General features: G+C 47.3%; 3 protein-coding genes across 3 annotated transcripts; 1 reads left to right on the top strand and 2 right to left on the bottom strand.

Moving 5' to 3' along the window:
- Positions 1-25,027: 25,027 nt before the first annotated feature.
- Positions 25,028-28,379, bottom strand: stn1 (STN1 subunit of CST complex). Its single transcript, XM_067259570.1, has 9 exons — positions 27,912-28,379; positions 27,670-27,765; positions 27,475-27,552; positions 27,138-27,311; positions 26,853-26,979; positions 26,419-26,569; positions 26,001-26,123; positions 25,805-25,877; positions 25,028-25,727 (listed from the first exon to the last, which is right to left on the bottom strand). Exons 1-9 carry the CDS (start codon positions 28,042-28,044, stop codon positions 25,570-25,572), a joined length of 1,113 nt encoding a protein of 370 aa, XP_067115671.1. The 5' UTR covers positions 28,045-28,379; the 3' UTR covers positions 25,028-25,569.
- A 540-nt stretch (positions 28,380-28,919) lies between these two features.
- LOC136965294 (STE20-like serine/threonine-protein kinase) lies at positions 28,920-48,579 on the top strand. The gene is made up of 18 exons (XM_067259389.1): positions 28,920-29,615; positions 31,036-31,200; positions 34,052-34,100; positions 34,386-34,535; positions 35,494-35,566; positions 35,708-35,902; positions 36,069-36,150; positions 37,392-37,523; positions 37,715-38,506; positions 38,611-38,741; positions 39,488-39,611; positions 40,433-40,612; positions 43,885-44,014; positions 44,772-44,896; positions 45,150-45,341; positions 45,586-45,711; positions 45,866-45,979; positions 46,327-48,579. Exons 1-18 carry the CDS (start codon positions 29,460-29,462, stop codon positions 46,471-46,473), a joined length of 3,063 nt encoding a protein of 1,020 aa, XP_067115490.1. The 5' UTR covers positions 28,920-29,459; the 3' UTR covers positions 46,474-48,579.
- Positions 48,580-48,626: 47 nt separating this feature from the next.
- col17a1a (collagen, type XVII, alpha 1a) lies at positions 48,627-63,452 on the bottom strand. The gene is made up of 54 exons (XM_067259858.1): positions 63,383-63,452; positions 62,942-62,992; positions 62,654-62,770; positions 61,636-62,370; positions 61,479-61,529; positions 61,345-61,398; positions 61,198-61,245; positions 60,884-61,018; positions 60,557-60,661; positions 59,879-59,953; positions 59,706-59,756; positions 59,103-59,261; positions 58,835-58,912; positions 58,707-58,751; positions 58,465-58,593; positions 58,009-58,305; positions 57,791-57,832; positions 57,655-57,681; positions 57,485-57,511; positions 57,241-57,303; positions 57,042-57,146; positions 56,621-56,683; positions 56,462-56,497; positions 56,242-56,295; positions 55,918-55,989; positions 55,756-55,818; positions 55,632-55,667; positions 55,359-55,430; positions 55,216-55,242; positions 55,091-55,126; positions 54,967-55,002; positions 54,607-54,723; positions 54,246-54,365; positions 53,954-54,034; positions 53,724-53,774; positions 53,565-53,627; positions 53,371-53,430; positions 53,245-53,271; positions 53,060-53,110; positions 52,791-52,907; positions 52,610-52,657; positions 52,447-52,522; positions 52,325-52,377; positions 52,096-52,209; positions 51,875-51,976; positions 51,499-51,624; positions 51,006-51,098; positions 50,729-50,866; positions 50,435-50,563; positions 49,967-50,161; positions 49,740-49,883; positions 49,467-49,538; positions 49,230-49,310; positions 48,627-49,123 (listed from the first exon to the last, which is right to left on the bottom strand). Exons 1-54 carry the CDS (start codon positions 63,450-63,452, stop codon positions 49,074-49,076), a joined length of 5,067 nt encoding a protein of 1,688 aa, XP_067115959.1. The 3' UTR covers positions 48,627-49,073.
- Positions 63,453-65,591: the final 2,139 nt, after the last annotated feature.

Below are 65,591 nucleotides of genomic sequence, written 5' to 3'. Positions count from 1 at the left end.
AGCCCAGAGGCTTCACCTCCGTCTGACGTTCTCGTTCTATCAAAGTATTGAGCGAGCGACTATTCCAAACATCTAAATACGCTGAGAGAGCTGAAGATTTCGAACCCCGGACACCGATGTTTACGCTCCTTTTCTTGAGCTGGAAGACGGTTGTCAGTGGACCAGGAAAAACAGTGACAGTACTATTCAAGGGTATGCGTGTGTGTGTGTCAGTGCGTGTGAGGCGAGACATGTCAACGTGGGGTAGATTTATTCATAAAGTCGTCATGTTCTGTAGGGAGCGGGATTGCTGACACGGGCATTCTGCAGAGGTCAGGAGTGTGTGTGCGAGTGTGTGAGTGTGTGTGTCTTCTCTGTGTGTGTGTGTGCGAGTGTGTGAGTGTGTGTGTCTTCTCTGTGTGTGTGTGTGTGTGTGTGTGTGTGTGTGTGTGTGTGTGTAGGCTCCGGGGTCACGATGAGCAGGAGTGTCAGCCATCCTTGTTTACCCTGTTTCACCCGTGATCCATGATTGATAAAGAGATTAGAGAAGGTAAACGCTGAGGCCTGGGGCTCGCCTGGAGTGAGGGGACGAGACAAGAAAACAGGAGAGGAGAGAAGGAGAAGAGGAGGTGGAGAGGAGAGGAGGAGAGGAGGTGGAGAGGAGAGAAAAGGAGGGGGAAGAGGAGAGGAGGTGGAGAGGAGAGAAAAGGATAGGAAGAGGAGAGGAGGAGAGAACAGGAAAGGAGGAGAGGAGGAGAGACAAGGAGAGATGAAGAGGAGGTGAAGAAGGAGAGGAGAGGAAGAGGAGAGGAAGAGGAGAGGAAGGAGGAGAGAACGAGGAGAGGAGGAGAGGACAAGGAGATGATAGAAGAGGAGGTGAAGAGGAGAGGGAAGAGGAGAGGAGGAGAGAACAGGAAAGGAGACAAAGAGAGGATAGAAGAGGAGGTGAAGAGGAGAGGAAGAGGAGAGGAAGAGGAGAGGAGGAGAGAACAGGAAAGGAGACAAAGAGAGGATAGAAGAGGAGGTGAAGAGGAGAGGAAGAGGAGAGGAGGAGAGAACAGGAAAGGAGACAAAGAGAGGATAGAAGAGGAGGTGAAGAGGAGGTGAAGAGGAGAGGAAGAGGAGAGGAGGAGAGAACAGGAAAGAGACAAAGAGAGGATAGAAGAGGAGGTGAAGAGGAGAGGAAGAGGAGAGGAAGAGGAGAGGAGGAGAGAACAGGAAAGGAGACAAAGAGAGGATAGAAGAGGACGTGAAGAGGAGAGAAGAGGAGGAGGATTAGTGGAGTTAGTCAACCTGTCCTCCAATCTTGCCGGACAGCCTCCAGCTGCTGTCTGCTACCATCTAGAACCTTCTCCGTCAGGTTCTCTTCTGTGGGTCACAGAGTTCATCGAGTTTCTGCGTCCAACATGCTGAATCCCTCAAATCAACCACCCCCACCCAATAACTCTGTGTGTGTTGACAAAGGAGCTGGCTTGTATCGAGGTTAAGTCTTCGTAAGAAATTGGCCTTTGTAAACACGTTAGTTTGACCCCACCTAAAATACACAGTGTGTGTGTGTCTATCTCTCTCCAGAGAGATTCCCTGGCACATGGACCACATTCCCATCCTGCTGTTGGGAATTCTGGGATCAGAGATGATGGGTAACAGGTGCAGGGCGGGAAACAGGCAACAACCACACAAACACACACACACATAACGTACACAGAAATATGCCCGCACACAAACATTGAAATATGCACACACACATACATAACACACACACACGTAAATTGGAATATGCGCACACACACGCATAGATATATGCACACACACACAAATATGCACTGACACACAGACACAAGAGACACACACGCACGCACAGCAATACGTCTGCGCACACGTGACACGCGACACACACACATGAGCAGGCGGCCATGGAGAATCCCAGGACGTATTATCAAAAGAAGAATGAAGTCTCCAGCCTCATTCCAAACCATGGCAGCACTTCCCCCCGACTTCACTCTGTCTCCTTGGTAACTGGCACAGAGAGAATGAGAGGGAGAGTTCTGAGGCGCTGTGATTGGACGAGCCGGAGCATCCCCTGGACCACTAAGTGTTGGAGGAGTGCAGGTAAAAAAAGGAAAAGAGGAATGCTTCTTCTTCTCGTCAGAGAGAGAGAGAGAGAGAGAGAGAGAGAGAGAGAGAGGAGAGAGAGGAGAGAGAGAGAGAGAGAGAGAGAGAGAGAGAGAGAGAGAGAGAGAGAGAGAGAGAGACAGAGAGAGAGAGAGAGAGAGAGAGAGAGAGAGAGAGAGAGAGAGAGAGAGAGAGAGAGAGAGACAGAGAGACAGAGAGAGAGAGAGAGAGAGAGAGAGAGAAAGAGAGAGAGAGACAGAGAGAGACGCCCCAACTACAACAACCACTCCTCCACCATGATAAAACACTGCTGACTATCTATTCAGTTCAATTAGCAGACGTTAACTGGCAGCACGAACGCTGAGGAGCTGCACAAACAGCAGAGCGTGAGCCGGGAGGAAAGCGCCGTGCTGAAACACCCTCCGGACGCCTCCAACAATGTGCAAGCGCATTCTCCCACTCCTCCTATCTTCACAGCTCCTAAGAATAGCCTGTCCATTTATGGGCGTGTGGGAATGAAGTACAGGGCCGTCTGGAGGGTCCGCTGTTGCTGTTAGGGGTGGGGGTGGGGGAGGGGGTGGGGGGGTGGGGGGGACTGCACGCATCACTTCCTGTTGGAAGGTCATGTGATTCGAAGAGAGGCTGGAAGGGGTTACCCCCCCCCCCTCCCCCCTCGCCCTGCCGAACTGTCAGATTAAAGAGCTGTGTGTGTCAGAATATGACTGGACACACACACTCGCTACTTCTAAAACGACCCACGTGCCACCCAAAGCAATGTGAACTTACCATCTCCACGGCAAAATACGTGACAGTTGTGTGTCGAAGAGCTTGCAAGGAGTACCAAATGTTTTTTTAAATAATAGGTTGTGCGTTCAAGCATGACATGATGATGTCATCGTGCTCGGGAGGGCATCTTCCAAGAGCACAGGCCATCAAGCCCATTGCAAAGCTCTAAGCAGCAAGGATGAAAACAAATTGAGCCAATCTTGCTTGTAGAGGAGGAAGCGGAGACATTTATTTAGGCTCTCTCTCTCTCCCTCTCCCTCTCTCCCTCTCCCTCTCCCTCTCCCTCTCCCTCTCCCCTCTCCTCTCTCTCTCTCTCTCTCTCCTCGAAACTCGCCATATCCCCTAATTAAAGTCCTTTTTTTTTCGGGCTTCATTTGTGTAAACAAGGTGGAAAATGGGGTTGGAGGGAGGAGGAAGGGAGAACACAGGCACACACGCTTGACTGTTGAGTGCTGCCAGAAACCAGGCGCTCTTTCTCTCTTCTGTTTGTCCCTTTCTCTCGGCCCCTTTTCCTCTCTGTACATCTCTCTCTCTCTCTCTCTCTCTGGGTACCCTCTCTCTCTCTGTCTCTCTCTGTCTCTCTCTCTCTCTCTCTCTGGGTACCTCTCTCTCATCTGTCTCTCTCTGTCCTCCTGTCTCTCTCTGCTCTCTCTGTCTCTCTCTGTCTCTCTCTGTCTCTCTCTGTCGTCTCTCTGTTTAGGAGCAATCTACTTAAGCAAGAGAAGGATGGAGAGAGAGAGAGAGAGAGATAGAGAGAGAGGATAAGGAAGGTGAGAGAGGGGGGAGGAGAGACAGTTTGAGAAAACGCAAGACGGAGAAAATAGGGTGAAAAACTGAAAAAGAGAGAGGGATGTGTCAGTCTTCACCTCCCTGCCTCCGTGTCCTTTATTTCTTCCATTCCTCTCTTCCCTCTCTCTACCCCCCCCATTTCTTCACACAGCTGGGCCTAGGCTACTAACAGACTCTTCGCCCTCAACTAGCTTTGCCAAGTGTTGAGAGATGCTTCTCTCTCTTACACTCTCTCTCACACACTCTCTCTCTGTCTCCCCTCTCTCTTAACCCTTGTGTGGTGTTCGGGTCTGTGGGACCCGTTTTCACTTTTTATCAAAAGAAAAATGATACGATAAATTATTTTTTCAAACTCAGACTCATTGGCCTTGGCTCATTTTCCATGAAGAACATATATCAGAACACATTTTCAATGACCACACACCGTACACACCCCCCCTACACATTTATATTACATACAGGATGTTTGGGTCCACTGGACCCAGGGCTAATAAGAGTGTGGAAATTGTAGGTCCTGTGTACCTTCACTCTGTCCTCCTCTTGTCTGGGCCTGCTGTTAGTGTGTGTGTGTGAGAGCCCCTGCCGTTCCCGCACAAGGTTGCAACATTGTTGACAAATTCAAGCACCCGCACCTGTCTGCTCTCACATTCCCGCACATTTACCCTCTGTCTTGCGGGAACCAATATTTATTTGCTCATACTCTATCCCAGCAGCAAATTGGGGGCGGGACAATATAAATATAGCTTTGCCAGTGTGGTTCCTTATCACAACTGATCAAGATGGCGAAAAGATTGTCTGCTCAGAGGGCAATGCAACTGATTTTGGAAGAGAGAGAAGCTTTTGACGATGAAGTACAGGAAGAGATTTCAGAATGTGAGGATCACATTTCTGAAAATTCAGAGTCTGACAGTAACTTTGAAGAAGAGGATGAGATTGATCATCAGCTACTCCAAAAACAAAGACGAGCCACAGGACCAGCCCATCAGCAGCCAGCACAAGGACCAGCCCATCAGCAGCCAGCACAAGGACCAGCCCATGAGCAGCCAGCTCAAGGACCAGCCCATCAGCAGCCAGCTCAAGGACCAGAACAAGATCGTCATCATATAGAAAGGGGAGAAATATGGATGTCAAAAAAATATGAAATTGAATGGTCTTCTTTCCCAAAAAATGAGCCACCCCGCATGGCTGCCAATGTCATAAGGATGCAACCAGGGCCAACACGGATGGCAGTAACTCATGTGCATGACACCAAGTCTGCTTTTGAGATTTTCATCACAGATTCAATCCAGAAAAGTATTCTGGATTCCACTAATTTGGAAGGAAGGCGTGTGTTTGGAGAAAGGTGGAAGGAGATGGACCAAACCCACTTACATGCCTACTTTGGGGTTCTCATCCTTGCGGGAGTTTTCAAGTCCAAAGGGGAATCCACAGAATCCCTGTGGGATGCAGAAACGGGCAGAGAAATCTTCTGGGCAACAATGTCCCTGGAAAACTTCCACATCATCTCTAGGGTTATCCGGTTTGATAACCGAGATGACAGACCAGCTCGACGGCAGAGAGACAAGCTAGCTGCCATCAGGACAGTGTGGGACAAGTGGGTGCAACGCCTCCCCCTGTTTTACAACCCTGGGCCGAATGTCACCATCGATGAGCAGCTGATGCCATTTAGGGGGCGCTGCCCCTTTAGGCAGTATATACCATCTAAACCTGCAAAATTGCCCCTCACACACACACCCTGCCCCTCATGTGTTGTATAGGCTGGTATGAAAAGACAATGCGTTCAATGGGGCTAATGTGTTGTCTAGACTGACATGGTTACTGTGTGTTCAGCTTGTGTTGTGTAAACTGACCTGAATTGGTTAAATTTCTAATGAAGTTCAAATAGCCTAAATAAAATCTATAGTTATGAAAAACCTTCCTTCATTTGTAAATTTGTTGATTGTTTTTCCATTCTAATTTTGATTATAACTGATTTTCTTTTTTGTCACATTTTATTAAAAAAACGAGAAGCACTTTAGTTCCTAAATGTGATCTAACAAAGGTAAAGGGCAACTATTAACACTATATGCTGTTTATATTGCTTTTGATTGAGATGAAGTAAACATCTGTTGAGTATTTTAACTTAAAATTGTTTGATTGTGTTGAATTAAAAACCCCAAAATGCAGCGGGTCCAGCAGACCCACGAACACTGGCTGAGTAACTAAAATATGAACACCACACAAGGGTTAATCATTCTCTGTCTCTCTCTGTCTCTCTCTCTGTCTCTCTCTCTGTCTCTTTCTCTGTCTCTCTCTCTCTCTCTCTGTCTCTCTCTCTCTCTCTCTCCCTCGACACTTCTCTCTTTCTCTGTATAATACTCCTCTCTCTCTCTCTCTCTCTCTCTCTCTCTCTCTCTCTCTCTCTCTCTGTACCCTTTTCTCCTGTTCTGCTCCTCTCTCTTTCTCTCTGCACCTTCCTCTCTCTCTGCACCTCTGTATCTCTTTTTCTGTGCAATACCCCTCTCTCTCTCTCTCTCTCTCTCTCTCTCTCTCTCTCCATGCTTCGCTTTCTGGCTCTGTACTTCTGTCTCTCTGTCTCTCTCTCTCTCCTGGTGATTGTCTCTCTGCAGCTTCTCCACAGTCAGACACAGGGACAAGAGGATCTAGAGGAGTGCATGAATCAGGTCTGGACATGCCTTAGTGCCTGCCACGATCAAGTTTCTCCGAGACAGATGTCTGGAGCAGGGCACTGGTGTGTGCATGTGTGTGTGTGTGTACATCTGTGTGTATATCTGTGAGTGTGTGTGAGGATAGCTGCCTGGCTCTCCAACCACAATCATTCACAGTTGCGCCTCTAAATATAAATTGCCACCTTGGCATTCAATCTCGACAAATCACGGCCATTTCCAGCGATAGGCGACGCACGTTATCCGGAAGGAGTGTGATAGCTCACAACCTCAATTTAACTTGTACCGGATAGGGGTGGGGATGATAGCGGATCAGGTTGCCTGGAAATTGGCAACATTCTGGCAAAGTCAGTAGGGCAGAAGGTGGCCCAGACCCCCCCTTCTCCCCCACGGGTCGATTAGGGTCCCTCAAGGCAACAGGTGCAAGGACGGAGTAACATCTGTCGTTCCATCCTTGACCACTCCCTTTTCTCCCCTTCCAGGCTCCAGATCCAGTCTAAACCGGCATGGGGCTGGAGGAGGGAGAGGATGGATCCGATCCCTGCGGAGTCCACCCATGGAACGGGCCTCAGTATTCCCAGGGATTAAGGCCTGGAATTCCTAGCTGGGGGACTTGGCAGTCCAAACTGGGGGAAAGTTGTTCCAGTGTCGTTATCAAGTTTTTCTATACCGTGGTCTTTTCCTCTGGAACACACCCTTGGGGAATCACGACACTGTTCATTTGATTTCCAGTCCAACATTGTAGTTCTTCACCTATAATAGAAGCAAACCAAAGACTTAATGATAGACTAATGTGTGTCGGGGTGCGTAATGAGTTGTTTATCTACTCTGCAAGCCTCTCAGTGGAGTGGAAAAATTCATGTTTTACAAAGCAAAAGAAAAGCAAAAGATACATGGATCTCTTGATCTTAGACATATAAGTAGAAATAGATATAATATTTTGATTATCCAGGATGAATATCTTGAACACAGTCACTTTCGCAGGGACATCAAAAACACATTAACCCCAGAGGTCGAAAGAACGTGAGCGTGAGAAAGACGGGAAAATAAATGAAAGACAAAGAAATGTATCGCCATTAAGTGCTGCTTGACCATTTTCCGAGTCGCTTCTAGCAGTGAGAAAGCCAGAAACCATGACTGCGTTCCCATGCTCAGGAAACACACAGGCATCAAATCCCCATCTGAAGAGATTAATAAAATATTGACATTAGGGGAGAAGAAGACCTCAGAGCAGTGTACTGTCCAACCCCAAACGGAACTCAACTTCCTTGGTTTCCGACCCCAGTTTAACCCCGCATCACAATGAGTATTCGATGTTGTCGCGGGGCTTTCAAAGAACAACAGGGCACTTCCTGGTCTGCGTGACACTGCACTCTGTTCTACTGTGGGCCGTCATAGACTGTTTAACATGTCGCGTTGGCGACACATGCTTTTCAAATCACTGAGCAACACTTTCCACCAAATAGTTTCACCTTGATAGCAGAATAATGGACACTTCTCAGCAGCCGCAGCCCCCCCCCCCAAACCCCACCAAAAAAACTCATCTCACATGCTGACTGCTCCAGTTTTTAAACAAAGTAGGCCAGCCAAGTTTCAGTACAGTAAGCTACAAAGAGAGCGAGGGAGAGAGAGGAAAAGAGAGACAGAGCGAGAGAGAGACAGAGAGAGACAGAGAGAGAGAGAGAGAGAGAGGGAGGGTCCCAACCTGTAGCTAGCATTCAGCCCCGGGGGCCAACTAGCGTTTTCTTAAATTAGCATCCACTAGCCTAGCTAACTCCTCACAGTTTCCATGCAGGGAGCCAGGCCAGACCTTGGGCCACGCGGCCAGACCGCAAGCTCTGAGAGGGGGGAAAGGGAGGGGGAAAGGAGCGGGGTTGACGGTCAGCTATTGCCCATGGACATGTACACTGAAGGGCGCAGAGGAGAGGAAGAGAGAAACAGAGGGAGACAGAGAGAGAAAAATATACTGTATGGGAAAGACTGCTTGATAGCTGAAGAGAACCTCGGACAGACGTGTTATTCTTATATTGTCATGTCTGCCCTCTGCTCCATTCAAAGCCTCCGTTCGATCAGGAAAGTGAGGCAGGTTTGAGAATGTCGGTGAGGGTGGATTGGTCCTGTATTGTCGTGGTTTTCGTTTGAGGGCTCGTCCCCTCAGAGCCGTGCCTGTCTGCACTACCAAACCTAATCCGATTGAGACGGACAGGCGGAGGGCAAGGAAAATGAGATTGTCTGTAATAGAATGACTGACTGGGTAATCAGAGAGAGCAGAGGTAATGTTTCGCGTAAACACACGAACACACACATTGAGTACATGCATACGCCTACAACGGGGGGTCGGATGGCTGAGTGTTTAGGGAGTCGGGCTATTAATCAGAAGGTTGTTGGTTCGATTCCTGGCCGTGCAAAATGACATTGTGTCCTTGGGCAAGGCACTTCACCCTACTTGCCTCAGGGGAATGTCCCTGTACTTACTCTAAGTCGCTCTGGATAAGAGCGTCTGCTAAATGACTAAATGTAAATGTAAACACACACGCACCAATAGCCGTGAGTGCCAGTGCCTTTGACCTAAGGGTGGAGCAGGGTGGTGCCTTGGAACATGGGAGAGAGAGGGGGTGGGATAGCAGGATGAGAGAGAGAGAGAGAGAGAGAGAGAGAGAGAGAGAGAGAGAGAGAGAGAGAGAGAGAGAGAGAGAGAGAGAGAGAGAGAGAGAGAGAGAGAGAGAGAGAGAGAGAGAGAGAGAGAGAGAGAGAGAGAGAGAGAGAGAGGAGGGTATGAGTGATGCTGCTCCCCAGTTCAGGGTCACCCAGCTGAAGAGGACGAGATAAAGACCTGGGTTCCGTGATGCTGTTTGCCGACATGCTAGTCATTAACAGCTAGGCATGCTGGGAACCAAGGATGTTACACACAGAACACTGTTCCATCATTGGGGGGGTGGGGGGGAGGGTAAGGGGGGTCCATAAGGGAGTACAGTGAACAGCTAGCACAACAAGATTGAAATGGCAGAGAGTTCCCTAGGAGATGTTCTCAGGGGAGACGTTACAATATGAACAATCAACTTCATCTGTTTGTGTTCACAGTTGAATGTCAGTGGGTCCCCGTTCCGAGTGGAAATTCTCCCCTGCCGTCACTTCATCGTGCGTTGCTCCGCTTGCTTTTTGGAAAAAGAAGCGAAACATCTGCAGGGTGTAGCTATAAAACGGGAGTATTGAGTCGGCAACTGGAGATTTGGATTTTTCAGCGAAAACATTTCTGTGATCCGAGTCTGAACTTGAAAAATGTCATTTGAGGGAAAACAAGATTGTTGTCTCAGAAAAAAGAGGTGTGCCTTAATGGGAAGAAGAAAAAACACCATATTGAAAGGCTGTTAGATACATAATGATATAGAACCTTGAACATTCTTTACCAATGAGTACAATGATGATGGTTTTTTTAGGAGTAAAAACTGTAACACGAGTGGAAGAACTAAGAGGAGAGAGAGAGAGAGGAGCAGCATGCTAGTCAGCCAGCAAATCAGTTGTTGAAATATAACGAGTAGTTAGCAAACTAGCCAGTTGTTTGCCAGCTAGAGAGAAGTGAATTCCTAAATGCTTGCGAAATAACTAACCACAGAGGAAGTCTTGCCGCTGTTCTATTGGAAACTGTCAGATAGCTGTCACTAGACAAAGCTGCAAATGCACTCAGGGAAGGCATTTCTGCCCACGGTAAGTTATTGGGAAACTAAATTACACAGATTAAGGCCTGTCGAAGGGGAGAAGGGAGTGAGAGACTGGAGTGCAAGGGAGATGACAGACATGGTATAGATGCTGACATTTGAGGATGAAGTATGCATGAGACACGAGTGAAGCATGTGGGCACATGCACTGATTTCAAGGAATTCCCTCAAACACAGGAGACTTAAGTTCAGAAACTCACGCGAGCACAAACACGCATGACCTTACGGGTACTGAGCCTAGATCCTTGGACTTTCAACACCAAATCAACTGTTTAGGTTTGGCTCAACCCTGCAGCTCTGTCTTCAACCCCCACCAGTTGTCTCCATCTCTCTGTCTCCCCCTCTCCCCCCCTCTCTCCCTCTCCCCCTCTCCCTCTCCCCCCCTCTCTCTCTCCCTCCCTCTCTCTCTCTCTCTCTCTCTCCTTCTCTCCCTCCCTCTCTCCCTCTCCCCCCTCTCTCTCTCTCTCTCTCTCTCTCTCTCCCTCTCCCCTCTCTCTCTCTCCCTTCCTCTCCCTTCCTCCCCCTCAGCCTGCCTCAGTCACCTCTCAGTCACACCAGTGCTTCTGAGCCACGGAAACGTCCCACAAGCAGCTGAACTGGGTCTTTTATTCATCCTAAATTTAGACTCCTGATCCGGGAGCCTGGCCTGTGGGAAGCACTGCATATTCCCCCCCCCCCCACCCCCCCCAACCACCCCCCTCCGCGAGAGGACCCGGGCCGTCCGCTGAAGTGCCCGATTGTAACGGGGGACAAGAACAGGGCCTCTGTCTGAGGTGTGTAGGTGTCCTTCCCCTGCTTCGCAGCGAGGGGCGAGGAACGCAGACTCAAGCTTTTGCTCTCTCCCTCTCTCCGTCTCTCTCCCTCTTTATCTCTCGCTTTCGGCCTCCTCTCTCACTCAGACTGTCTGCTCTCTCTCTCTCTCTCTCTCTCTCTCTCTCTCTCTCTCTCACTCCCATAAAGTTATCCTTTATTCTTGCTCGAAGACAATGGGGTCCCTTACACCTAGCCTAGGGCAGTCCATCCAAAGATCACCCCAAGGACGAGGGCGAGCTTTAGCTGTTCAGCAATTTATCCTTCGGGAATGACATACCAATAATGCTTGTGGTCCAGACATGTGTTTCAATCAAATAACCCCACTTAGAGGTTAGAGAGCACCATATTGGACGACCTTCCTTCCAAAGGCTTGGGCTGTAGCTACTGTATAATTTACTGTTCTGAGCTGAATATATACAGCTGAGGTAGCCTTGGAGCTGTACCAGGCTTTGGAGAAGTCTTTTTTCCTCAAACGAAATAGTAGGATTTACAGACATCTTATCCATTAAGCGTATTTTGCAGTGAAAAATATGCGACTATCCTTGAAAAATGTATGTTTAATCAACACATAAATGCTAAAGTATTAAAACCAAGAGCGGGAATCCTAAAGCTTTGGTCTGAAACCCTGAAAACGGTTTTCCAAAAAGAAAGAACGAATGAAAGAAAGAATGGAAAGAGAGTGTTTGTGTGAACAGAATGAAAAAAAAACGTCTTCAAGGCCTCGTAAAAAGGACGAGTCAAACTGTCGAGCCCTTGTTCCTCAGGCGGAGGTTGACCACACGAGAGCCGTGGAAAAACACCATCCATGTTCCAGACAGCACAGCAGACAGAGGTACTGTCACCTACGTTAAGAGGGGCATTGTCGTCATCATTGTTTATCCTGCAGTGCATCTTTTTGATTTGACATAGATTTGACGAGGCAAGTCATTAAGAACTCATTCTTATTTACAACGGCTGCCTGGCATATCCTGCATCCATCTTCAAACGTCCTCCTCCTCGCCATCGCTCATCAGCCTTCCGCGAAGGCCTAGATGCGATCGAACGACTCATTTCTCTTTATGATTCGTGCGGCACCATCTCCACGTTATTACATGTACATCGAGCTACATCCTCCTCGTCTTCATCCAAATGTCATGCTCCTTCATCATCCTCCTTCATCATCCCTCCTCCATCATCCCTCCATCATCATTGTCCTCATCATCCTCCTTCATCATCCTCCTTCATCATCCTTCCTTCATCATCCCTCCTTCATCATCCCTCCTTCATCATCCCTCCTCCATCATCCCTCCTCCATCATCCCTCCTTCATCATCCCTCCTTCATCATCCCTCCTTCATCATCCCTCCTTCATCATCCCTCCTTCATCATTGTCCTCATCATCCCTCCTTCATCATCCCTCCTTCATCATCCCTCCTTCATCATCCCTCCTTCATCATCCCTCCTTCATCATTGTCCTCATCATCCCTCCGTTCCTTGTTCTTGGAAAATACCGTTTTTTTGTACTAACTGGTCCACGCCCAGTTCATCACTGGTTGACTAAGCGGCCCCATCTGGCTGACACACACACTGAGCCACACGTGAACAGGAACACTCAGGACGGTCCAGTCATATCCTGAGCGCTGTAAGCTGGTCGTGATGCAGCCATTGGTGGAAATAAACTACTTTCAAGAGGCAGGAAGAGAGCCACACAGGCAGCTTGTTAGCTTTAAGCGCTACATCAATAAATAAACGAATAATTATGCTGCTGTTGAATTCTTTTTCTTATATGGTATATTCAAATATTCCTCAAAGCAGCGATATCGAGCGTCAAATCGAAAGTGTAGGAGAGAGAGAGCGAAAAGAGAGTTTTGGTTTGTCACCCGCACAACTTGCAATTTACATTCGATTCTGCCTGCCACTCATTCTTTACATCCCTTGCACCTCATTCATCTGTGTCTTTCCCTGCTGCACCCCTTTCAATTGGACCTGTCAAGCCCTCAAGCAACCCCCACAAAAATTAAGAAAGGCAGCAGACGAGAATATCGAAGACGTCCCTCAGAAGTACAGCCCCCTGTTCCAAAGACCCTGAAATTGAGCGATACGATTTCATCGAAGCGTAATGGAACAGTAGGTATACAGCGTCTCCCTCTAGTGTGATACTGGTACCCACTTAAATTAACAGATAATTTCTATTTGCGACTAATGGACGCTACTCAGTGATGAGTATAGCAACATGCTCATTATTTTCCATATTACCGACTCCCTCACGCGTACTCAAGATCACTGGATTAGAAAATGCACCGAATAGAGCTTGAAAAGCTGTAAGCTTGCTCATTGAAACCCATAACACACAATGCAGAGTATTGGCACCAGGTGAGCTTATTGGTCGTCTAAAACCTCAACACCACAGTCAAAGGTCACAGGGCACAGAATGACACGTCTCCAATGGATGTCGTTATGTCGGCGATATATTGAAGTGTGTGCAATTAGAGAATATCTACAAAATGCATGTGCATGTACATTGAATGGTCCGCATAGGCAACGCTGTTAACATACAGCAGACTAAGCCCTTGCATTAATATTGTCAATCTCAAACGAGATACGATGAGAGGAAATCCTCTCTGTCACAGACTCTTTTCAGAAGGCTTTAATCCAGCTGTCTGTACCCCGGGCAGGTTAGTGAGACGCTACAGAGCTGTACGAGAGCTAGGACCAGGGTACAGAGGTGCTGGACCTGCCGCGCAGGTCTTTGGGGCTTGCTGAATGCACTAGTAACAACAGGATCCTGAGACCAGATAAATGTTTAGACAGGATGAGCTCCAGGTTGTGGGCACACACACACACACACACTAACCCACGCGCACACACACACACACACACTAACCCACGCGCACACACACATGCACACTAACCCCCCCACACACACAACGTGCTTCAGGATTCTGTAAAAAAAACAGGATGAAACAGGCCGATTAAAGGAGGAGAGAGATAAAATACTCGAAACTTTCCAGTGTATACATCCAGACAGGAGACTTTTCTTAATAAGACCCCAAAGGTGAACAGTTCTCTTTTCCATTTCATTCTGTGTTATAGACTAGGGGAGCTTGTAGCTTTGTAGGTTCACAAAGGTACGGCTCACCAAAACAATTGGCATGCGTTCTAAAGGGAATAAAAGCAATGAAAAATAGGAATAGCGGATCTAAACTACTACTAACTTCTAGGGTTTCATGTCCTTAAAGAGCTTTTACTTGCGTACTTGTATTAAAGTTTGGTCAAATTCCGACTCAAGGTACTACACCAGATCTCCTCTATGGGCATCATTCATCACAAGCGTTGAATAATCTAGCTTTTGTCAAGCTGTGAGTGCTGCTTTCTCTGACAACACAATAAACTGTGGACACGGCCTGCTAACCTATGCCCCCCCTCCACCTAACAGAGCTAACAAAATCAATCTTGGAGCAGGTGACAGCCCAAGTGATTTTGTGTCAAACCATCCACGACCCATTAAGGATCATTAGTTCCTCCTGGTGCAGTTTGAGGCCTCTTGCTTGTGGATGTTTAGTGTTAGGCAGGTCTGCAAGGCCTTAACACCTTCAGGTGGAAGACATCCATCCAGGGCACTCACCTACATATATCTCCGAGGTTTCAGGAGGTGAAAGTGAGATACAAGACCCCATCAGTCAGCGCTGGGTGTTTATTTTCCTACTTTCGCTTTATTCCACGTTGGGAGTAATCAGTTGTACAGGGGAGGCCATTTTCCGTCGCACACCGCTCCAGTGGTTATCAATGGGACCTTTCAGGAGGGTTGCCTTCCTCCCCTGATTGAAACATCATTTCCTGTTAAAACTGCACACTAAGTCTATTGAGATGTGCCCCCACAAGTCTTTCTCTATGGGTCTCTTCATACCCACCAGCATGGCCCGGAGACCCCGATACTTCTGCTGCCACATACACAACAAATCAGCTCTCAGACAGAGAGGCCTGGGTGCGTAGTGCACGGGGCTCACACACACACACACACACACACACACAAAGAAAAAATGAAGCAGAAACTCTTTCCAAGAACACACACATGCAAAAACACCCACTTGAGCGCGCACACACACACACACACACACACACACACAAAACCTCTCTCCCCACACACACACACACAAATCCACCTGAAGGACACAGGAGCAGGGTCTTATACCGCACTCCGAACTCCCATCCAAAGAAAACAAAGGTCTTTAAGAGAGGCCTTGACATCTTAAACACAGAAGCCTTGCAAGCAGAACCAACAGGAGACTCGTGTAAGCCTATATTTGAAAAGCCCACCAATCACCTCCCTGCTCCCAATCCCTGCAGAGAGCCGCTATAAAACATGCTACATTAAATCGACTTTTATTTCGCTTGTACTATAAAATAGGTTGTCAGCTCCTTGACGTTTTGAGGCCACGGCAGGAGCTGAGATGAGAGTGTCTTTGTCGGAGCAAAGCATAGGGCTATGTTGTCTCTCTCTCCCTCTCTCTCCCTCCATGTGTATTTCTCTGTCTCTTTCTCTCTCTTTCTCACTTCCTCCGTCTTTCTCTCTGTCTCTCTCTCTCTGTGTGAAGGCTAAGAGATTCCAACAGTGCCACCCCCATGCGCAGGCCAATTACCAGAAAAACACATTGACTCCTCCACCAAAGAGACGTGGAGAACACTGGAGTTGACGTCCTCAGAGAAGAATCTCACAGCTAGCGATAGCGCCAAAAAAAAAAAATATGGCCAGTCTGCAAAATCAACTCTGACGTTTTCTAAACACAGGAACATGTACGGTGAGATGTGTCTCACCGTACATTTGGGTTGTTCGTTTTTCTGAGTGACATGGTTTACCTGTAGGTCAAAGAATTTGCTGTATCTTCTGTAGATGACGTGGGAGGTGGTGTCGGAGTAGGTGACGTTGATGAGATACACCTGCCAAAAGAGAGGGGGGAACGGAGAGTTAGCGCCGCGGATTCTCATTAAAAACACAGGACACATGACGTCTCCCTCCAGACTCTCTCACTCGCCTTCTCTCTCTTTCACACACAAACACACACACACACATAAACACCTCCCTCTCCCTTTCCGTCACACACATGCAAAACACACACATCTTCTGTCTCACTGTCTGCCAACACTGTCCTACTGCACGTACACACACACACACACAATCATGAATATGCACCTCAGCATACACACACATACAGTACATACACACACACACGCTCAGGCTACACCAAGACACAAATCACAAAACGCTTCAAAGTTCAATGACACACCCATCTATCTGTCAGTGAACAATATCGGGGGCTGGACAAGATGGTGATCTCATTTTCATTGTCATCACACTGACCTTCTGCCCTCGCCTCAGCTATTGTAGTGAATCGAAATCAGATATACAGCCCGGTCCTGCACCCAAGGCTTGGTAATTGATGATGATATCATCTCCAACCCATACTAACATAGGAAGCCTATCAAGGGCCTTGGTCATTTCCCATCACGGAAGTCCAGATGGGTTTGAGTGGGCCAGACCTAAGAGTTGATGATGGAGAATTCTTAAGATAGACTTGAGAAATCTTGTAAGACTTGTATTTGTTTTTCTTTCCCTATGCCTGGAGTTTCTTGTGAAAGAGTGCACTAGTTCATACCACAGTCAAGAGTTGGGATGCAGACATTGTTTAAATTGATTGGAGTAGATATTTTACTGTATGTTTGTGTTCATATCTGGACCACATCTACATCCTATAGTAAATCTACAGTTTGTTCATTGTTTCTAATGTAGGCCTATAGTGCTAAAGACATTGTGACCTACTGTTACCCTCAACATTGTTTTTAAGTCATATTTCTGTAAACACACAAAAGGTTGCACGTTTGTGGACGTTCAATGCATTATATTTCATACTCAATAAGCATGTCAAACATGTTTACATCTGCCACTTAGTCAAACTAAAGACTTAAGGCCACCTACAAAACTGCCTTTACGACCTCACAAAATGTTACAGTCACACTGCCAAGCCATTGAGACAGCAGCAATAATTTGCCCATGTAGTCGCAACTTCGCGAACATAAGACCAATTTACCTCAAGTAAGCCTTTGAGAATGAAACCTGAACTGATTACTGACTTTGCCTCAGTAATTCTCTCATTCTAGCCTCTCTTCTACCCTGACCTAGCCAAGCGCTATCCTCCTGATTGATCTTTTGCACTGGCCGTAGCAACATGCCAAGATCTGCCATGCTAGCTCAAGATGAATTAGGTCGAGTGAAAGACCCTGACGTATGACAACCATCCGTACGAAACAAAAGAGGTCTCCAGAACAAAGTGTTTAAGGGCTTATTGTTACTGGAGAGACACCAGCTATTGCTGGCGCAAGGCCATGCTATGCTAAGGTTTGCTCTCCCATGAAAGGGGCTAGCGTTAGCTTAGCATTCGCAAATGCAGGCGCTAACTACAATAACCGTCATGCTATGCTCGTATGGCCTTGGTACGAACACAGAGCCAGAGGGTTGGTGTGTGTGTGTGTGTGTGTGTGTGTATGTGTGTGTATATGTGTGTGTATATGTGTGTGTATATGTGTGTGTGTAGATGATTGCTCTTGACACAAAACTGATATGATGTGCAATTACTTCCTCTGATATGATGTGCAATTACTTCATAGGGCCATTATGACATTTTCCAGATGACATACCTCTTGCCATAGCATATTTTATATGACATTTGGGTATGTGTGTGTGTGTGTGTGGCGTGTGTTTTACCACAGATATCTCAGTGTGTGGGCTTCCCCTACTTCAAGTGGGTGTATGTTTTATAAACTGCTTGTGACCTGAATGGCATGTTGGGATATTATCATCTTCCTTTACACACACACACACACACGCACGCGCACGCACACGCACACACACACACACAAACACCACTACTGTGCCTTTTGACCACTTAATTTGACCATGGAGCTCAACCTTGCTAGTCTAGGGCCAGACTGAGGAGGAGAAAGATGCAGACTCAGGAAAAAAAACTCCCAAACCCCAGAAGCAGATGGATCTGTCATGGTAACACAGACCGACCACAGTGGAAAACAGAACCATCCCCAGTCCACGCCCAAAATATCAAGCTTAAACCTAATGCCCTTCCAGCACGAAAATAGTCTGTCTCTTCACAGGCAACCGGTTCAAACACCCGAGCCTGTTCCAGAACACTGGTTCGATACACTTCGTGTCTAATGTGCAAAGCCTTCTAACCATCTGGGAAATAAACATCATTCTTAAGAGAATACCATCCATCCAAATGAGCCTGTTCAATTGCAATATTCAATGTATCTTCCTGGGGAGGAGTCCTTAATTTGATCCACGGTGTTGAATTCGAGCTGCTATCCAGTGTGACGGTTCAGAGGTTATTTACTCTGCTTCTTTTTTTCAAGCTCGAGTCACGTATTTCTGCAACGTTTAAAATAGACATCAGACATGTTGTGGGTTGACTCATGTTGCCAAGTGCGTTTAGTCGTGAGTGTGCTGCACTGCCAAAACCATCTAAATCGTCTCTTTTAGAGAACCTAAAATGAATCATAGAACAATCCATGTGGAACAAAAGTTCCACCATTTTTTAGACAAGCTGGTAAAGGTAATGACTGAGTTTCCCCAATTTATTGTTGCACCCGAAGGTCAGACACAAATCAGACACACACAGCGAAGAGTCCCCATCGCTACCTTTCAAAACATTTGAGGAATGTAAGATCTTTGTCATTCCGAGATAGAGGTCAGAGCTTATCACACAGATGGAAGTTGTTGCAACACAACAAAGCTATGCAATGTCTAGACCAATAAAACATGGCAGCAATTCAAAAAAACATGTTAAAAAAAAAAAAGTTACAGACACTTGGGTCACTTGGGCTGGCTATGCCTGCAAAGGCCTTGATGCTGTGCGAGATACTACCTTTCATTACGGCACACTCAACCATACAAACATCTTAGACATATTAAACCAGATTAAGCATTTCCTGCATAACCATATCTGACAGTCCAGTCATAAAGCTGGATCAGATATATATCTGAACAATTAGCTGTTATGGTAAGTCATCCTGCATCTAGATTTAGAGGCAGGAAGGTGTTACGAGCTGAAACGGGTGTGGAGGTATTTAGAAACAATGGCTTGCCTCGAGAATAAATCCCCATGTAACAGACCACATCGTCCAAACGAGGAATACCAAATGACAAATAGGTAGGGGAACGCAAAAGAACATGATTAAATGTGATCTGACAATGTCTAAGACACCGATATATTATTAACCAGTCAGGAAAAGGTAATATTACAGCACCGTGTCTCCAACTGCCCCATGGCCTCAACACAACATTTCACCAGCCTTCCAGCCGAGAGGGTTTGATAAGCCAGTCAAAGGCTGAAGGTAAAGAGATTCAGACGGCAGACAACAGACAGAGACGACACTCCTACACGTCTGTGATGAATTGAGCGTCCCAGATACGGCTAGAGAGACCTTATTCATGCGTCGTTCTCCACGCCGGGGAAAGATCAGGAGACAAGAGTGGGTATTGAAGCAACAGAGAAAACGCACAAAGGCATGAATAGTTATGAGAGAGAATATTGGAGCTCTGGTTATTTCGTGACATTCCACTGTTGAAAACCATGAATCATAAAAAAAAGAAATCGAGCTGACAGATTTCTTCAACCGTTCTATAAATGAGTCCCCCCATCCCCTCCCCACCACCACTCCCCCCTGCAATAACAAGCTGCAATATGTGGCACAGACACAGAAAACAACTACTTTGTGCATTAAATGACGAGGGACAGATTGGAGAACTTACTGTGTCAGTGGGATCCTTGTTGTAAGGTTCACGGTTCGAGGCAGAAGGGGAAGCCACGAAGCATACTGCTTGCTGAGGACTAACTGGAGCCTGTGGGCCTAGCCACTAACTGTGCACAACCCCGCCTAAAACTCTATATTTAACTTAACATATAAAACTTACCGGAGACATCATTCCCTAAAACCCAAACTCTTTTTCACATGGCTACGTAGAAGGGATTGAACTACAAAGGGGAAAAGGAGTGGAAATACTATTGGGTAGGCCAAAGGGGAGTGATGTCTTTCCAAGCAAACCACAGCTAGGCTAAATATGTGCCTTTACTAATAGGTTGCGGCAGTTTTGTAATAATATATTAAAAGGTTTTAATGCCAAGATGGGGGCGACCATAGCTGGGAGCTTGTGCCTTCTATAAACCATCCACAAGTGTTGTCCAGATCCAGTCATGAACTATAGCATGGAAACCCCCTTGAGGTCAGGTTTGCATAACAGCTGCCAGAATAGTTCCCAGTGTTACCCTTCATGGCCACCCCTCCTCCTTGAACTATGGACTCTTCCGGTTTTTCGGAAGCACCCAATCAGGTCTTCCCGTCTCTAGCCTCCATAGGGCGTAGGAAGTGCGGGCCGGGCAAACAGCAGTTTCCTGAAAGAGAGGGGGGGGTTGAGAAAAGTGTCGATTCAGCGAACACTTCCTCTCTCTCCCACCCCCTTTTCCTCTTTTCAGCTTGGTCATGTACCGTCAAGAGAGAGAACAATTAAAACGGGCTGTTCCGGAATCAGTCCCAATCTACACTGGGCTTCTCAAATGACAATCCCAAACACCAGATCTAAGAAAACATATGTTTCTCATGCAACGTGTTGGTTAAACACAGTGACCACTTCATAGAGAACACTGGTCAGGCTAGTCAACCTGTACGCTCTTAGAACCTAGGGTTCCAATAGGGTTCCTCTTGAAGAGCTGAGGTTCTACACAGAAACCAGTTGCTTCTGAAAACCCTTTTTTTGAAAAGTGGATTCTTTAAGGGTTCTCTTTTCAGACTAAAGTTTGCATAAGAAGCCTTTTTGGAAGGAAAAAGTTCTTCAAGGATTGCTGTACTGAGGTCCAACACCAGTCTTGCTGTCCCAGGCTTGACTGGCCGAGCCCACACACAGTAACAACGGTCTTGCTGGGTTGAAGTACAGCTCCCCAGGACATTTTCTCAGAGCTTACTCCGCCCTGTACATGACGGCCACACACGTCTTCTATCCCTGCGTCGTGAACGCAACTCCGTGACGGCCTCTCCGGTGCGAAAGGCGGGCTGTTACATTTACATTTAGTCATTTAGCAGACGCTCTTATCCAGAGCGACTTACAGTATGCACAGGGACATAACCCCCCGAGGTAAGTAGGGTGAAGTGCCTTGCCTAAGGACACAACGTCTTTTGACACGGCCGGGAATCGAAGCAGCGACCTTCTGATTACTAGCCCAATTCTCTAACCGCTCAGCCACCTGACTCCCTGTTGAACACAAACAGCGTGCAGCGGCGAGATGTGTTCAAACTCTCCAGAGTGAGTCTTTACTTCTGCCCGCGTCTACCAAGCAGGAGGACATGTTGGATGGCTGCACTATGAACGGGTGCTTCCATGGAACTGGTGATTTTGAACGACAGTGAAGGTTTGGACTTGAGCGAATGAGGCGGATGAAGATTTGCCCACTGTTGCGTTGCAAATTAAACGCGCCGCCATCTCTGACAGCATCTGGTTGTCTGAGACATGAAACAGTCACCAACATGTGCGCTGGTAATAACAGTGAAAGGACAACATCCGTTCCGGAGTTAACACACTCATACACACACTCACACACACACACACACACACACACACAAACACACTCACCCACTCACTCTCAAGGCCTCTTGTCATTGACAGGGTTAGGCCCGTGTGAAAAGAACTGCTAGCACAATGACTTCACTGATAGACGTCAGCAATGCAGCCCCTGACTCACACACACACACACACACACACACACACACACACACATGCACACACCATGCACACACTCACACACACACACTGAGCCCCGAAGCCCCGTGGTCCTTCCTGTTGGACTCCATAATCGTCTCTCTCACTTTCTCTCTCTCACTCTCACACACACACTCATTCTCTCTCCTTCCTCCATACCTTATCCCCTCTCCACACCAACACACACAAACACACACACCCCCCCCCCTTCCACACACACACACACACACACCATGCAGGATCGCCATCCTCCTTCCTGCTAGGTCCTGCCTGGAGTCATCAAACGTCCCCAAACAATGGCCCTTCCAGAAAGCCAGTCTCATAAAAGTGCCCTCTAAACATGCGTTCCTAAGTCAGGTCGGACGCATTTGAAAACAGGGACCTTTCTTTGTGCACTGTGATATCACGCTGTATTTTTGATAGCCCAATAAATACTAAAGTGGTGGAACATCACTCTGAGGACCTGTTTCACAGAGCTAAATAAAACACACTTGCCGTCTGTTGGCATCAATAGCCTGAGTGTCTTTTGTGTGTAGTGTATTCATGCACTGGGACTGGGACTTGCTCTGTGACAGAATTGCTTAAGTCAACACAGTTGTGTTCTCTTTTTACCTTGCTTTCTTTATCATCGCCCCCCCCCCCCCCCCCCCCCACCCCGGTCAAGAAGGAAGCAGTGTTTTGGGGTGTAATCTGTGTGTCGGAGCCACTCAGAGGTCCATTCTGTCTCCCTCAGGACCAGGCGGCACTTCTTCCTCGAAAGCTTGGACTTGTATTTTCTTCACACCCTTCTCTCTCTGGGTAAGCATTCTCGGCGTTGGTCTCTAACAGGACCAATTACATAAGTATAGTGCCCTTCTTCTCCTTCTCTCTCCCTCTGTCTTCCTCTAATCCCACTCTCTGTGATCATATCTCTCTCTCTCTCTCTCGTCCTCTCTGTCTCTTTCTGTCCTCTCCCCTCCCTCCCTCCCTCCATCTCTCTTTATCTCCTTTCTCACACCATTATCTCTCTCCCTTTATTTTCCCTCCCTCTCTTTATTTTTTTCCTTTTCTCACTTCATCCATCTCTCTCTCTCTCCCTTTCTTTATTTACCATCCCTGCCTCTCTCCCCCCCCCCCCTTCCTTCTGTCTCTCTAACTCTCTGGTTTCTTCTCACAGTGACTGGCCGCGGTCTCCGGGGACGGTAGCTAGGGGGACGGTAGCTAGGGAAACGAGACCAGAGACAGGGTCCTTCGAGACACAAGTCCTACACAGCGGAAACTGGTCTGGGAAGCTGACGTGACAACCAACAACATCACGCCGTACGCAGTCTGTCTCGTAGACCACAGTGCTCTGACCCAAGTGATCCAAGATGCTGTGTTGTGGAAACGTGTATACATGTTTGTTTACATTACGTAGGGTTAGCTACCTTACATGGACTGTTCGTATGTGCACGCGCAACTTTGAATCCAAAGCGCTTGTGATTGTAAGGACTCGAAGGTTTGCACGGAGAGAGCGTATCAGCGTGATCGTGCTTTCATGACAGCTGTTGATTTGCTATGTATAGAACACGAGGCTGCGTGGGCAGTAGATCTCAAGATATCCCATCACTTCACAAATGAGTTATTGATTATAATCAGAATCAGAAAGGGATTTATTCACCATGAAAGTTTGCACAGACAAGGAATTTGCTTTGGCAGGAAGGTGCATACAATAAACATATACCTAAAATGTAAATATGTGGACTACCTATACTAAGGGTACATAAACTAGCAGTACTAAGTGGGATTAGAATAGAATTAAATATACAATAAAATATTAATGTCTATGATATGGGCACATTTCACTGATCTCATAAACATTGAGAGTGTGCATGTCTTGATGGGTAAATATGTTCTGAACTGCATGGGTGCAGAGACAGCAGTGGAACGCAGGCAATGAGCACACAAGGCTGTATATGTCTGTCATTTACTTTGGCCTGCATGTACACTATCCATGTTTCTGGAAGGCAGGAGAACATTGAATCAGTCAGTCATTCGTATTTGCTAATGACAATTTTTTGCAATTAGTTTTTCAATTTGCAATAACCTAATAAGCTGTCAGGTTTTAGGATGTTGATTTGCGACCCTACGGGTTGGTTGTGCTCGTTACACCATGCCCTAAACGTCCTCTGGGAAATCCTTCAGTCTGGAAAACTGGTTTAGTTCCACTTGAAAACGTGATACAGTAGTGTGCCAGTGAGCTATGATAGTCACCATATGTCAGACAGAGTAGTTATCTGTGTTTCTAAAGACATTCAATATTATAAAAAAACTGACAATAAGGATGACGATTTCATAATACTATTATACCATGACAGCCTATTCTGACGTGATGCAATCAATTCAGAACCTTAATGAAGCGTCATGGATTTGGGGTTAAATCCTATACTGAGATATAATCCCATAGAATTGTAGCCTTCCGTCAGTCTGGGAATAAGTGCCAGTTCCAGTGCTAGGATTTGAGCGGGACCAGGTAAAGCTATTGCAGAATTATTGATAGCTACTCACGTAGTGTTTGGATGGGTTGCGTCTCTTCTCCACGTCCACGACTTTTACATCCAACACTGTCCGAAACTGCATCTTGATGTATTGTATGGCTACGCACACACAAACAATAGCTGATAAAAAATACTGTAGTATTTAACCGGCCAGTCTTGATACGCTGCAAATCGAAAAGACTATCATTGATTTGGTGTTTTGTCGGATAATGGTCCTGTGCGATTAGTCTGATGTTTCACCGTTTGTCAAATAACACTCGCTTGACGCAATGTAGCCTCTCAATCCCAAAGGAAAACTTATCACAGTCTCTTTAAATCAAGAATTGTTATCTTTGTCACTAAAGCATGGTGGCAGTTTCCTAATGCGAGATCTTCGCGCTGGACACATCAAGGAGGAGGCGGTCACCTCAAATTGAAAAAGTGGAGCGAGTTCCTTTGTGTCGTCCTCAAAACCTTAAGCTGGGGGGGGGGGGGGGGGGGCAATACCTGTAGGCTATATGGTTTGGGGAATGCAAAAAGCCGTCTTTCCACCCTCCAGAAGCCGCAGATATAAGCAAGCAGCCAAACCCCGAGCGAATTTGGGGAATCGTGTGGGATGGGCTTCAGAAGCGTATGAGCTACTTGGAATACAGTACAGCAGCTTGCGAAAACATGAGGTCGTTCACAAGAAAATTATTTACGTTATATAAAAGTAGCCTACCTTGTTTTTTTGTTACCGAGATTCTAAATGGACAAGAAATGATATTCGGTGCCCATGAATTAAGTGTATACAATCAGATAGGCTCCCTGGAGACTTACAGAAAAAACGCAGAAAAGTTAAATTTGCTGACAGATACAATACACTGAAACGGAGTAGTATTGTTGCATAGAGCTCAGTTTATTCCATTTAGAAAACACAGAATGTAATCACTGGATAGCATACACATTATATGGATTTGAATCAATGGATGCTATTTGCATTAAGTCTCATGCCCACTTGGTTGTTGCTGTTTATTCCACCGATGTTTAATTTGACGCAAAAGTACGAGCCTAACAAAGTAACTGGCTGTTTACAAGGCACTGACGTCAGTAGCCTAGACTTTTCTAATGAAGGTTCTGATATGGATACAGATGTTTCTGAAATAGCCAATCAGCGTGTGTCTCTACACGGTAGAGTTAATTAGCAACGAAATACTGCCCCCCTGTGCACATAAAATGCAAAGGTCTTCTGATAAAACGCACGTGCTTTAGTTTCAAATGTCCATCCTAAATAGGATTTACAGAAACGTAATCAATAAATAACTTAAAGGCATGTCAAACGTTTATCGTGACTAATGTACTCGTCAAAGTTGTGAAGGATAATTCCACAAACTTGCCCCCCCAAAAAAAAAAAAAAAAAAAAGATATCCTGTGGGGTCAGAGGATGGTGTAGTGGTTTTCACTGGTGCTTATTATGTCACTATTACACTCCAGAGCCTTTAGGACCAGCTCTATGGCTGGCTTGCTCATGTTTGGGCTGTACCTCTGTCTCACCCCCGAGAGGATGTGCAGAACATGGCAGCCCTTCTCAGCATCTGTGGGAGAAACAGCGACCGTCAGTGACCGCAAGATATGTCCGTGAGTCTGCTGAAACGACTAACAGAAACCTCACATTTCTCTCTTCTCGAGTCCTCCCTGATGATGTCTCTGGTTGTCATTTGTAGATCCTTATCCCCTTCGGTCACCTAAAAGGAGTTCAACACATTTGACCCCAACTCACATTTCACAAATTCAAATGGTTTCGGGGCAACCGTTAGGGGATTCAAATTCGAACAAACAGAAGTGGGATGTCGGCGGCGGTGACGCACGTGGTAAACCTCGTCTTGGGACTTGACCTTGCGGAACACGACGCCCTCGTCCTGAAGGACCTGCAGGCTCTCTTTCAGGAGCTGGCGAAGCCGCTTCGAAGCTGACGGGCCCGCCACAGGCTCCTAACATCACCAAAAGACCATCAAGAAACCTCTGAGAAACAAGTGATTAATCCACACACTGATGTAGGACCAGGTTTAATTGACACCTGCGAGCTATTTACCTGTGAACCTGAAAAAAACAACACAAACACTGAGCAAATAGATGGGGGAAGTACAATGTTGTACTGCCTTTTTGCACCTTCCTGCCATCGTAAATTCCTTTGTTTGTGCAACCTTACTTGGCGAATAAAGCTGATTCTGATTGAGAGTGACAACGAGAAACAATGCTAATACAGTGTTTGCTGCGACAGCTTACCCGGTCTGTGGCAGTTGGCTGAGGTCGGCCGGTGACCAGAGGCTGCAGAAGGTCTAGAACGTCGTACGGTCTGAGCCTCGAAACCTCTTTCTTTTTCAGGTAGTCTTTCAACACGCGAGTGGCCTGGCCAAGCAGAAAGGCAGCAGAGCCACTGCAAAGTTGTCAGAAACAAAACAGGAAAGGATAAAAGACAAATATTAGAGAAGCTCACAGCCAATACTCACCATCTTCTTGCCTTTAAACTGAAGTACCCATGACTGTCCATCTATGGCAGCTAATCAACAGATGTCTCCTCTGTAGACTATGCATCATCGCTCGCAATTGAATCAAAAGACTGGAACCGTTTGGATTGGAGAAACAGGGTCAAGCCATGGGGTCGAGCAAATGAGCTCTAATTGCATTAACCGCAACAGGCAGTATTTAGTACCACTTACCCTGCAGTTTGGGGGCCCTGAGCGCTGTTCTCCGGATTGAACGGTTTATCGTAGCACTGTCTGTATAGCCCTGGGACTTCCGTCATCCAAGCTATCTGCACCGACATCACTGGGTCACTCACTTTATCTGGACACACACACACACACACGTGTGGCGGTTAATGGAACTGTTCCAGGGACCTGTGTGTGTGTGTGTTATTCAAGTAATTGTGCTGTTCCCAGTTGCACTATCATCACTAACACAAAAAGCTGTGTGTGTGTGTGTATCCATCCTCTCCCACTCACAGTATGTGGAGGCCATGATCTCTCTCTGCTGTCTGGAGGTCTTGACGGGCCCCCTCACTCTGAGCAGCTCCCCTATCTCCAGGTGGGAGCTGGTCCACTGGGCCCGTCTCAGACTCTCCAGCTCCTTGACTGGGTTAAAACCTCCAGGACAGTCCCCCAGGGTCGTGGAGGAAGCTAGGGATGAGACAACAGCCTGTCAAGTGACTGATAACGGCTGTGATTTCCCGAGGGGATGATTAAAAGTACCATTTATCTATCTATGGAACTGTAATGATATTTGTTTGAGACGTTTGTTTTGCACACTGTGCTGTTACACAAACCTGACATGGGAACTTACATTTACCAGGTTCAGTCTGGTCCCTCCACTTTTCGTTCTTCCAGCAGAGGCAATTTATGACACCCGTGCCATCATCGACTGTGAATTAAAACCCACAAACGATTTGAATTAATAATCTATGATAAAGACCCGGTTCTGATATGAATCCTATTTTACAAACTTAGGCCAACGAGTGCCTTTTCGCATCACACTAACCTCCATAACAGAAGAAGTCTTCCCTCTCTCTTTTGTACACCACAGTCCCAAGAACATCGACTTTGTAGATTGGATGTGAGTTGTAGAAGTAGATTCCTGTCGTGTGTAGAGCATCTAGCGATTATTAACAGCAATGTGATACTAAAGCTACTGTGAAACATAGGCTATAGCTTAGACAGCTAGCCTAGCTACCTTGATAACCGATGTTATAAGAGCGAGACAAACTCTCCTTCATTCCATACCAGGAATTTGACAGCTCTCTCTCATCTGAAGGATGTCTTCGATATACAATCTGGCAAAGGCGGTGAAGACTGGGTCCAGTCCCCAAAGCATAGACGGGGGCTCCTCGCCCGGATCCATCGATGCAGGTTGCATTTCATAACTTGTTAAATTAGCTAGCTGAAGCTAACTAGTCTAGGTAATTTAACCACTAATCACGCGCAAAATTCGCTAACCAATCACTTGAGGATATTCTGCTCAATGGACTTCCCTCGTGTGCACATAACATAAAAAATGGTGTTTCGAAGATACAAATCTTTTCTGCGCTTTTTAACTCATTTATTCCGTGCTTACATCCAGTTTTACACGAATCGTTACACCCTCATTTACCTTCATATGAAAAGCTACACTGAGAGCCTATCCAAAATAAACAAAATCCAGATGAACTTGATTTGTTACTTGAATTCAGTGATGAACACACCCAAAACTTCTCCGTGTAGGCCTAGTTAGTTGTTGAATCCATCTTTGAGTTTGAGTTTACTTGCCAGAGTTGTTTAGGATAGAAAGAGTCAAATATTTTGATACAATGTTGCACATCATGAACTTTGAGCGTAGGAAACGATTGCTACGTTTACGTGTACGTTCAGTGAAGGCTTCTGGGACATGTAGTTCCCCAAAAATACAATCTCACAAAGACATCTTTCTTTTTACAGATCACTGAGTTACACAATATTGTAGACATGCTCATGCTCATACACGTAAACATTATTTTATTTTATTGTTATGCTATTATTATTTAGCTACAAACTTCGGCTACTTCTATAGGTCCGGATCCTGACCCACTCTCCAGCACTGTTGGGGGCAGCAATGCTCTTGATATGAGTTGGTTCCATTCCTCAGTTGAACAGAAAGAACTACAGTTGTGAGCGCTCATGAACGCGCCTTTGACACCAAATCCGCTAGATTACTAGACCCCGTGCTTCGCCAAGGAAAAGAAGATTGGTTTTACCGTATACCGACGTTTGGTGTTTACGGTTTCCACACTTATCTGACTTTTGAGGAAACGTGTAATTTTTCCTTTGGAATTTAATTATTTGAAGACGTCAATAGTTTGTATATTTAGCTTTTTGGCTAAGGAAAGATATCCAGAGCATTGCGTTTTCGGGCCAGTCTGTTTCAGAGTTGGGAGAACAACAAGAGCTTCGCGTGGTACTTTACCCCGAGAAAGTCCATTATCTGAACGGATACAATGACAAAATATGCGAATTACATTGTTGCTGGTACAGGAAATGATAAACCATGATGTGCGAAGAATCTTTATTATTTAAACTCGGATAAGGTTGATGATATTGCCATTGATGGTATTGATTGGGAATTCTCCACTATTAAGTTTTGGTAAATATTTTACTGAATGAATATGCTACAAGATATTGATTACAAGATCTCTTCAAAGACTGTATATTTCCTATTCGTTTCCATACAGTAGAATGCAATAGGCCCAATACAAGCCTCAGTGACACCAGAGAGATTAATTCCTTTGTCACCTTTCCAACTGAAGAAGCACCCTAGGCATGAGCATGTCATTCTTTAATTTTCGTAAAATATTCAAATTGGGTGCTGAAAAGAAGAAAAAGCAATATGAACACGTCCACCGGGACGAGAATCCTGAGGAGATATGGGACATTATCGGGGAACTTGGAGATGGAGCGTTTGGTAAAGTGTACAAGGTAGGTTATTGGGTACTTAATAGCATTCTATTGTAAGGAGTCGTCAGTCGACAGTCCACTGGGTCAATGCTGTCTGGACATCTTTGCTTCATCACATTCTTCACATTATGTAAACAGTGATCCAGAAAAGATTGAGGACAAGTCAGTCACGTAGTGCGCTCTGTGATTGCGCTGACATGCTAACCTTTGTACGATTTGTAGGATAGCTCATAGCTCTCGACCTAAACGAAGTGCCAATACCAGTGTTGTAAATTGTCTTAGCATATTTCTTCACCTCTGGACCTTATTGCCTACACAATTATAACTTTGTTTTCCTATACTTAAGCAAGGCCATATCCACACAGCACACAGCCAGCAAAGCCATTGTTTCTCTTCCCCCTCTCTACCCCAACTGCAGGAAAACTAGGGTGTGAGATAAATTCCTATTAAGTATTTTAATAATGCCTCTGTTTTCAGTGACCTCAATGCATGGGCAGATCCAAAAGGTCCATTTGTGTGAGTGACACTGAATGTGATCTCCCATGATGGTCCTGGCCAAGTCTAGGATCAGGGGGCTTCATGGAATGCAACTGAGCACCCAATTACCACCATGTTTGTTGCCTTGTGTTCTATTTTGGAACCTGTGTAATGGCTTTATTATAAGGCCCGGTACTTAGTTTTGTTCAGGCTCCTGTGATGTTTTTCTCTGTTTAATAATTACAGTGTAGCCTGCCTACAGTCCTTTCAAAACACCCTAAAAACCTATGTGGCCACAGTAGGCTCAATCTGAAGCAACATTTTTCCAATGAAACAGCGTTCGTTTGTAATTATTAGGATGAGTGAATGTTTGACTAACTTACAGAAGTCAGCCCGGACCAAGTACCCTGGAAATTGCAGAGTAACTGTACCCTGCTTCCTGTCTGTAGTCTAGGTGATGACTCACTCTTGGACTGACTCCAACCTCCCCATCGATTCACAGTAGTGAAATGGTAGAAGCTCTAGAACACTAATTGTGTTTTGGATGTGTTAACGGAGGGGGGGGGGGGGTGCTGGGTGTCAGTGCTGTTTGGACACGCTGACCTCAGGACACGCCCAAGTCGTGAGGAAGTGGCTGTATCCCATGTCACCACGACGACCCCATCAAGCACATCCTGCTTCCAGAAGGGCCAAAGCAAACAGAGATAATGTGAATGGGAACATATCACAAGGCCCACTTCCCCAGTGCAGCATTATATCTAATCTCTTTTTTTTTCTCAACAACGTGTTAGTAATGTCCAATAAAAATGTGCTCATCTGCAAGTCTAGTCTCCTCTGGTGCTAAGGAGAGGACAACGCAGAACCTCTCCATCCTTCTCTCAGGCAACTCCAAATGAACCCCAACTTATTGCATCTCCCCCGTCCTTCTCTGCTCCTCCTCGCGTTTCTTCTTCTGCTTCCACAGGCTCAGAACAAGCAGACAGGCATCCTGGCAGCAGCCAAAGTGATCGACACCAAGACCGAGGAGGAGCTGGAGGACTACATGGTGGAGATCGATATCCTGGCCTCCTGCGACCACCACAACATCGTCAAGCTGCTGGATGCCTTTTACTATGAGAGCAAGCTGTGGGTGAGTGGGACCAGGAGGAGGCTCTGGGGGTTGTAGTCAAGAGCTGATGTCGATTGTTCTTCTTCTGCTTTTGTAGGCTGAGGTGAGTCTTGATGATAAAAAAAAAAAAAAATACCTGGCCCATCAACTTTTGGTGCCAAAGTCCATGTTAGCAGCGAGATGAAATGAAATCATTGCGGTTAATCATCAAACCGGATGAGAAGTCTATAGAGATGTCTTCTGTGTTTGTTTTGGGAGTCGACAGATAGGCATATCTCTGTTTTTATTGCTCTGTTTTTAATTCTCAGTGAGGTTGAGGTTCGTGAATTCTCATTAGATGAGGTAAGTGAGGCATTATGTGACTGTGTCCAGGGAACACCTGTGGTAGTCGGTGTCTGCTGCACACTGCTGAGGGAAAGTGGTCATTAATATTCCAGTACTGCACTAAGGAAGTGCAGAGATTAGCCAAATCGTTATCCAGTCATTAGATAGTCTTCTTGTTCCGTTCAGTCGTGGTAAATTACTTATATATACACTCTGAAGTTACTTTAGTAGGCACTATTTCTACATCGCTTTAAAAGAAGTGGCAGGTGAATGTGAATGTATATAGGAATGCTAAAGTAATACAAGCTAGTACAGTACTACTACTTCTGTAGTATGTTGTATGAATCTATAATCACATCATTAGTTACCTCTCAGGCAAGATCAAAGCCTTGTTTATTGAATAACGGGCGGCGGAAGAAATCTATATTTAGGAGGTCAATGCAACTTTTGTGCTATCTGATACAAGTCTTCAGCAAAGTGGGCCAAATGGAACAAGAGAGGGGTATTCTCGAAGTAGAAGAATAAGAAGTATGAGGCTCTGGCCGGCATCAAAATATCCCAGCAACAGCGTCCACGGAGGCCTCGTCTCCAGTCATGAGGAAAATGTCATAATTACCTGGGTGTTTGGTTACAGCGCGTTATCAAGCCAATGCTCGGTCCCTTTCCTCCCCATTGTCTGCTGAACAATGGCTCCAGTCCAAATGGGAGGTTGTCTATTGATTTTTATCTGGGCTTACACGGCACTCTCCCCGGTGTAGCTAGGACACGAAGAGGCCAGAGTGGAGATATTGTTGTGCTTAGCACATCTTGCACGACTGGCATTTCAGTCACCCTCCCTCCCGCCCATACTTGTCACCACGGCTCTCACACCATTGCACGACTCCCGTCCGCAACATCACTGACCTATGACCTTTGTTGTTGTGGGTGCTCTCACACGTATGTCCTCGGTACCTTGTGAATGGCTCCGCATGTGTGTGTGTGTGTGAGAGTGTGTGTGTGTACATGTGCAGTCGTTGCTCTGTAGTCCCTCTGTGTACACCCCCACTGTACAGATTTCTCTGTGGGGCCTATTGTGCAAAGCCAGCAGTGTTAAAACAACAGCACGCCTACAGAGATACAACATGATCCTGCCCCTTGTGAATGGACCAGACTGTCTGAAGGACCAGGGCTCTCAGCAGTCTCGTGTTTTGTTTTTCACGGAAGGCTGAAAGCTATTGAAGGCTGTTTTTGTTTCCACTGAAGTGCATCAGGAAGATTTACATTTAGTCATTTAGCGGACGCTCTTATCCAGAGCGACTTACAGTAAGTACAGGGACATTCTCCCCGAGGCAAGTAGGGTGAAGTGCCTTGCCCAAGGACACAACGTCATTTGGCATGACCGGGAATCGAACTGGCAACCTTCAGATTACTAGCCCGCTTCCCTCCCCGCTCAGCCACCTGACGCCCCTGATAGTATGGGAACGATAAGGGTGTAAATATAAACTTTCACAGAATGCTGATCGACCAGCCTGCAGGATGGGCTATGAGGAAGTGAGGTGTTAACTGTCAATCACGTGTCAGTATTCCTGTGCCACCAGATCATGCAACAATTGATTATTACGTTATTGTTGATCAGCAATGGCTCGAGTTTCCTGCTAGGCTACACTAACACGCTCTCACAAATACCTAGCCAGCTAGCTAACTGTAGCTACTGTTAGACTAACCCACTAACTATATGCACTGCGCATTAAACCTCCTAATCCTGTTTGAAGAGAAGGGATACGTTTCTATCCAGGGGCTAGAGGCGCTATGGTTCTGTGAGAAGCCCTTCCTTAAAGCGGCCGGCCTTCTTGCTGGCCAATCCTCTTATACCAGCGGCCATCTTGAGAACTTCTAAAACCCTTTAAGGGATCAGCATACTGCAGTTACTCCTAAATTGTCTCAGATAGTTGGGCCAGGGCCAAAACAGATGACCGTCCCTAAATAATTTGTCATGACAAATGACAAATGTTGGCAAACCTCTGAATGGAACTGGAAAGTAGGGTGGCAGACAGGCTACTGGTCAAGTTGGTGCTGTAGGTCATGTGATCAAGTCTGGCTAAGCTTGTTGATTGTAAATGTGGAGTGACTGATTGGATGGGTAGAGTTAAGTGGATGTTTGCCCCTTGAGAACCTGTAAGACCCCTGTGAATGGGATCGGAAGACCGGAAAGCCAGATCAGAGACAGGAAGGAAGGAGCTCTGTAACATGGATACCTGTGTGTTGAGGGGGAAACTCAGGGATTACTGCTCCTTACGCTCATTAACGCTGCAAATGTTGTCCGTGTGTTTGTTGCCACGGCAGCTTGCTTTACGTGGCATCGCGCTGACTCGTGTCCATGCCGACATTGGACACGGTGTCGGTGTGACACTGTTCCTGTCAGGCAAAATACAATGCTTGCTGTTCCCTTCTGTGGTTTAGTAATCGGAAATACAGCTCACAGTCATGTTGGAGATGTATCAACTAAGCATTTTCTCCTTCTCTGTGTGTGTCTCTCCCTCTTTCTGTGTCTCTCTTGGCCTTTCTCTAGATCCTGATTGAGTTCTGTGCAGGCGGAGCGGTGGACGCAGTGATGCTGGGTGAGTCAGCATTCTTTGCAGCGCCCACGCTTAAAATAAAACATTCGCGAACATTTAAAACGAATCAGCAAAAGCCGAGACTCGACGTCAGTGATGCTGTTATGCCGACCGTGGCACGGGCACAGAGGGGGCTCCAAAAGAAAGACCTCCCATGCACTGTTCAATGTTTTCTAAATGGTAAACCAGCTTAGTCCTAATATGATCTTCAGTCCTATTAGTGCCTACGAGGAAGAGTGTGTGTGACTGAGAAAGGAATTCTAAGAATGTGTGTGTGTGTGTGTCCAGAGCTGGAAAGGCCCCTGACGGAGCCTCAAATTAGAGTGGTGTGCAAGCAGACCCTCCAGGCCCTCGTCTATCTCCATGACAACAAGGTGATCCACCGAGACCTGAAGGCTGGGAACATCCTCGTCTCTCTGGACGGAGACGTCAAGCTGGGTGAGAGAGAGGAGCACACACACACAGAGCACACACATACACACACAGAGCACACACACACACACACACACACACACACACACACAGAGCACAGACACACACACACACACACATGTTGAATCTTACTTGCTTGAAACCTTGTGGGAGGACAGAGGACAGATGTTTTAGGATGACCAGATTTCCTCAGTGTATTAAGCAACTCCAGCATTTGTTTTTGATGGGCAACTTTTACAAATGTCATGCGGAAACTATGTTCCCCCTGTGTTCTCAATGTAAAAGACTGATGTATAGATGAAACTTGTTGTTGCCGTTCACACACTGCCCCTTGTCAACATTTAAGGGAATAACATAAAGTATATTAATCACATCTACAGTGCATGTGCCACAGTCTAACTTCCCACGTACCCCTGCAGCGTCGTATTAGAGTGTAGAGACGGCCAGCTTGTTGGGTTGGACAGCATGAGGCAGCTTATTGTATTGTCCCCCTGACTCACACAGCGCTGTGCACAGTAAGCTGCCACAGCTGCCGCCGTGAGGCATCCAGATCCTTCCTGGTGTGAGTCATCACTGGTGGAGGGAACAGGGCCGCTGTGATTGCGCACGCACAGGGGGGCCTAGTGTGTCCTCGCGCGACCTGACAAATGGCTGATGTCCGCATGTGGCACGCACCGCCCGGGGACAAACTCTGTGACGACGAGTGGCGGGCAGCGTGAACGCAACCTGGCGTCACCGGCCGGATGTAGGCGTTATGAAAGCAGGGCTACGGCATAGGTCTCTCTGTTTTAACGCTAACGAGATTAGCATAAGTCTCTCTGTTTTACGCTAACGAGATTAGCATAGGGTCGCCTGTTTACTTTAATCGGTGGTGATGCTTTGTCAGGGTTTGTTGTCGATGAAATGAGCTTTGTCTGCATTTCAGTGTCTCATCTGTTTGTCTCTAATTACATGTGGCTTCCAGCTGACTTTGGGGTGTCTGCCAAAAACACCAAAACTCTGCAGAGGAGAGACTCCTTCATTGGGACGCCATACTGGTGAGTCACCCACGACAAAGGGAGAAATATCTTCTAGAAGATTCACGCTTCTTCATGGACACCTATCGAAACCTGCACAAATAAAAAGTTCCACACAAAGTCCAAACTATTCTTAAAATCCTCAATTCTCATTGGTCCCAGGATGGCTCCGGAGGTGGTGATGTGTGAGACATCTAAGGACCGTCCCTATGACTACAAGGCTGACATCTGGTCCCTGGGCGTGACCCTGATCGAGCTGGCTCAGGTCGAACCGCCCAACCACGAGATGAACCCGATGCGAGTCCTCCTCAAAATAGCCAAGGCCGACCCTCCTACCCTGATGCAGCCGTCACGATGGTGAGTCCATTGTCACTGGACGTGTGTGTGTGTGTGCGAGAGAGATAGCGTGTTTTATGTAGCATGTAAGTCGTTTCTTATGTCTGTGTAACAAACCATCTAGAGAGTCAGGTTAAAATGACTGGGACGTAAACTAACTTAAACATGTCTCCAACTTGCTTCTCAGGTCTCCAGAGTTCAGCGATTTCCTGAAGAGGTGTTTGGATAAGAACGTGGACAACAGGTGGAACACCGCTCAGCTTCTACAGGTAAGTGAACCCCTCGCCTCACCTCCCCCCTCGCCATCCATTGTACAGGTAACCACGACCCCCTTCCTCCCTCTCTCAACCCCTCTGTAAGTACAGAGACACAGTTCTGTTGGTATTCACACACCCGCCCGCTCAACACCTGGGGAGATGTGCGCATGGTACGCACCAAACAAACGCAAGACCCATGAGCACGCGTAGCTAGCGTGAAGCTTTACCCAGCGACCCCCAGCCTCGCCCCCCTCTCCCCACCCAGCACCCTTCCCCCCCCACCCCCTTTCACACCTGTCCCTCCCCCTCCCGCTTCTCCACTCCTCCCCCTCCCTAGTGACCACCCGTTCTCCTCACCCCAAGGCCCAGCCTGAGCCGACACCTGCTCACCCTGGGCATCTGTGTTGCCTGGACACCTTGGGCCTAACGCCTCGTTCACCCTCCCTCCCTCCCCTCCTCCTCCGCGGCTCATCCTCCCTCTCCTCTCGCCTGTCTACGTCAGCACAACAGGCTTTTCTTTTCCAGAGGGTTTAAGGCGCCGCTGCCAACACGGGCCAGGTTACTTACCGACTTAAGAGAATGAAGGGCGGGACAGTGAAGAGATAAGTCGTGTTTGGAGTTTGTCCCTAGCGCCAGACTTCACAGTCGTGCCTGTACGGCAGCAGGATACTGTAGGAGGATTCTATTTTTTTTCTGGGAAGAAAAGCGAAACATCTAAATGGGATTGAAAGTACAGAACACCAGTCTGCCGCCCATGTCTGTCTTGATATCCAAGAAGCTGCATATTTTCAGACCGGTGATATATTATGTGCAACAGGCATCTAAGCCCAAGAAGGTAGGTCTGTTGGTTTTAAGAAGCCTTTGTAGAGATTTCAAAAGCTGGGCATTAACATCATTTGTGCGACAAACTGTAAGTAGATTTGTGGAGTCGGCACCATTCTGTCTACTTTCCCGTTCTCGTCTCCAAACGATTTCATTCAGAGAATGGAACAGACATGACAGAAAAATGTCATTTGCATTTGATGTTTCGATCAGAATAGCCTATATTGTCAGAAAAAAATGTGATGTTTACAACTCAGCAGTAGCCCATTTGACGACAGATCAATAGATCCCAGGTCCAAATCCCCCCCATGCACATCACTCTGAATAAAATCGACTTATGAACGCCACAAAATTGAATAAAAAAATAAAATAAAAAAAGGTCCTATTCCGTGTGCTCAGTATGGCGTCTGGTTTGTGCGTGCGGTGTGCAGCATCCATTCGTGAGCAGCGTGACGGACAGCAGACCCCTGAGGGAGCTGATCGCCGAGGCCAAGGCGGAGGTGACGGAGGAGATCGAGGAGCACAAGGAGGAGGAGGAGGAGGAGGACACGGAGACACAGCTGGTGAGTTGGAGCAGGGTTGTCGTGACGTCACGAACCTGACGTGATGAAAAGAGCTCACGCCACAGCCTTTATGTTTGACTCCTGAATTTTGTCAAATGCGTTCTCTGTTGCGAGAGCTTTTCTAATCGCTGCTGTGTTATGCTATATTTGAATATTCAACTACCCCCCCCCCCCCCCCGTTTTTACCTCAGGGTCACAAGCGTGCCCCATCAGACGCTAGTGTGGCAAGTTCTGAGGATGAGAAGACTCCCCTGTCTCCCTCCATCTTGGAGTCTGTCCCTGAGAAGGTTGAGGTGATTCTCCCGTCAGCCGTCGACGTACCAGCGGGGAACCATGTTGTAGACGCAAACTCCGTGGAGCTTCCTCCTGCCCCTGCTGAAGTGGCAAAGGCAGAGGAGACCCCGAGCACTCCAGTAGAGGACGGGGAGATGACACCGAAGCTGGGTGAGGCGAAGAAAGATGAGGAGGTGGTTGTGGAAGCAGAAGAAGTTGCCTCACCGGACGTAGGGGAGAAACCAGTGGAACCCGAGGAACCGGTTCCACCGGTAAAGGAGATGGAGGAGTTGGAGCTAGCCAGTGAGGAGGAGAAGGAGTTGGACACGGCCGAGGTCCAGACCAACGAGGCTGAAGGGTCGGAGGTCAAGGAAGAAAAGATGGACGCCGTGGAAGCTCCGGCCCAACCCACCGACGAGGAGCTCACGAGAGGGTTGAGGGTCACCCTGACGCTACCCGACGAGCACAAGCCATCCCCTCCATCGCCAGCGGCCCCGGAAGAAGAGCACGGAGAGAGGGCGAAGGAGAGAGGGCAAGATCAACCACCTGTGGAGGTGGAGAAGGTCGCTCCGGAGAAAAGGAAGAACGAGAAAGAGAGGGATTCGGACTCGGGGAGTGGTTCGGCTGCCGATAACAGCAGCTTAGACCTCAACCTCTCCATCTCTAGTTTCCTCACCAAAACCAAGGAGCCGGGAACGGCGTCCATACAGGTTAGCAATGCTACTCTACCTTCCCGAAAGAATATCACAGATGAATTGTCGTTTGTTTTAGGTGTATATACACCACGTTGATTGCCACCATTTTGTCGTGCCAGGATATCAAGCGCCAGAAGAAGACGCTGAAGAAGACCAGGAAGTTCATGGTGGACGGGGTCGAGGTCAGCGTGACCACTTCCAAGATCGTCACCGACAACGACACCAAAAACGAGGAGATGAGGTTCCTCAGGTAAACTGCCTGTCTCCACGCAATGGGAATTTTCCATGCAAAACTATGCAAATATTTGGTGCGACAGCCCTCTCACGCCTCATTTAGGACATGACTCGTTTTACACATACCTTATTTAACCTTGATGAGGGATCTATTTTTACTGCTGTGTGCATCTCATAAGCTCAACTGAGAATGTGGGTGTGACTTGATACCCTCCTCTGACAAACAAAGCAGAGATTACACTGAGGCTACTTCCTGCACCATCACCTCCTTCTCCTCCCTTCCTCATGTCTTCCTTTCTTCTCTCCCTTCCTCAACCTTCTTTCCGCTCCCACCTTCTTTCCATCTCCTCCTCCCCTCCCTCCCATCTCCGCTCATCCATCTCCTCTTCCTCCCCTCCTCCATCTCCTCCTCCCCTCCCTCCCATCTCCGCTCATCCATCTCCTCTTCCTCCCCTCCTCCATCTCCTCCTCCCCTCCCTCCCATCTCCGCTCATCCATCTCCTCTTCCTCCCCTCCTCCATCTCCTCCTCCCCTCTCTCCCATCTCCCCTCCTCCATCTCCTCTTCCTCCCCCTCCTCCATCTCCTCCTCCATCTCCTCCTCCCCTCTCTCCCTAACCCATCTCCTCCTCCCCTCTCTCCCTAACCCGTCTCCCCCCCTCCTCCATCTCCTCCCCTCTCTCCCTAACCCATCTACTCTCCTCCATCTCCTCTCCTCCTCCATCTCCTCCTCCCCTCTCGCCCCCTCCTCCCCCTCCCTCCAGGCGGCAGGAGCTGCGGGAGCTGCGCCTCCTGCAGAAGGAGGAGCAGAGGGCCCAGCAGCAGCTCAGCAACAAGCTGCAGCAACAGAAGGAGCAGATCTACCGACGCTTCGAGCAGGAGACCACCGTGAGTCCCTCCCCCCTCCCCCACCGGCCCCGTGTGTGGGCAGAGCCCGGGAGACCGCCGCAGGAAAACCAGGAGGGATTCTCTCACCAATAGTCAAGTTTATAGCCTGAGGCCAAGTTGTTAAATCCCTGTAATTTGAGTCATAATGAGTCTCATAAATAGACCTACGTTTTGGTTCTATTTTCATGCACGACCCCTGGTATGGTATTTTTTGACCCGCTCCTACTCAGCCCTGCTTTCTTAGATTCAGTCGCACGCTCCTCATTCCTGGAGTTACCCTGTGTGACCCTCCTCAGCTCTGCCCAGTTCATGCCCAGCCGGTCTGTGTTTCTACCAGTCTGTGCCAGCCCAGGAGTTCCATGCCTCTAATCCTTCTAGGCGGCTCTTGCATCGTCACTCCCCCAGGACCTATTTCTGGACCTGGCCACTGCTTAAATCGACCTGTCAGTCAAACTCAGTTTAAACTAGAGGCTAGCCACAAGCCAGAGAAAGCATGTATTCTCGACAGAGGGAGAGGCAGGGATGCATTGCCCAGGATCCGACCGAAAGACAACGGTGAATATCTTTTACATGCGATTTTGTGCTCGGCCAGAATTGCGATTTTAGGATTTTATGCCGGGTTTACCCCCCGAGGCAAGAACGTAATCCATCCGTCAGCATCAGCCAGAATCCGGATCCAAGTTCCCTTGCGGGAAATGACGATGGCTTTCAAACCGAAAATGTCCTCACTCGCTCGAAAGCCTCGGAAGGAAGGCAAACGCAGGCTCTCCTTCGTGTTCGCCCCGACCCAACCCTCCCTCCCCCCCTTCTCCCCCCCGCAGAGCAAGAAGCGCCAGTACGACCAGGAGGTGGAGAACCTGGAGAGGCAGCAGAAGCAGACCATCGAGCGCCTGGAGCAGGAGCACACCAACCGCCTGAGGGACGAGGCCAAGCGCATCAAGGCCGAGCAGGAGAAGGAGCTGTCCAAGTTCCAGAACGTGCTCAAGAACCGCAAGAAGGAGGTGAGGGGAGAGAGAGAGTGGGGTGGGGTGGGAAAAGAAGAGTGTGTGGTTGGGAGGATATGGATGGGAAGTGTGTGTGTGTGTGTGTGTGTGACTGTGAGAGAACAAAAATATCAATAAAAACGAGAGAAAGTTAAATGACCAATATGGACACAGTATTTAACTCGCCTCTCTTACCAAAATCCCACATGAGTCTAATAAAGAGGGAGAGGGTAAGCCTGCCACCATGACAGCTCAGGACCTATTCATAGACACTGGTGTTGATGGGAACCCATTGAGCTGCTAGATTCTAGATATTTATGTAATAGACCTTGAGTAGCCTTAATCAGTCCAGCCCTGCCAACTCTCATCAATCTACTCTAAGCAACAGTATCGCAGCGGGATCTGGAAAGGTGAACTAGGGTTGCGTCACTCTGATGGGGTCTGATATGGATTAACTAGAAGGGTTACGCGACAACTGGTTGTGACACGGCGTCCAGTTCTGAAACCCCGTTCATGTGCCCCGTTGGGGGATGGTAAAAGTGAAGGTTGTTTACTCGTCAACATGTTGGTTTACTGAAAGTGAGCCTTGGGTGTTGTTAACATAGATATATATAAAGGGTAGATGTCTCGTCCGCGTTGCCGGACAACGGAGTCGAACGTCCGCACATGGCGGCCATCAGCTACAGTCAACTCGCTCACCCATAACATTGTGTTGATGCTACATGTACTTTTTAAATGACAATAACTTGCTCAATTTTCAACCGATTTTTAAACGGTTTGGTTTGTTATCAACGTCAGAGATGTCGTTATGCCACTGCATACTTATGAATGATATTTTTTTAAATAGAAATAGAAGTATGCAGTGGCATACCGACATCTCTGACGTTGATAACAAACCAAACCGTTTAAAAATCGGTTGAAAAAGTACATGTAGCATCAACACAATGTTATGGGTGAGCGAGTTGACTGTAGCAAGATGGCCGCCATGTGCGGACGTTCTAGACTCCGCCGTAAGACATCGAGTCTTTATATATATCTATGGTTGTTAATGCATGTTTTCACGTCCCTGTCGTCCATTTGCTGCCGGCATTCACAACAGGTAGTGGAGCTGGTCGCCAAGCAGCGGAGAAACGCTATCAGGCGTACAAAAGAGGATATGATCCTTAGCCCATCTGAAGAGGTAACATGAGCTGTCACTAAACTCTGGTGTGGCTTTCCAACTTGGACTGAGTTCCCTGCTACAGGTTACTAACATCCCGGAACAGTCTACCAACGTCTCGTTCATTCAAGATATTCCCTTCTTAGTAGACTTTCATTTAGTCATTTAGCAGACGCTCTTATCCAGAGTGACTTACAGTAAGTACAGGGACATTCTTCCTGAAGCAAGTAGGGTGAAGTGCCTTGCCCAAGGACACAACGTCATTTTGCACGGCCAGGAATCGAACCGGCAGCCTTCTGATTAATAGCCCGACTCCCTAACCGTTCAGCCATCTGACCCCTCTGACTTGTAGTGTTGTTGTGGTTCTCATAAAGTCAATTATCCACTACTTGTTTCACTAAAGGGAACTGTATTCCTGTTTCGACCAGGATAGCAGCAAAGCATTGAATGCCAGGACCTCCTCTCTCCTTTCTACTATAAAACGCCTCTAAACAATCCTATGTTTTGTTACTTAACTTCTCCTCCAGCCTCCTATGTATCTATCTATCAATATATTGTTTCACTTTCAATGATTATGGGCAAAGGGTTTTCAGTGGTTGACTCAGCCACCCAGGTTTTCTGGGTGAATAGCATGCAGCCCACTGAGGGTGTTGTCCAATAGGAGTGTAACCTGTTCCTCTTTACAGGTAGTGGCCCATGTCCTCATGTACACTTGTAAAAGCCCCCATACAGGATGTAAGTCAAGCAATCCCCCCCCCCCCATACAACTCTTCATCTTCGGTTTCAGACCTGGGTCAGATACTATTCGCCAATACTTTGGGTGAACTTGATTTAGTTGAGTTCTTGAATACGGAACCACTGGGCAGCGGTCCAAAAGGTACGCAGTGCCAAATTCTGATTAAAATTAAACGCACGCTGTGTGTTTGATCCAGGCCTGTTGGTTGGTTTGACGGCCGTCTTCAGCGCTCTCCTTGTTGTCAGTGGGCCGACTCATCGACATCGAGGGAGAGATGCTTCTTCTTGGGTGTTTTTGAAGTGTGTTGTTGTGTGGGTGATCTTTCTCTTTCTCTCCTTGTTATTTTCCAGAGCTCCCGATGTTGGTCATAGAATGTGATTGATTTGAACGAAAATGGAGTGTATATTGAGTCAGCTAAAAAGTGGAAATATATCAAATTCATATATAGAACCAGTACGAGTTTAATGGATTTCGGTCTACATAAAAACTCCACCTTACTGTAGCCTAACCGACAGCATGTTGTCAGATTGTCTGGCACACCAGGTAAAGCCATGCTTACCCTGAGGTAAACTCCTATGCTAACATTTAGCCCATCAAGGACCCCGTTACACAGATGGCTGTGTGATCGTGCTACCCTCTCCTGCTAGCTCAGTGCTAATCTCCATACAATTAAACTGGAAGCGGGATAAAACAGATGCTAACCTGTGACTCATAGTAAAAAATATCTGTATTACCTCTTTGACGTTGCAAATCTATAGTTAGCATCCACCCATACATAACTGATACTGATGGTGATGATTACAGCATCTGACTGTCTTTTTAACCCGTAAAGAAACACTTACTGGTGACTTAATTACTGGTGTTTAGCTTGTTAGCATCTTATGAGGTGAATTGTAGTGTGGCTAGCCTGGTGCTAACTCATGGCCCCTTATGGTCTAAAAACCTTCCTGCCCATACGAATGATCTGATTACAACTCTGTTGTGCACTGATGGGCTTTTAGCATCAGATGGGATGAAACTGGCAGTCTGTCTGGGGGGGGGGTCTGTGTCTGGGGATCTCAAGGTCCAGTAATGAGGGGAAAATGGAGGTTGACTTCCCTTGTTGGGGTTCTGGACATTTTTTTTTTTTTTTTTGCTGATCTGCCACTGTCATGGGTATCTCCTGTAACCTTTTTCTTTGGTTCATTTCAATACTACTCCAAGTTATCCAAGCTAACAAGCAATTCGGTATAGCCTATCAAACGGACAGAATCTCCTTTTGGTGTGCGTGTTCTCTGGAGTGATTATTCTGGCCTCCTCTGCCGTTTAACTTCCCCAGGTGTGCCGTTCATCACAAACAGGAAGTAAACGCTTGTTTGTACTAACACCCCTCCCTCTCCTTCCCTCGGTGCTCAGGAGCAGGAGTTCCTCCAGAAACAGCAGCAGGATCTGGACAGCGCTCTGAAGAAGATTATCCAGCAGCACAAGCACGAGCTGGCCACCATCGAGAGGGACTGCCTCAACCACAAGCAGCAGCTCCTCCGAGGTACAGAGGCAGACGGCTCTCCATGCATGCTCGCTAAAAGAAATATGTATAGTGTAGCTAGCTCGGTACAAATTTATAATTAGCTGGACTAACAGGTGGCACCTGCTGTACCTCACCTATAGTGGAGTTAAACGGTTTCTACCTCTGAGACAAAGGCGGGTTGGCTTTTACCATCCAGCTGCGTTGAGACAAGGCTCATGCTTTTCCTACACTGCGAACAAAGCAACAGCAAGTGTAGGCTTACAGGGCAATGCAAGGCACAACCAGCACCCGCTGTTCACAGTGACACAGCAGAAGGACAAACGGCCTCTTTGAAGCCGCGGGGTGAGCCTGAGGTCTTGTGTTTTAATTCCTGCTAAGACGGACCCAGGCCCCAACTCCCTGACCCTCAACTGAACCGAACGCAGAGCTGATACACGCTAACTCGGATACACTCCTGATCCCAGAGCTCAGACGTTGGCCTGGGTTTACACTAAACATACCCTCCAGAAGACCCACTCAGCCAGAGTTGTGGGAGCTCAGGTTGATGTTCCTACTTCAGAGTGTGTCGGAGGAAGTTCAGTTAGATATTAAACTCGCAGTAGGTCAAGAGAGGCGGTACCAGCATAGACCAGAGAAAGTTGATCCAGTTTGACGACCACAAATATGCGATAAGGATCTCTGCGGTTGAAAATGTGAGCATTATTTCCGTGTTCAATGTGTTTTCACACGTATTAACGTGCGTGTGTGTTGTGTGTGTGTGTGTGTGTGTGTGCAGCGCGGGAGGCGGCCATGTGGGAGTTGGAGGAGCGCCACCTGCAGGAGAAACACCAGCTGTTGAAACAGCAGCTCAAGGATCAGTACTTCATGCAGAGACACCAGCTGCTCAAGAGGCATGAGAAGGTAAGACCTGCCTGACAGACCAACAGAACAATTGAAATTCTAACGTTACTGGAACTGGAACTCTCCAAGTTCTGGAACTCTCCAACTGGAACTCTCCAAGTTCTGGAACTCTCCAACTGGAACTCTCCAAGTTCCAGTTAAAAACGGAAGAGCACTACAAGTAAATATAGATGTTTCTACAGGGATAACATGAAGTCTCTCTGTGTCTGTCTGTCTGTGTGTGTGTGTGTGTGTGTGTGTGTGCACGGAGCAGGAGATGGAGCAGATGCAGCGCTACAACCAGCGTCTGATCGAGGAGCTGAAGAGCCGTCAGACCCAGGAGCGGGCGCGCCTGCCCAAGATCCAGCGCAGCGAGGCCAAGACGCGCATGGCCATGTTCAAGAAGAGCCTGCGCATCACTGGGGCCGTCATCACCCCCGAGCAGGAGAGGGAGAAGGTCAAACAGGTGAGGGGGGAAACGCCATCCATGTTAAGTTTCCTTCCTGACTCACTGGGTTCTTTGTTTCCTTCCTTCCTTTAGACCCTTCTTCCCTCCTACCTTCATTTGTTTTAGCCTTCCTTCCTCTCTTCCTTCCTTCCTTCAGTCATGGCGTCCCACGTCCTTCCTACCTCCCAACCTTCAAGACTGAAATAAATTTGAGAGGATAGAAAACCGAATAACGAGGTGTGTGTGTGTGTTTGTCTTCCAGTTTGCCACCCAGGAGGAGAAGCGACAGAAGAACGAGCGGCTGCACCAGCAGCAGAAGCACGAGAACCAGATGAGAGACCTGCAGCTGCAGTGTGACGCCAACGTCAGGGAGCTGCAGCAGCTGCAGGTAGGCCTGGGCAGGACACGCACTCACACTGGTGCACACACACACACACATGAACACTTTCAATCTCTCTCTCACAAACACATCTCCTGTGAATCACTATGAAGCAGCCTGTAACAACTCGTGTGTGTGTATGTGTGTGCGCGTGTTCCGTCAGAACGAGAAGTGCCACCTCCTGATCGAGCACGAGACCCAGAAGCTGAAGGAGCTGGACGAAGAGCACAGCCAGGAGCTGAGGGAGTGGAGGGAGAGGCTCCGGCCCAGGAAGAAGGTGACCCACCCACCCACCCCCCTGCCTGCTAGCCCCCAGACCAGGGTTCTCCAATCCTGGTCCTGGAGGCCCGCTGTCCTGCATGTTTTAGATGTTTCCCTGCTCCAGAACACCTGTTTCAAATGAATGGGTCATTATCAAGCTCTGTGGAAGCATGGTAATGACCTTTCATTTGAATCAGATGTGCTGGAGCAGGGAAACATCTCAAACGTGCTGGACAGCGGCCCTCCAGGACCAGGATTGGAGAACCGTGCCTTAGACAGGGAGGCCCAACACTGACACACTGTTAGAGCTTGTCCACGGCACGATTGGCAGCTGACCCACATTGTGATTGGTTGTCGTTCAAGGCGCTGGAGGACGAGTTTGCCAGGAAGCTTCAGGAACAGGAAGTGTTCTTCAAGATGAGTGGCGAGTCCGAGTGCCTTAACCCCTCGTCCCAGAGCCGCATATCCAAGTTCTACCCCATCCCCACTGTCCACTCTACAGGCTTCTGAGGGAGCAGCCGGTGATGGGCACGGGTCCCACACACACACACACACACACACCCAAGGTTATACACACATATACACTCCAATGCTCACATGCATGATAAGGAGGCTTACATACACTGTTGACATGCACAATGCTTGCACACAATGGACAGTGGACACACACACACTGTAACTACAGGACAGTAGATGCACACACACACAGTATGAGTGACTGAACAGACTGAACCTGTGCTGCCTTGCCCCGTGTCTCCTGGTGACACAGTGGGCCCTCAGGCGTCATGTGACAGGGTCCTGCATCGTACCTCTCTCTGTCTCTGGAGGCCCGTCTCAAGAAGCTGCAGGTGACCTGCTGTTTTCCATGGCAAATCCACCCCCTTTTTGGATTCATCATCATTACAGGGTTTTTTTTTTTTCCCTCAATGTCAGACTGTCGACTGTGATGGTGGTTCTTAACTGCTTTGAACTCAGTGTTTTGTCAAATGATGTCAGTGATGCAGTCCTTTTTCATTTGATTCTTTTTTTTTTTTTTTTTTTTTTTTTTAAGAATCCAGTGCCTGGGTAATTTGGCTATTTGAATTTCAGCGGTAACTGACAAAGCACACTTGCTGCCGAATTTTTGTCCGACTAAGTATTTGTACGATAATGAAGGATGGCATTCATAAACCACTTATTTTGAATTTCTATATTTGTGTCTATGTAAGAGACAAATAATAATATTATTGAATAGAATTGACCATTTCTGGTATTGGAAGGTGTTTATGATGAACCTTGATGAAGGAATCCTATAATTTGTAAGCAATCATAATTAGCTCAGTAGAATCACAATTGCAGTTCTCAATGGGGATTAGTTCCCACATTCTAATGCATGGTTTTGAATGCAGCTCTCTAAAACGTTTTACATGATTATCTTCTGGAATACTTTTTTAGTTTGTACATTAAATAGTCACAGTTGTAGGATTACAGTAGTTTGTCAGATTTTTTATTTTTTTTATTTTTTAAATTAGCATGCCTTTCTGTCAGACTTCTTAACAATTTGACCCTTTTTTGACATTCATCTTTTCTTTTTTGCATATTGCGGAGAAAGCGTTGAAACTGTGTTTATATATGCAAAAACCAGGTATCACTGTGGTTCCAGAATGCCTGTGTTCTGTGGCGTTACCAGTAGATAAAAGTCTGTGTTATAAAACAGGCAGTTAGTTTGAATTTCAAGTCGTGTTTATCATTAACGCTTCATCCTGCTAAAATGCAAGATCTTGATACGTTCAACTGCACAATATACCTGCATAGCAGTCAAGTTATTTTCATTAAACAATGATACTATTTGATCAAACTAGTTAATAGCCTTAGTATGTTGACGATGCATATGAAGAAACTGTATTCCTAGCTTTCGGAGTCGGACAACTCTCTTGGCCTTTATACTTTCATTGACGGTATCATGATCAGATATACAAAATATATTTCATCAAACAAAGATGAAGCAGATGTTCTGACACCGTTTTTCACTTGATGTTTCGAAACATTACGGGCAAAAAATACATAATGGAAATGTTTGTGTCTAAATGCAATTCTAATGAGGTTTTAAAAAGTTGTATAGCAATCATGTACTTCCAAAAAATGGACCTGACTGGTTTGGGCCATCATGACCTCTGATTGGTCCCATCTCTCTCTGTTCTGATTGGCTGCAGGAAGTAACTGTAAGTCGATTGGTATTTTATAATTGGTCTATTGTTTTGATATAAACAAAACAGAAATCATGTCATGAAAGAGTGCTGTGCGCCTTTCACTACATAAAGATACTGTACAAGTAGTTATTTATAAGGATACAACATATCTACTAAACCCTATTATAAACCGGTATTGTAGGTTTTACATTGGCGCAATATTAAATCTCAAATGATGGAAACGTATAATTGGAAAAATCATGTGTCAATATGTCATGTTTATCTTGTCATGATTGCAGTTCGATTTCTGAAATGTATAATTATTGAACTGAATGTTTGAGGAAATTGAAGAATGACCCTAAAAATATGATTTTTTAAGCTGAAGGTTACAAATATAGTTTTTAGTATGCCTGTACTGTAGATTGGCATTGTATTGTAAATAAACAATTTCCTGTAAATGTGTCTGTTCTGATCCCAACATCAACAAACTAGAAAGAATATCGCTTTATTTTACATAGTGGTACCACTAAAATACATTCAGATGACATTATCAGCATTGCTTATATTGTGTAAAAAAAAATGGTACAAAGCATAAGTAGAAAAAATCCCTTTCAAGTTAAACGTTTTACCAATTCTGTTTCCCCATCTGCATGCATAGAAGGGAAGTCAAAAACCCCCAGGACCTAAACACAGTTTCACCCATAAAGAAACACATCATTCACACTATACAAAATCCCTGACTTCAACAATACTGTATACATCAGCTGAGAACAACCCTATTCAACAGTCGAAAACTAGAGTTCACACAGTCCTGCAGCCATATTCACACTGACACATGCACTGCATTCATTGGTTTGCTCATAATCTTCACATTTCTCAAACGGTTTCGATTGCTCAAAGGTCGCTTCCCGAGGTGTATCCTGTCGATTTCCCTTCTCCTTTTCAGACACCTGCGTTCCTCCGCCTTCGGTGGGTCACCTGTGTGTCTTCACCTAGTGCGGGACAACGGAGAGAACTGACTTCAAGATGTTCATCAATTCTTCATACTAAGGTTAAGTGTAGCCAGTGTGCACGTTTGTAGTTGGTGTCTCTCCCTACCTCTCTTAGCCTTCTCCTGTCTCTGCCCCTCAGGCCCTGCGAGGCCAGACCTTCCCATGATGCCTTGCTGTCCTGGGTCACCTGTGTCCAGAGGGTGGAGTTAGAATGTCTATTGTTGCAGAACTAGGTGGAGTCTTATGATGAAGTATTTTGTACTGTAGAACCCTCCCTGCTTGGGGTTTTGCCTGCCCAGACATTGAGATGTGATGATGGAGACAAGATACAGAATTCAATAACCTTTGTGTCCGGGAAATCCAATCTCTCCCTTCTGGCCTGGTTTCCCAGGGGGTCCCATAATGGCTCCATTAGCTGGGAAGGGTAAAGAAGAAAATAGAGTTTGCCCCTTACACAATGTAGTGAGTGAAGTAGTAGTGTTGTTGCCTGTCAGAAATCAATAGGTTTTTTTTGAACCCCAAAAGTTATTGTACCATACGTTATTCTGAGACATTGAATTTGCTCCAGTATCAAAAGGTAATAATATTATAGTCTGTAAACAGATTATGAACCAACCTTTGATGTATTCAACCAGTTCAGTGACATTTCCATGGGAACCGAGGCCATGGCTGAACCCGGGGGGTCCTGGTGGCCCAGGGGGGCCTGGGGGCCCCTGAACAACATGCTCAGAACGTTCCGGCTCTCTCAGCAAGTCATGGGCTGTAGGGGTAGGAAGAGGATGATGGGTATATGAAATACAACCCTTGTGACATCCACAGTCACTGCTTTTGGTGCACACTCACTCTTGATGTAATCGGTCAGTTTGACCGCCATGTCGGACAAGTCATCCGTGTCGGCCAACCTCCGTCCCTCGCTGGTCCTGTGGTCGCGGAGGGGCCTGTTGCCTGGTTCACCCTGCTCACCTTTGTGTCCCGGAGGTCCAGGAGGACCTGGGGGGCCTGGGAGGCCAAACATCCCCCCACTCAGACCACCATTGCCTGGAGACACACCAGGGAGACTAAACACCCAAGCTTGGGGCTGGAGACACTCTTATCTGGGCTGTCAGGCTCGATCAAGCTCCTCGTGCAGAGATGGATGGTATTTTTAACATCAAAGATGGTATCAATATCAAAGCCATCGGCCTCGACATCTTTATCATGTTTCTATGATGGCCATTTTCTATCATATACATAACACATTAGTCCATGTTTATCTTCTTTTGTATGTGCTCATTACTGTCAGTCCACTAGGTGGTAGACTGATGAACTTACTTTTGACATACTGCTGCAGCTGTGGGTGGAGTGTGTCTCGATGTGTGTTCTCTGCGTACGACACCAGAGCTCTGGAGCCCTCTGGACCCGGGGGCCCCGGGGGGCCGGGGGGACCCCGAAAACCAACATCTGCAACGGGCAGGAGAATTGACTTGAGTTGATTTATCGTATCGTAAATCAACGCAGTAGCTAACAGTATGGCATCTACTCCTGTATTTAGTCCTGACTTGCATACACACTTAAACAACACTGCAGTTCTGTACATAAAAAAAACACATTTAAGCCTAAACTCACTTTGTAGGTAGTCTCGTATGTCTTCCAACCTGTAGCCAAAGCCACTGGAGGTGCCTTGTCCAGGAGGCCCAGGGGGGCCTTGGGCACCCGGGAGCCCGGGGGCCCCCGGCTGCCCCTGAACACCGGCTAAACCAGAATCTACAGCAGACAAACACAGCACAATGCTCTGTCAACCTGTGTTTAGATGTTAGATGGATGGGCAGTTATATTATGTGTCTGAGTAACCCAGAGTAAACAGCTAAAGGAGATAAAAACGAAGCAGTCATGTCGTCCTCACTTTGCTGCAAAGCGGCCAGGTCGCCGTAGAAGTTTCCGGGCAGTCCTGGAGGGCCCGGGGGCCCTGGTGGTCCAGGCAGCCCCATCCCCTGCTCTGGTGACACATGTGGAGACCATCACCAATCACAATCCACAATCTCCCGAAGGAAATGAACCACTAACGGATCCACATGTCTATAGTGGAGTCAGTTGGCTGAGCGGTGAGGGAATCGGGCTAGTAATCCGAAGGTTGCCAGTTCGATTCCCGGTCATGCCAACTGACTTTGTGTCCTTGGGCAAGGCACTTCACCCTACTTGCCTCGGGGGAATGTCCCTCTGCTAAATGACTAAATGTAAATGTAATGTATAGTTATCTAACTACACATATAAGTACTATATAGTATTTACTGTCTGATCACAAACCAATCTACAAAACACGAGACACTCCAACAAACAGCGAACCACAAGGCACTTCATCAGACCAATTGACAGGAAGGAGGTAGGTTGTTGCTGACCGTTCAGCAGAGTGAGCACTCTGCCGGCCACCTCATGAGGGTTGTAGCCATAGTTGCCTGCGCTGGGGTGACCCGGGGCGCCAGGTGGACCTGGAGGACCGATGAGGAACCTCCGTACTTCCTCTCCTACAGGAAGACAAGCACAGTTCCTGATCGCATCTCATCCCGTGTCTGTAGTCTTTCCAGTGGAAAAAGTCTGTGGCAGTTAGCCTGTTTACCATATGTAATTTAACCCTAATCCTAATGACATCCGTTGAGAATACGGACAGTGGGAAAAGTCTTTTGAGAACGGGTTGCCAGGTTATGAGAAGGAAACCCACTTAGGTGTCAATGGACACTTGCGTCCTTACTACTTTGTGTCGAAGAGCTAACATACTCTGCATCAAGCTGATGATGTCGTGCATAGAGCTGGAGCCAGGGGCTCCGGGGGCCCCAGGGGGGCCAGGGGCCCCAGGGGTGCCACTGCCTATCCCAGAACCTGGATAAGGAACAGGGTTGAGTAAAACAATTATTAGAAAGTATTTCTATAGATGGTCTTGAGATCCTCAAAATGCTGCAGAATATTTTGGTTCTGCTTAGACAGAAGGGGAGACGTACTCTGGATGTACGAGATGACACGATTGGCCACGTCATCTACTGACTGGTGACCCGGTGGCCCTGGAGGGCCAGGAGGACCTTGGGGACCGCTCATGAACTGCCTGACATTGTCACCTGCAGCTCAGGAAAACACGACACAACGTTACACTTACTACGAAACAACACTCTTAACCCACTACCATGTCACTATAGCACTGTGTTTCAGAGGTTATAGTATTGCGCTACTCACTCTGGAGGTAGTCTGCAATGTACTGGCCCATGTCAGGGGGCCCAGACCCGTCTCTGCCAGGGGCCCCGGGGGGGCCAGGGGGTCCAGACCCGTCTCTGCCAGGGGCCCCGGGGGGGCCAGACCCGTCCCTGCCAGGGGCCCCCGGGGGGCCAGGGGGTCCAGGGAGACCTGGAGATCCGGGAACACTTCTGGAGGAACCTGGATGATAGAAAGTTATGAAAAGGTCAGGGTTTCCGAACTGCATGGATGGATGAGTGGATAACTGTAGATATGGATGGATCTTACCAACAGAGTAGCCAGGGATTCCTGGTGCGCCTGGAACTCCTGCTTCACCTGAAAATACACACAAACGAAATCCCCACAACAGCACTCACTATAATACTAAACATACAAAAGCGACATATGATCAGAAAAGAAAAGCTTTCTAACAACCCATCAGGTGTGTAAAACAGAGAGGGTTGTCTACCTCTAATACCCTGTGGCCCCTCAGACCCCTCCTCCCCTGGGGGACCCTGGGGTCCACTTTCCCCCTCCGGGCCCTGAGCTCCAGGAGGTCCTTGGAGGCCAGGCTGGCCTGGATATCCTGAGGAGGGGGGGCATTAACGACAACACTGAAAGCACACTGAACTGGAACCATCGACTTCCGGGTTCTGAAATCAAATTCCGGTTTCGAGCAGAACACATGCAGATGTTCTGCATCTATGGCAGCTTTTATGTCAGAAGACACTGACTCACCGACGCCTGCGTCACCGGGGGCTCCTGGGAGACCTGGTTGGCCTGGTTCACCTGAAACAGTCAGTCAAGATCCACGCTATCACTAAACACCACTTAATGAAAGATAGTTCTCAGTTTTGCTCAAAGGTCCATACATCTTCGAACAGCACAGTAAAGATCCGGGCTGTGTCACCCTTCCTGCATACCTTTGTATCCAAGTGGTCCGGGTTCACCTAGAGACAAGTTCATGAGTTTAGGAGAGAGATACTAGTGTTAAAAAAGCATTGCTTTGCAAGCAGATCCAAGTGGTCCTGACTGTGCATCTGACCTACCAGGAGCTCCTTGAGGACCAGGTTTACCAGCTGGTCCAGGTGGCCCAGAGAAGAAGGTTTCTGATGGAACACCCACAAAAGCATTACACAAACATGACACAATGGACCCAAATGACAAACAAGTTATTTTTTCAGATCAGTTCAACATCTGGGAGATCCTTGTTGTTGTTTGTGTGTGTGTGTGTGTCACCTACCTGAGGTGGGTACAAAGCTGCCTGGCTCTCCCTTCTCTCCAGGGGGTCCAGGTGTGCCAACACCTGATAGAAAAAAACGCATGGGGGATGGGCTTAGCTCACACACTTCCTGTACACTCCAACAGAAAGTAAGACTTGAAGTGTACACTAGTGGCTCACCTGGATCCCCAGGTGGACCCTTTGGTCCTGGGGGCCCTTCTTTAGTATCACCTGGAGGGAAACAAGGACAATTGTCATTCAGGAAGAATAACAGTATGAACAGATGAGAGAACATCTGCCTGAAAAATCAGTCAGTATTCAGGCCCTGTAATCGGATCTCTTTATCTCTTGGTGGTTTTGGTTGGGATATGTGTGTGTGAGTGGACCATGCGTGTGCATTGATGTCTTACCTGACGGGCCCTCAACACCTGGCTCTCCGGGGGGCCCTGGGGGGCCAGGGGGCCCTGGGGGGCCGGCCACAACTGGAACTTCTGTTTGGGCCGTGAAAAACAAGCGACGATGAAGAGACATGTACGAGAATGCCTAATGGCACACTCGAAACCGCGAGTACAAGTGTATGACGGAAAAAACGGATTCAAGAGAAGAGAATGTTGCTTGCGGATGTTAACGTAGGCAGAGATTGGAATGAAGGACTTGTATGAACCAGGGGAGTTTTCCCCTCCGGCAGAGAGAGGGACTCACTCTCAGCTTGACTGACAGTGTCGGTCTCCACAGTCTTGACAGAGACACCAGGCTCGCCCTGTTTTCCTTCAGCTCCCTTCTCTCCCTTCGCTCCATCCTCCCCCTTGTCACCCTTAGGACCTACAGCACAATAACAAACACATCATAAACAACATAAGCATCAAGTAATGAACTCCAGTATAGAAAAACAAAGTTATCACAAATGTAATATTACAGGTCTATCTATAACTACGTTACATATACTGTCACGTGTTCCATGATTTAAGTCTACTGTGTTTTGGTCCATTTAAGTCTGTTTAAGTCCATGTTAAGTATGTTAACTGTATGAATGTGAGGGTTTGGGCAGAGTGAGGTCTCTGACCAGATTGACCAGGAAGTCCAGCTGGTCCGATTGGACCAGACAGTCCGGGGGGGCCAGCTTGGCCAGGGGGGCCAGGGCTACCGGGGGGTCCAGGGATGCCAACCGAACTGGCACCATCTAAACACCAGACCGGAGAACGTAGAGGGGTTAGCCAATCAAACCCCGATGAGGATGTACCACAGTCCAATATGGACATCCCTATGTTTACCTCTTATAGGAATAGTTTAGTGGTAGAGTGGATTACAGATCAAAAGGTCACAAGTTCAAATCCTGTCCAATGACATGATTATGGCAGCTAAGCATTTCGCTACCCAAGACACACAGAGTTGCTCGGCCGTTTCTGTTGACCGTGTCTCTCACCTGCATTAATGACTCTACCAGGTTCACCGGCTTCACCTGAAGCAGTTTCAGGGGGAAATCATACCATTACTCTCCATGCTGTCAAGGATTTGAAATAAATATTGATCTAGTGAAGCTCTATTACCTTTAGCTCCAGACACACCTGGATTCCCTGGTACACCTGAGACAGGCGTTACAAAACAGTGAAACAGTATGTGATATTAAAAGACGTCAATCATAACATAACAAACATCCTCCAGAAAGTCATACCTGGTGGTCCTTGAAGACCAGGTACTCCTGTAGTGAATGAAACATAATGTTACTGCAAGTAGTGTAGATGTGAATCCTACTGTAAATGACTCCAGTGTAACTTTATGAAGGTCATCTTTGAGGTGAGATGATGAGATGATTACCTGGGAGACCGGGATCTCCAGGGGGTCCCGCGGGGCCTCGGGCACCTGGCAACCCAATCAGCCCATGCTCACCTGTAGGGGAGACCAATTAATCAATCAATCAACCAGCCAATCAATCAGTTAATCACTTTACTTTCTGTACTTTTATACTTCATACTCTCCATGCACATGTATATATGTTACACTGGATAAAACTGCTAATCTGCTAAATAAATACAATGTATTGAATCAACTTTATTGATTACTAATTCTAGTAGTTCTGGTTCTGTTTACCTCGAGAGCCCTTCTCCCCATCAGCACCTGGAGAACCTGTCGAACAGAGGCACAGGCGTCAGAACGTCACACTGACTGGGGTTCAGTTTACCTGGAGACACTCAGCACAGATCTGCCCGCTCACCTGCCGACCCCTTAGGACCCTTCTCTCCAGCAGGGCCTGGGTTTCCTCTCTGGCCCGGGTCACCTAGGAGGGGACACACATTAGAGATACAAAAAGAGGGAGCGAGGAAGGCGAGAGAGACAGAGAGGGTCAGAGAGGGTCAGAGAGGGGAGGAGTCATCACCTGCAGCTCCGCGCGGTCCCGTCTCTCCCTGTTCTCCTTTGTTCCCAGCAGGTCCAACTGGTCCTCTCTCACCTGGGGGAAGAACGGCACAACAAATCGAAACGACAGATGAGAGAGAACAACCGCAAATGGCCGAGAACAGACCAAAACAACAGAACCTTAACTTCAAACCAAAGGCGTATCCTGAACTTTAGAGTTTGTGTGGTCTTGTATTCTAACTGTTCCTCTCAAGCCTATCAACTCAGCGGCGTCTGACGTCAAAATACTATCTTCCCACACTCGGGACGATGATCTTGATCTTATCTTGAGTTGATCTCACGGTACCTTTGGGTCCAGGAGCCCCCGTCTCTCCTCTGAAGCCCTGAGGACCGGGAGTGCCTGGGGAGACAAGGCAGAGGAGGACGCTCGGGTCTCGCTTCAGTCAAACCAAGCAACGTCAGAACGACGACTGGCCTTCTTCGTGGCAGTATTATGGGATGTTTAAAAGGGGCTATCACTATGAAGCCCGAAGGGTGAAGGACAGAAGAAGAACAGTGGTGTTTACCTGGGATTCCTGTGGCCCCCTGGGCCCCCATGGAACCTGAAACACACACCAAAACATGACCAGGTGATGTGGAATCAATAGGTTCATGCCTGGACTAAACACAGGAAGAGCAATGAGTCATCACTTCTTGTTTCCTTTTCCAATGACCTTTGAACTCACCTTTGGGTCCCACAGGTCCAGCGTTGCCAGAAGGTCCAGGACTTCCTGGTTCACCAGGGGAGCCTGGAGAAGATTCAGGCCAATAACAAAAAAACTGTAATTGGAGCTCTACAGCAGTGGTTCTCAACCCTGGTCCTCAGGGACCCCCTGTCCTGCATGTTTTAGATGTTTCCCTGTTCCAACACACCTGATTCAAATGAATGGTCGTTAACAGGCTTCTGCATAACTAGATAACGACCCATTCATTTGAATCAGGTGTGTTGGAGCAGGGAAACATTTAAAACGTGCAGGACAGGGGGTACCTGAGGACCAGGGTTGAGAAGAACTGCTCTACAGCATCATGATAATCAGCCAATCCATGTCCAATCCACATTAGTGTGGCAGATGATAACCGTGCATGAAAGCTTCCACATCAACTCACCTTTGTCTCCTTTCTCTCCTGATCCTGAGGGTCCTGTCTCTCCACGGGGACCCATGGGCCCCTCCCGGCCCCTCTGGCCGGCTGGGCCCTCCGTACCAGGCTCACCTGGGCACATCGAGAGAAGACTGGCATGTTTGGTCTGGACTAGATTAGTTGTATTGGCTGAAAACAAAATGGTGTCTATCTCTTTGATCCTTACCTGAACTTCCTTTTGGTCCTCTTGGCCCCTCCAATCCTGTGTGACCTATCTGACCTGGAGAGCCTGGGAGGAAGGAGCAGAGCCAATCAGAACTATGATAACATACTGACATGGATTCCTGTGTTGTGTGGGACTGTGACATCACCTCACTACATTACTAGCTAACTAACTAACTAATAAACTAACGTCGAAATTTGTTTCTACAGAATGGAAGTGTCCAGCAGAATTCACATTCAAATCTTACCTGGTAGGCCAGGGAAACCATTATCACCTGAGAAAGCACAAAGGTGTTATATTTTAGTGTGTGATTCTCTTACTGTGATTGTGGCTTCAGACTGAGAGTCTATAAATAAATAGTAAATCTAAGAGAAACTATTCGATTGGCTAGGAAGCAGGAAACAGCGTATTACTGACCCTTGACCCCTGGAGGCCCTTGGTCGCCTGTAGTGAGACAATAGTCGTGTAAGTAAACGAGAAATATAAAATAAATCTCACAGATGTGTAACTGTGTCTGTTAATAATACTGGTGGATGTTGGATAGATTCTGTACCTTTAGGTCCTGGCTCGCCCTGTATAGAGAATGCCAGTGTTTCTGTAACAAATTCAGAACACAGATGTAAACACAGATAAAACAGTTTTACGTTTACAAAACGACCAATTGGGAGCACAACTTTCAAAACCTCTACCCCCTTTCATACCGCTACCCAAACATTTGACGTTGCTGTCTTCATAACAAACAAAAGAACAAGTCAATTCTTCTTCTTTTACCTCGCACGCTATCCGAGCGGAGCTCAGCCCTGACCATCTGTTGCACTGCCCTCTGCAGGTCAGCCCTGTCATAACCCTCCCCGGCTCCCTCAGCCCCAGCGCGTGGTGCTGCCGCTCCCAGATTGATGCTGTTATCCGCCCGGGTCAGGGTGGCTCCGGCCGAGGTCTTGTCCATGAAGGAGGACTCCAGCGGGTCGATGATGTTGATGGCAGAGGAGGAAGAGAGGCGGCTTGTACTGGCCGCGCCGGAGCCCTCGAGGGCGTCCACGCGAGCCTTCAGCCGCTTGACCTCATCAGCTGGGAGGAGGAGAGGGGTGGGTGAGGGGGGGCGAGAGATAGAGAACGTGAGGACGAGACGGAAAGGAGAGAAAGCGATGGAGGGAGGGAAGTATTAGACGCGTTGGGCGTCTAACACCCCTGGGCGCAACGCCCAGGGGTGTTCTCTGGTCTCCTTACCCAGGGCGATGAGCCCAAACAGCAGCCCCAGGAGGAGGAGCAGGCCCAGGAGAAGACCCAACAGCCACTTCCACCAGCTGCAGCAGGAACAGAAACTCAGACCCATCCCAGATTCATCCTTACGGATCTCTGAGAGGGAGGGAGACAGCACCAGCATCAGCACAACTACCACGTCACAACAAGTACAACTACAAATACAGCACAGCTGTTATGTTCATCGCCAAAGTCAAGTAAGACCCCACCTGCGAAAGTAGCTTTGTCCTTGGTAGACACCCTCAATGTCCCGCCTGTGGGAAACAGAAGACAGCGTCTTAACGGCACATTCACCATGGTGTGACACGTGTAACATAGATCCGTCCTACGGCCTCACCGCTGACATCCGTGGTGGCGTCGACAGCGCTGGACACCATCTTCTTCTGCTTCTTCAGAGAGTCCTCAGAGTAGAGGGCTGACGGACGCAAATGGATCAGAAACGTTGGGAGTGCAGTTTGGATTGGATTAAGAAAGCGTCTCAATCAATACGAGAAACGTCAAACTATCCATGCCAAACGCCCTTTACGAAAGCACACACGTGGTGACCCCTCTACACCTGTCTCTGCGGTGCCTGTTTTGATCCGGCGTGCAATGCCTAGTCTCACCAGTAGTAGGGGCTGTGCTGGAGAACTGCTTGCCCGTGTCTTTGCTCATGACCAGCCTCTCCGTCTCCTTCTTGACCGGAGCGTTCTCCTTTTCCAGCAGCATGAACTTGAAGTCCTTGGCGAAGACGTCGTCACTTCCTGTCGGACTGCCGGGCGCCACTGGAGGAAGGGAACACGCGTCGTCCAATAAAAAATGTAATAGAGGAACGGAACACGCATCGTCCAATCAAAAATGTCATAGAGGAACGGAACACCCGTCGTCCAATCACAAATGTAATAAGCAAATACCAACAGAGCAATAGTCTCTCCTGGTACACAGTACACGGTGGATACACATGCAGGGGATGTTTCATGGTCCACACAGTACACAGAGATGGAGGACTGTTGCCTCAGAGACATTTCTAATATAAATACCTGGCATTAGTATTGGCCTGAGTTTGGTCTGAGACTATATGGAAAGCTTAAGATATGTATGTGCTTTATCTCAAAATGTACTCCTATTTGATGATCACTGATTCATTTTTATGACTGATTGATTGATTGATTGATAACTAGTATTATTATTGTTAAACTGTATGTCTGTTTGTTTTCCTTTAGACTCACCAGTAGTTGCATACACTCCAGTACTGGTAACGTTCTTCTGCACACCATAGACTAGTAAACACAGATACAGAACTGTAAATACTTACAGGACATTTGCCCACAGGTTGACTTGGTGTAACTCTGTGTGAACTCAACTCCACGACAGTTTGGGTGTGAGTTCCTACTTCCTGTACCTGTGTGTGCGCTGAGTCCGTTGGGCGCGAGGATACTGCTGTTAGTGGTGGCCAGGTTGTTTTGAAGGCCGTACACTACAGTAAGACACACAACAACACTCATATCTAACCTCTAGTCTGGAACTCTAGTCAGGCCTTATCGATAGAGAATCTATGATTTAAAAGATATGTTGAAATGTGTGCACTTTACACTTAAGCATTTTGTAATTGCAGGTCGAATGGAAAAGCAGTCCCCATAGACAAATCCTGGGAGGGAGGGAGGGAGGGAGGGAGGGAGGGAGGGAGGGAGGGAGGGAGGGAGGGAGGGAGGGAGGGAGGGAGGGAGGGAGGGAGGGAGGGAGGGAGGGAGGGAGGGAGGGAGGGAGGGAGGTTGAGCTCACCAGAGCTGGGGGATGAGAGGCCAGTGACGGAGGGAGGGCTGAAAGACAGGTTGTTCTGGAGTCCTGAAGGAAGAACAGGCCTTTCATTTTCTTCATCGTGAACATAGAACATAACACCTAAACCATCCATTGCCATGGAAGTTCTCCTGAATGGTTTTTAACTGTCTTGTTCAATGCAATTTGCTTTTTATACGACATGATGATTTGTTGATTATGAAACTCCAATGATAAATCTTCAAAACGTCAATGACACAGACTCTGAACTCCATCAGTGTGTTGTGATTCATATCTGTATTACCTAACAGGGCTGTCGGGGATGCAGGGAGCAGGTTGTTGGGATTGGTATGGTAACTATAGTCACCGGCCGAGGAACTGGACCACATCATGGAGGTGTCATACTGGCCTGAGGAAAACACACCAGAGAGTGAGTCTGGTGTGTTTGAGTGTGAGAGAGAGACACAGAGGGAGAAAGAGAGAGAGAGAGACAGAGAGAGAGAGAGAGAGAGAGAGAGAGAGAGAGAGAGTTTCTGTGTGTTTGAGTGTGTGTGTTTGTGCTTGTGATGTGTGTGTGTGTTTGAGTGTGTGTGTTTGTGCTTGTGATGTGTGTGTGTGTTTGAGTGTGTACCAGACTGGGACTGGGTCCTTGTATCCACGCTGGCCTTCTTGGGGATGGGGAGGGTGCTGGTGGGGGAGCGAGGGGGGCTAATGCTGCCTGAACGGCTGCCCTTCAACAGACGCTTCACATCATCCAGCTCTGTCCCTGAGAAACAGACAGCAAGCAGCCTGTCAACCTGCCTGTCAACGTGCCTGCGGCTTGCCCTCCCTGTTCAAGGCTTCTATCAATTTTTTTTGTTTTGTTTATCAGTGAGATATACATATGAACTCATCAGAACATGTGGGCGTGATGATGTCTTGGAGGAATGACGTGTAGCTGCTCACATCTTGATGAGGGAGAGGCACTCTGCAGTCTGGTTCTGATTTCACTCTCTGGAGAAAGAGAAAATATATGATTGTTTTCTTGTTTGCACATTTTATAACATATAAAAAATATTATTTCAGAAACTGCCTTGTGTGACGAGAACACACCTCTGCTTTGAGCGCGCCCTCTGGTGGTGGCACTTGTCACTGCATTGGTAGTTGCTAAAATAAAACACAATTCGTGTAACTAATTGGCATATAGGTCTGAATAATAAAAGCTAATAATTTAAAAAGCTTGTTACCATATTCTTTCCTCAAGAAAAAATCTGGTGAAGAATTAGCACTGGAGCTCCCTAAAAAATACACAACAGAAGCATTAATATAACCTATTTCAAGTTGCTAAAACACATTTTAGTGCTTGATGAAGTATCTGAATGACCTTCATATGCTCCGACTGACCTTGGTAGGTCCCTGAGCGGGTGGAGGACAAGGTTGTCATGGTTTTCCTCTCCAAGGGAACCGAGGAGTAGCTTGATGTCAAGGACGACTTCCTTGTGCCCCCTGACCCCGCCTCCGAGCTGTAGTTGGTCTTGGTCACCGTGGAAACAGTCACAGCGCCCAATCCGCCTCTTCCGCCCCCTCCTCCCCCTCCACCTCCACCCCCTCCCCCTCCCCCTCCTCCCCCTCCCCCTCCCCCTCCCCCTCCCCCTCCCCCTCCCCCTCCCCCTCCCCCTCCCCCTCCTCCCCCTCCACCACTAGACAACATGGCCGAACTACTGGAACCACTTCCTCCGCTGACGGTGAACCCAGAACTGGATTCCCCTCTGCTGTAGCTGGAGCCGGACTTGAGGGAACTTCCAGACTTCATAGCAGAGCTGGTGGTGAGGCTGGTGGTGAGGCCGGTGGTGAGGCCGGTGGTGAGGCCGGCTACCAACCCTTCACCTGAGGATGAGGCCCCCGAGGATGAGGCCCCTACCGTGGTGACGGTGATGCTTCCAGAGCCCTTGCTGGACCCAGACCCTGACCCAGACCCTGACCCAGACCCAGAGGAGGTACTGCTGGAGGTGACTAGCACTGAACCAGAGCTACTTCCTCCTCCTACTCCTCCTCCCTCGACTACCTTGGACCCTCCTCCTTCTCCTCCAACAGGTTCTCCTTCTGAAGAACCACCACTTATGTAGACACCACTTGAGGCTGGGGAAAGAGAGAGAGAGAGAGAGAGAGAGAGAGAGAGAGAGAGAGAGAGAGAGAGAGAGAGAGAGAGAGAGAGAGAGACAGAGAGAGAGAGAGAGAGAGAGAGAGAGAGAGAGAGAGAGAGAGAGAGAGAGAGAGAGAGAGAGAGAGAGAGAGACAGAGAGAGAGAGAGACAGACAGAGAGACTATTTCAGATCAAATAACATTCCATTTTGGCATATTTGTGATGGTGTCTTTGCCCAGGCAAGATTCTGAGGGGGAAACTCTGATTTATGACACTTACATGTAATGGCATAGCTGCTGCTGCCGCTCTGGGTAGTAACTCTCCTCTCCACAGCGTCACTTGCCGAGCCGCTGGAGGAGGACACAGTCTTGCTGATCACAGAACTACTGGCGCCCTCTGGTGGAGAGACAGATAAACTGCGTGAGCTTTGCTTTCCAAAACGGTGGGCACTTTGATGGGGACGTAGACACGAAACGATGTATAACACCCTCGCTTGTCATTAACGTCCTCATATTTGCTAGAACAAAGATAATTCGTTTTGAAAATCTGTAATGGTGTTCAGCTCACTTGGAGGCAGTGAGGTCAATCTGGTTGTCGAGGTGACGGTTTCTGTCACAACTGCAAGGAGAGCACACACTGTAGCATTAGTTTGTAGCACCAGGTTCAGGTAACCAAAATGGGAAAAGTAGTAAATAACTGGACACATGCTTTAATTAACCTCCTTCCTTAACATCTGAAAAGTATATAGCCTAACTTACAACACAACATGCAGCAGAAGTCCATATGATAATAATAATAATGATTAATTAATTGAGCACTTTCATCCAAAGTGACATGCACCTCTTAATCAGCCATCAGATCAGCTCTAAGATCAGCTCTCAGATCAGCTCTGACCACCGAGCTACACCCTCCCTCCTTCCATTGATCCACAGTGTGCATTCATGTTCATGCGTTTTATAACAACTGCAAAACAGGTGGCCAAGAGGAAGATCCTGGATCAGATCTTACCTTTGCCAGTCCCTCCTGCCCCTCCACCTGCCCCCGCTCTGACAATCTTGGTGCCGGTTAGATTGTCCATCCCATGTTAGCTGTTGCGAAACAGAACATGCTATGGTTGCCGTCCTTCACACAACAGCGTTGTCTTGAGCGACGCTCAGCCAATGAGAACCCAATGAAAATAGATATGCAAGCCGTGACTTAAAATGAATGCTGAATTGGTTGATGTTCATTATAATAGGAAAGTGTTCATTTAGAAGACCCTTTTATCCAACGCGACATACAGGGGGGATTCAAGCTTTCACCCTCTTGATCTGCAGTCAGATACCCTGTCACTGAGTTGTACATATTATGTTCCCCCAGTAAGGGTGAGGCCGTAAGGTGTTGAAGCTATAACGTTTTCCAATATGAATCTAGAAACTGTTTGTGGATGCATCCCTTTATATTTATATTTAATGGAATCTCTGGAGAAAAAAACATATCAAACTCTAAACTGAATGAGAGAAATTTAACACATCACCATCTCTGGAATCCTATTTACAGTAACTCAGAGATGGTCCGTTTGAAATTGGATATACCGTAGGTGCTGAAAATGATTTACAAGTATTACTTGGCTCGGGGCTTTCAGATGTACTCCTGTTCACCTGGCATCTTAGTTTGAACACCTGACACCTTTTTGCAGTCATGAAAGGTGCAATGTGGGTGAGCTTCTGTCATAGATATGTCAAGAGAGAAGATAACGAGGGCTAAACGTTCAGGGTGTTGATACCTTTGTAGAAGAAAAGTATAGACACACATATATATATATATAAATACAGCATCTGAGGTATCTGAAGAGCATTTCTTTATGATATAATGTACTGCAAACTGACATTCAAGACTTGAATGTCAGTTTTTACCATCTGTGTGTGTGTTGAATATCCTGGTATCCTGTATCCTGGTTGAATTAATATTTGAAAATATTGCCAAATCCTTGAGGGCACTTGAGTTATCTCACCAATGGTTGAATTAGTGTAGGAGCCAACTGTGTCCAATTGGTTACTAAATCAATGTAACTGATTAAGGACTGATTGTACACTACATGTGTGTTTATGTGTGCACTTAATAATAAAGAATCAAGGTGATGTCAGGTGTCATGTATGGGCTATAATTCAAACAACAAACACCATATACACACACAGGTTTCTCTAAAGCTTTGTGTGCAGTAGCAGGCAGTGAAAGAGCAGTACTTGAGCTAGGAGGTGTGCAGAAACACCCAAATCTGTCAAAACATTGATATTTTTCATGCCTCAAAGGAGATACATGCACATAGCATCACCACATTAAGTCACTAGGTAAGGATTTCCAAAACATAATACCAAAGTATTATGATTTGAAGTACAGAACAACTATGATGTACTGGTATTACCTACCGTTCTGCCACGAATTCAGCAAAAACTAGCCACCTGAGGCTTCTCCAGGTTTAATCTCAACACCAGAATATCTCCTCTGAGTATCGTCAGCTTCTGTGTGGATACCTTGCTCGGTGCCAATGCCTTGTATGTGCCTGGACCGTTTATGTATTAACTTTTCTGACTCATGGCTTCTCGACAAGTCCCGACAAGGTGGAGGGGGGCTGCATCTTCGGTGTTTGACAAGCCAGGTCCACCGTTTGGATGGTGGGGGAAAAATAGACCTCGGGGATATAATAAAAAAGTACATTCGAGGGTTGAAAGAAAACGTAGGTCTGAAGACATTGTTAGGTATTTGTTTTTGTGTTTTGAGAACCCCTCTCGATGCATATCAATATGAATATGAGGTGCTTTAAAAATAGCCTTTCCTTTTGGTGTGAGTCATGTTGGTACTATGAACTAACAGGCATCCCACTGTCCCAAATAATATTTGAAGTTTGAGGTTTCAAGCTTCGGTAAAAAGATTTCTTCTTAGTCAGGCCTGCTGTGGAAATCATGAGCATGCATCAAATTCCACACTGTGTATCCAAATGGCCATTTGGTTTATAGTTTGGGATGTGTTTGAGATGATAGGTGGGAGTTGGGACGTTCCAAAACATTCAGGTCAATTTCTTCTTTTAAGTTGGCAAGTACTTAAGCAAAGGCATTCTGTGGGTGATTTGGGGAAGGTGTGTACAAGTTTTCTGTAGGTACAGTTTGTTTGCATGCCACAGCTATGGAGAAGCATTGACGCCTGACTTTACGGATATATTAACTTCACCCATCGCCTC

Source organism: Osmerus mordax, chromosome 21, assembly GCF_038355195.1.
Source record: "Osmerus mordax isolate fOsmMor3 chromosome 21, fOsmMor3.pri, whole genome shotgun sequence".
NCBI lineage: Eukaryota > Metazoa > Chordata > Actinopteri > Osmeriformes > Osmeridae > Osmerus > Osmerus mordax.
This window is presented reverse-complemented; position numbering and strand designations above follow the sequence as displayed.

Bases quoted from the DNA above. Each gene is read 5' to 3' on its own strand.
- stn1 (XM_067259570.1), bottom strand. From the start codon at position 28,044: ATGCAACCTGCATCGATGGATCCGGGCGAGGAGCCCCCGTCTATGCTT. The intron at 27,312-27,474 runs GTAAGTTCCCAT...TCTCATCCCTAG, and splicing joins CCAGACTGAACCTGGTAAAT to CTTCCTCCACGACCCTGGGG. The intron at 26,124-26,418 runs GTAAGCTGTCGC...TGGTGATGTTAG, and splicing joins AGCCAACTGCCACAGACCGG to GAGCCTGTGGCGGGCCCGTC.
- LOC136965294 (XM_067259389.1), top strand. From the start codon at position 29,460: ATGAGCATGTCATTCTTTAATTTTCGTAAAATATTCAAATTGGGTGCT. The intron at 34,101-34,385 runs GTGAGTCAGCAT...GTGTGTGTCCAG, and splicing joins GGTGGACGCAGTGATGCTGG to AGCTGGAAAGGCCCCTGACG. The intron at 39,612-40,432 runs GTGAGTCCCTCC...TCCCCCCCGCAG, and splicing joins GCTTCGAGCAGGAGACCACC to AGCAAGAAGCGCCAGTACGA.
- col17a1a (XM_067259858.1), bottom strand. From the start codon at position 63,452: ATGGACAATCTAACCGGCACCAAGATTGTCAGAGCGGGGGCAGGTGGA. The intron at 54,035-54,245 runs GTGAGTCCCTCT...CGGCCCAAACAG, and splicing joins CACTGTCAGTCAAGCTGAGA to AAGTTCCAGTTGTGGCCGGC. The intron at 52,210-52,324 runs GTGAGTAGCGCA...CCTGAGCTGCAG, and splicing joins CATTGCAGACTACCTCCAGA to GTGACAATGTCAGGCAGTTC.